The sequence below is a fragment of the Gossypium hirsutum genome, chromosome D01 (assembly GCF_007990345.1).
Source record: "Gossypium hirsutum isolate 1008001.06 chromosome D01, Gossypium_hirsutum_v2.1, whole genome shotgun sequence".
In the NCBI taxonomy this organism is placed as follows: Eukaryota; Viridiplantae; Streptophyta; class Magnoliopsida; order Malvales; family Malvaceae; genus Gossypium; species Gossypium hirsutum.
The window spans coordinates 18,420,567-18,492,655 of record NC_053437.1 but is presented as its reverse complement, the minus strand read 5'-3'; the positions used below and the strand labels follow the sequence as shown (position 1 = coordinate 18,492,655).

The 72,089-nt window shown below is 32.4% G+C and overlaps 1 protein-coding gene, 1 long non-coding RNA gene and 1 pseudogene across 2 annotated transcripts; 2 read left to right on the top strand and 1 right to left on the bottom strand.

Moving 5' to 3' along the window:
• Window positions 1-21,306: 21,306 nt before the first annotated feature.
• LOC107911350 (uncharacterized) lies at window positions 21,307-28,046 on the top strand. The gene is made up of 5 exons (XR_005909423.1): window positions 21,307-21,539; window positions 22,632-22,719; window positions 24,917-24,998; window positions 26,786-27,158; window positions 27,234-28,046. It is a non-coding gene; the product is annotated as an uncharacterized lncRNA (long non-coding RNA).
• A 16,312-nt stretch (window positions 28,047-44,358) lies between these two features.
• LOC107922099 (uncharacterized TPR repeat-containing protein At1g05150) lies at window positions 44,359-47,415 on the top strand. Its single transcript, XM_016851937.2, has one exon. It carries the CDS (start codon window positions 44,802-44,804, stop codon window positions 47,196-47,198), a length of 2,397 nt encoding a protein of 798 aa, XP_016707426.1. The 5' UTR covers window positions 44,359-44,801; the 3' UTR covers window positions 47,199-47,415.
• A 20,693-nt stretch (window positions 47,416-68,108) lies between these two features.
• LOC107921697 (B-box zinc finger protein 21-like) lies at window positions 68,109-68,981 on the bottom strand (annotated as a pseudogene).
• Window positions 68,982-72,089: the final 3,108 nt, after the last annotated feature.

Below are 72,089 nucleotides of genomic sequence, written 5' to 3'. Positions count from 1 at the left end.
GTGGCTCTTGTACCTTAATCTGATTTTCCAGTTTTCAGTCGTTTTGTTCCCAAATGCTCTCCTAAGTATAAAACCATAAATTTAAAGGATTAGGAGCATAAAATTCACCATTAACATCGAATAATCACCCAAAAACGTATTGAAAATGAGATTAAAATATATTACTTTTAGCACTTATCAATTATGCTTAAAAAATTATTAGTACCCTTACAATACTTGTCCCAAGAAAATATCGCTTTTACCTATGACATTTTATTAGGGGTTTTAGCTTCTAATTAACTTGAATTATTCTATACCTAATGACTCAATTATTTACAAATTGTGAAACAATACCTTAGGTAAATTTTCAAAGGCAAAATAAAAAAATTTTAAAAGCTCACAATTAATACAGAAATAATTAATTTAATTAAATTAACAAAAAATAAAAAATATCATAATTTAAATTATATATAAGGAATTAATAAAATAAATTTAAACGAAATTAGAAATTGAACTGAATGTATTCATATCTGCATAGGATTAACTTGAATTTTAAAAAAAAATTAATTATAAAAACACCAAACGACGAGGGATTAAAACATTAATTTATTCAATGACTCTAAAAGTCCTTCAAATTAGCAGCAAACCTCCCACTTTCACATGTGAAATTATTAAATTATTATTTAATATTTTAAAAACCATCTAATTTCCTTTTTTTTCATTAGTTTCAAGCCTAATCCTAAAACTCATATGTTTACTTTCTTTTCTCTCCCAACCTTTTCTTTACTCCCAAAGATTCCTTTTTTCATTTATTCTCCTACACAATTTCCCTCCATCTCATTCATCTCGATTAACCTACCAGCTCATGGTTTCTCTCTTTTATTTTCTTCTTCATTCAAAACTTATCCTTCATCTCTAGGAAAAAAAAACTAGAACTAATTAGAAATTTTAAACAATGTAATATTTGTGCATGTTAGAATAAAGACTACCTACACTTTTTGGCTTCCTTGTTTGTGACTCATTTGAGTTCCGGATGATTCTATTTGTTGCTTGTAAGCTTGATTCGGTATTCATGTGTATTTTTTGTCGTGTTTTTTCTTTTCAATTTTCTTCTCTGATCTTTTGTCTGATGCTTCTCTGTTTGCATCTGTATTTTATTTTATTTTTTCAATCTGTCTCTATGTATTTGTGTTGAATTTGACTCTCCTTGTGCGACCGTCTCTTACTCTCATTGTTTATTGTGTTCGTATGCTCATCTTTTTTTGTGGATCTAAAAAGAAATCAAATATTCAAAACATAGATTTTCTTTTATTTTTTCCTTGTAGATCATGGTGTTCTTGGGACCTAGGGTTTGTGCCGCCTTGAACTTTTACATTTCCTCTTCTTCTTTTTTTTTGATTTTTTTTTTCAGATTGTTTGCTATTTTTGTATTAGGGTATGTTTTTTTTATGTTGAATACCAGATCAGCAGGGTTTTCCACTGTGAAGGTTTGAGAAGGTATATGTTGCGGTTTTGACTCTCTTAAATGTGATAGCAAAAAAGCATCCATAAGATAATTGGTTTAGTTGTTGTCTTCCTTTTTATGATGTTAGTTTTCTGGAATAATCTTTTTATTTTAGTAATCATGTTCTTGTGTTCATTCAACTTTGGCCTACAAAGAAGCTAAAGTTGAAGGATGTGGACAAGTATAAACATTTTTATATCAGTCCTGGATTATTTTGATCAAGCTCGGGTCAATTTCAAAATGTTTATTATGAATATATTTTTATCCAAATAAATATAATTTCTCATCCTGAGAGTGTACCAATATACCCAAAATTAACATTATTTCACAACTTTTCTATTAATACGTGAATTTTTTTAATGTGTTCTAATTTATTTTATAAAATTATAATAATATCTTGCTTCTAAATATATTATTCCCGCTTAATTTTCTCACTTCTACACATATTATTCCTGCTTAAAAAAATCTTTCAATTGAAATTGCTTGAATTTCTTGCATCTAATAGCAAATTATTTTTGTTTAAAAAAGTATTCATTTTCAATTAATGGGTTTTGAACCCAAATTAAACCTAATAATATATTACAACCTTCTTACCCCACTTGAGCTGCACACGTGGCATCTTGAGATAACATCGAAAAGATACCTGCAAAAGGTTCCCTACCTCTCATCCTTCAAATCATCATCAACAATTTTGCTTAACTTCTTAGATGAGTCACCTCCTGTTCAATCATCCACGGGTAACGGGAATATCCCTTACATCGGGTCACCTGCTTTTCAGTGTACACTCTTAGGGTAAACACTCCCTTTAGTGATCATTAGAGTCCAATTGAGCATAATAATCTCGTACTACCTCAAAAAGAATAACAGAATGAGCCCCACTGTATACGCGTCCCCCCCACACTCCATAATACAACCGATTGTCGCCAGACATGTGACCATCTTGGACTGAAAATACTACAGCAAAATAAATAAAAGGTTAAACAACAGTGTCTGCAACTATACAGGTTAAATTGTAATATAGTTTGTTTAAAACGAAACATTTAGAAAGTATTCTGAGGATCATACCCAAGGGATTACAGATTGGAGAAATTTATTATTCAATTAATTATCGAAAATAATTACTAATCTAATCGATTTAAAAGTTAATAGTGTAAATCCAAATTGAAAGATTAATTAATCTAAATTAACCTAATGGAATTTCCCATTCCTAGTGTCAACGATGAGAGCTTGATCCTATGTCTGATTAATGGTTATAATTAATAGGAGAACACGAGTTTTAATAATGAATTAATTATTAACTAGACAGTATTACCTCTCGGCCTCTACTACCTAACTAATCAACAACTACACGCTTACCTCTCGGCCTCACTTTCCTGACCGATATTAATCCACGATTTATTCGGTAATCTCGTCTCTCGATCCGTTTACCTATATTACTTCTTAATGTCACCAATCCTAGGGTTTAAGCACACATGAAATTATACAAACTAATTAGTATGAGAAACCCTTGTGAATCCGCTAACTACGCACACACCCATTCATTAAACTACTTAATCAATTAAATAGTTCCATAACCGAAACATTCTAGATATAAATAAAGCACGTGATAGATATAAATAAAGCACATGATTTTATCTCTATATTCATATAAACATTAATTGATCAGTCTAATAGAATATAAACAATGGAATAAAATAAATAAAGAAATTGTTTATTGATAAATATAAGCGTCGTTCTGGAGCAATCTTCGCTCGCAATCGTCTTCGCATCGGAATAGAAAAATTTCGACTAAGTGAACATAAATATAAAATAAAAACTAAAGAAAACTATTTAGCTAAATCTACTCCCTAATCGGTTGATTCCTCTTAGGGTTACAATGACCTCCTTATATAGGCTAAATTTGGTGTGATATATGCCTAAAACACCCCTGATACTATTAAATAAAAGAGATAAAAAAATCTGCCAAGATACGGCTATTGACATTAGCACTGTGTTAGGATGACGTCACGATGTCGCAACATTGATGTCAGCACATGTCATCATGACGTCGGCACTATTTCAGCCCTAGATGCTTCGCAATTTTGTGTCGCGACATGGTCGTCGTGATTTGCATTCTTTGACCTGAATTGGCACCCTACACACTCAAGTAGCCTATTAGTCATTCTCGAGGTCTGAGTTGGCCTCATGAGTCATCGAAATACTAAAAAGTGCGTAAAATGCTAATAAAACTAAAAATACAATAAATAAACATAAAATGACTAGAAAACAAGCTCATTAAGTGCAGTAAATAATCTAATTTGCCACAACGAATTATGGCAGATCAACAACCCATTGGTAACAACCCACTAAGTCATTATTACTATAAAATAAGACTCCTCCTATAAATACCCTTTAGGATGAAAGAAAAAGGATCTTCTTCCCCATTAGCAACGTTGAACACTCATTACACTCAACCTTATCAACCTCCTTACTTTCTTCCTTATTAACATCCTTTCTTCAACTCTCTATTTGTTTAGGTGAATTGACCTCCTTTGCACCACCACCTTCTCCTCATATCTCCATCATTGTTGATAGACTTAATCAACACACAATTATATATAAACAAAAAAAAATGATAGCATGAAAAAACTATCTCTTTTTTTAAAAAAAATAGCATGAAACAACTATCACCAATAATAATTTAACTTAACTGAATATATATAATTAATTCAAATATATTAAAAATATTAAATTAAATTTTAATTAAAATAAAAATAAATTATAATTTTTTTTGAGATTATTCATTGTGCTTAAATAACATTCACTTTCATAATACTTTCATAAATATAAATGAAATTCAAAATAAAAATAATTAAATTAAAGTCAACGATAAAATTTAAAAAAGTTTAAAACCAATTAAAGATCATAATATAAATATGTAAGTAAAGAAGGACTTAATCATAAACTCTAAAAATAAATAATATTTTAAAAAAAAACAATTATTCCAAAATGAAACACATTTAAACATTTCATGTGAAACGTTTCACTCTTATTTATTTATTATGTTTTTGTATTTAACATATGTTAATTTTTTATTTTTAACTCTTACTTGTTACCTAATTAAAAGGTTACCACACATTTCTCAAAATTTTACTACATTTTTCCTAAAAATCCGATGTGGCATGATGAAAGATTGAATGTGTTTTGCTTTTCTAACATTTAATTCCAACCATTGATTATTTGGACTCATAGAAATCTCATTGAAAGAAAATCTTACTCTAATCGTCACCCTTTTCTAAACCCATAAAATTATCAATTTATAAATTTCTAAACCCATAAATTTTCAAGTGTTATGAAATAAAAAAAATAGAGTAAAAGTAAGAGAAATAGGTGAGAAAAAGAAAACGTATTTTATTGACCAATAGATATGTTTATAGTGCTTCTCTAAAGTTTGTATTTATAGACATAAGAAATTATCTTGATCTTGATGGACATCCACTTAATAATAAAATATTCATAACACTCCCCCTTGGATGTCCTTTGATAGATGATGTGTCTCGTTAAACCCATACTAAGATAAAAACCCTATGAGAATAAAAAAATTCCTAGTGAAGGAAAAAGTATACATATATCTATAATACACATAACATGCTACCTCATTAAAAGCCTTACAAGGAAAATCCAATGAGACAAAATCTTGGTTAAGGGAAAAAGAGTATAACATGCATTTACTGCCCCTCGTGACAACATCAAATGATATCTCAAATTCTACGTATTCAATCTTCAATACTAGCTTTTCAAATGATCGCTTAAACGAATTTATAAATGTTTATATCATAATTCTTCAAAATGTCATGAGTGAAGAAGAAACATATTTTAATCTCTTCAGGAGTTCCAACAATAATAATAAAAAACTTTTATCATGATCCTTCTGTATATACGCATGTTGGATCATTTTATAATCTTCAACTATTATTCACTGAGTTGAATTTACCACGTATGTTCAGATCAATTTAATTCATATAAATATTTACACAAACATATTGAACAAATTTTTGATAATTTTTATATGCTTCCAACATTCTAATCCTTGAAGGATTTTAATATAAACTTCACTTTTATAGTGATCCATATAAAGGTTGTAGCAACAACCATTAGGCGCATCTCAAGTTTTCATGAATTGCCATACTAATAAGATATGTAAAGGTTATTGCATCCACCATGAAAGAATAATATACCATTCATAATCAATGCCAGGACTTAGTGAAAAACTTCATTTTCTTATTTCGTTTTCAAAAAATTACTCATTTGTACCATACTGGCTTTATACCTTTGGACGTTTGGATTGCTAGTCCAAAAACTTCATGAATTTAATTATACTTGAATTGCACCTTTCCATTTGGCCAATCAATTGCATGCAAAATTGTTGTTGATACCTTTCTATTTCAAGGTTCCAGATTTTCTCGTATTGACATGAATTTTCGAGATGTCTTTATTTTTACTATCTTCATCTTTACATTCAAGTACCTATATCTCTTCTGGAGTTTAGTAATTAGTTATATTTGAGGTTTCGTTGATGTCCACGAAACCAATTAAAAATTCGACAAATGTAAGTACACCTATCAATTAATAGTATAGCTACAATAAGCAAATATATCGTTCTTACGAGGACTAAAAGTACTAGTAATTACTATCTTTCTATTATTTAACCGACAAATTGGAGAGATTGATTAAAACTAAAATTAACTAAATTAATTAACTAAAGAACATAACAAAGCACAAATCAGGAAAATAAACGATTAACAACCAAGAAGCGAAACAATACCCAGGAAAGAATCCACCTAGATTTCATCTGTCGTTATCAATCTGAATTAAACAATTTCTTCACTTAATATCATGATCCGTAAAAATTCCTAAATATGCTAATATCTCTTTCGAGAGTAAGAGAAACAGACTCTAGGTTGATTAGTTAAAATTTCTTTCTAATTAAAACCCCTATTGTCGTATTAACTCAATCTATGGATCCCCCTATTAGATTTTACTCTAATCCGGTAGATTTATGTCATCCTATTTCTAGGATTGCATGCAACTCCACTCAATTATGCTAGATCTACTCTTAAAAAGGATCTATTCCTCCTCTGATTCAAGCACATCAAACATGGATTACTAGTCTAGAAATATTAAACCAAGAATTAAGCACACATGATTGAGAACAACATCCTAGTATTTATTGCGTAAAACAGAAATCAAAAGACAAAATTCATTATAGGGGTTATCTCCCCTAGGTATTTAGAAAATTAGTTCATAATAAAAAAAATAAAGATGTCCTAAAGACAATATAACCACAAGAAATAAAGAAACTCATAATAAACTTCAAAGAAATCAAAAGGAGATCTTCAATCTTGATGGAAATCTGCTTTCGAGTATTCTCTGACGGGTTCCTCCCCTCTCCTTATATTTGATATACATAGGTCTTAGAATGCCCGAAAAACCTAAAAATTGCGTTTTCGAAGTGCAATTCGTGAAATGCACACGGTCTGGCATATGGCTATGTGGTAGCATGTGTGGCTCACACGGCCATGTGTCCAGCCCGTGTGGCTCTTGAAACTTGCTCCAATTTTTTGATTTTCGCTCCTTTTTCTCCCAAATGCTCTTCTAAGTATAGAAACATGAATTTAAAGAATTAGGAGCATAAAATTCACCATTTTAAATCGAACAATCATCCAAAAAGGCATTAAGAATGAGGCTAAAACATGTTACTTTTAGCATTTATCAAATATCCCCACACTTAAGCGTTTGCTTGTCTTCAAGCAAAATTCTCAACCCACATTCAAGTTAATTTTTCCCAATTTTTCATTTTCATCAATAATGTTTCAAGATAATTTGCAAACAATCATGCATTGGAAACTCAATCAAAAGGACACTAAAGATCCAAGCAATCCAATCCGAAATTTTTAAAGCACAAAAACATATGTGTCTTCACTTATTTAAATAATTACCTTAAATTCAAAATCAACAAGAATTGACATCCTCACTAAAGATTCACTCAAAGCACTCAAAGTGTTTAAAGTTCATGAAATATGCACTTAATAGTCGAATAAGAGATGTCATTACCATAGGCTTCGTTAAAAATTAAATCTCCATCACTATAAAATGAGATGACACACCAATCAAGAGGTCTTTTCAAGGTTGTAATGGGGCTTAGGATAGGGGTATGGAAAAGGCCAAAAAAGTTGATTATAATTGAGATCGAATTAATAAGTTACCAAACTAGAAAAACAATCAGTTACTGAATTAAAAGAAATTAAAAACTAACTATTCAACCTCAATCAAATATTTTATTTTTTTTCATTTTCATTTATTATAATTATTTAATTTTTTTATAGAACAAGAATAAAATTCAACAATTCAAGAAAAAATGAAACATAGTTAGCAACTAGCTGAATCAAATTTCGACAAAAATACATATGGGTTACAGGTTAACATTAACGGGTTAATAAAGAAAATGTGATAGGATCAATGAGGTTCACTAAGGGTTAATTCAATAGGTAAGCTTTTTGAAGGTTAAGTGGGTTAAATCTTAAGTGCCTATATCATCTCAATATATCATATCAATTGTGTAGTCTCGACATGCATAATTGAAGCAAATTCTAGAATAACAAGTCAAGTTGACAAACTCATAACCAATAATAAAATGAGCAAGAAAATATATTCTTTACAGGTTTAAAAGCTCACAAAAAATTATGGTTTTGATGTCAGACTTGCAATTTCAAATTTTCAAGATAATAATTCAATTTAGGGAGACAACCTAAAATATTTATTTCTGAAAAAAAGACTTATCATGCTTGACTCTCTCATGTCTTAAATTATAAATCAATCAATACATAAAACTTGACAAATTAATCCAAAACAACATCAATAAAAATTTCAAATAGAAATAATTCACTCTAATGAAAAGTATGAGAAGATTACTTAAACACAACAATTAATTCAGGGATTTTATCATAAATATACAAACAACCTCCCCACACTTAGGATGTACATTATCCTTAATGTACAAACAGATATAAACAAAATATAAGCACAATATCAAAAGAGAGTGAGAGAACTGAAATTGCCTTGAATTTGGATAAAATTGCAAGAATAGAGAAACCGAAAATGTGGGCAAGTCTAAATGTAGTGCATGTTTCAGAGCAACTAATAAGAGAAACACAAACAAATAAGAAGAGAAATAGATTACAAACCCGAACAAAAACAACCATTAAAATAATAAAAAAATAGCAATGTTCAAAATAGAAATAACATAAAAATGTCTCACAATAAAATAAAATAAAATAACTAGAAATAAAACTAAAATTTCAACCAAAAATAAAAATTAAATTAAATTTTTAAAAAATAGAAAAATAAATCATTTCAGGGATCAGCGTCGTGCAAAGTGTCAGGATCGTGAGGCACATGATCAGGTGTAGGGATATGGAAATGCTAGCAGATCTTTTGCAAATACGGCTCAATGGTATCTAGCCGTGCTGACAAAGTACGATAAATATTGTCGAGTGTGATCGAATGCATTGGTGCAGCAGTAGAGGGCAATGGAGGAGTGGGAATGGGCTGCGACAGTGGTGGTAAGGGATCATCGTCAAGGTGCTCATCATCCTCGTGCTGCTGAGTTGCTCATAGCAACACATACTGATCACTGAAAGGCCTAGGCTGATGAGTGATCATCCTCATGTGTTTTATAATTTCCAAACCCTGTGGTGTCATATCACCAACAAATGTAAAAGTACCTATCTACTTAGGAGTCTCGAGGAGGTAGAAGTAATGATCAACTCGTGTGACATATAGACCCATACAAAGAGGTCATCTTTGTGATCGCTCACTCTAATTACAACAACATTGGGCTATGAAGTGGGCTAAATCAATCAGATGTTGCCCGTGCATGCTCCATAACAAGAGGCATCAAAAGTGCCCACGACGGTCATGCTTTCCTTTCGACCAATCAAAGTATAAGCTAGGATAGCCTGAATGTATCACAAGGCTGGAGGAAGGCATCGAGCCTTGGATTGGTCGTGTTATATGGAACGACAACCTCAGCAATCTCCGACCAGTAGAGAGAGGCCACATAATGAATGTGTTATGGGATGGAGGAAAGCTCGGCCGCTGGTAAGAAATCATCAGAGTATAAGTCGAGGGAGACACCAAAACTCACAATACTAAAATGCCGAATGATACCCCCGAGACGAAATGATATAACTCGAGGGTCGGCCCCCGACTAAAGCATTGGCTGTAGAAAAAATGTTGAGTAAAAATCCAATGTAAGCTCAGCATATGTTGGCTCCACGATCGCGAAGAATTGCTCCCATGGAGTTGCATCTAGTAAAGTATGAACTAGTACAAATAGACCCAGAGTCTGAAGGGCGACCCAATCAAAACACCAACCCAAACCTAGTGCTCTATCTTTCAGATGTTGATACCTCTTTTCATGAGGTGGATGGTGAAAGTGAGATATCAGTGACGGTCAATCAAAGATGAGAAAGATGAAGTCCCAATGGCTTTTGTTTTCTTGGAATGAGTGGGCACCTTACTCTTGCCTCGTGTGTTCGGCATCATGTACCTGAAATAAGATATAACAACCAAATATCAGGAAACTAGTAAAACCGACACCACAAAAAAAAATTTAGCAGATAAGAAGACAAATCAATATACAAAGTAACACAAATCAGCAAGCAACAAATTAAGAGGGCAAATGCACGAAACACACAACAATCCTAATGAACACAATGGCACAATCCAATTAAATACTTAACAAACACTGAACACAAACTAATAACAAATCTAATTATAATACTAAAAACATAATACTTAGCTATATAGTATAATAATAAAATAAGAATAATACTACTACTAATAATAAAGAAAATAAAAATAGAAATAGAAACTAAACCTAATATTAAAAATAGTAATAAAAAATCAATATAATAATACAACTAATCCTAATAGATAGATATAATAATAATACTAAAAACAAAACTACGAAAATAAATACATAATACTAACAATAATAATAATAATAATAACAAAATAAATGGACCAAACAATGGTGGGGTAATGGCCACGGTGGTCAATGAAGGCACGACGGTCGTGGCCGACAGAGGTAAACATTCAGCAATAGGACAGAATGGCAACGAGAGATTGGAGTAGGGGAGGACGCGACGGTGAATAATGAAGGACTATTCGATGGCAGCAGAGATAGGGGTTGTGTAGTCAACTAAGTGAGGATAGAAAGGAAAAAGGGGGAGTCAAAGGTATGACAGGAACGGCAAGAGAGATCGGCAGTGAGTGTGGGAACAACGATGGTGACTGTAAGGTTGAAGGGAGGGGTGGTCGTGTGAGGGCTTAGAGAGGAGGGAAATAGAGATGTGAGGGGAGACAATCGATCAAGTGAGTGGAGAAATAGGGTCAGCGAAAGGTGGTGGTCGACTAGGAATCAACGACGTTAGGGCTGTAAAGAGATCGGGTGCAGTGGCGGCTAAGGGCAAAGAAGAAAAAGACAAAAGTAAAAAAATTCAAAACTCTAGCTTATAGATGACACGATCGTGTTATTGGCATGTGTTAGGCCACACAGTCGTGTCTGGAGACCGTGTAAGTACCCTTAGCCCATGTGTAACACGAAAATTTGAAAAAAAAAATAAGCCCAGTTTCAACACGGCTTAGGACACGCCTATGTGTCCAGGCTATGTGTGATCAGTCTTTACTTCTCTTATGCCCGTATGTGAGGCTGTGTGGGATAGACGGTCTTACACAAACCTGTGTGACTGTACGTGTGTCTCACATGATCATTTCTTCCACCCATGTAGCTCTCTGTGCCCGTGTGGGACAAATTAAAATTGAAAAAATTAGCTCTAGTATCCACAAGGCCTGAGACACACCCGTGTGTCCAAGCCGTGTGCCCCACACGACCGTGCCTACAGGTCGTGTGACTCCTATTTTTTTCAAAAAACAAATTTTATTTATTTTTAAAATGATAATCAATAAAAGTTTTTTTTGAGAAATTAAAATAAATAAATAACACAAAAACACTCGGGTGCCTCTCAAGAAGCGCTTATTTAGAGTCTAAGCTTGACTTCCCTGTTTAAGCTCACTATTAAGGTAGATCTTGGAGTCGAAACTCCTCTCCCTCGATATCATTTTTAACACCAAAACAAGTTTTGAGACGAGTACTGTTTACCTTAAACGTGTTGAATTCAAGATATGTTACCTCAATTGTACCGTATGGAAAAACGGTTTTTACCATAAATGGGTTGGACCCTTTTGACTTAAGTTCTGAAGGAAAAAAATCGTCGATCTGATTTGTCTAACAGTACTTTGTCCCCAACTTTGAATTGGTTCATCATCTTCAGATGCATATCATGGCGATGCTTTGTTTCTTCTTTTTCCTTTCTCAATTTCTCATCAACCTTCGTTCGCCATTCATCTAATTCATCGAGCTGCACCATTCACTCTTCACTTGTCTCTCGAGTTCTATCACTTTGAATAAAATATGGCTCCAACAAGTTTTCATGAGGGATTTCCTGCAAAGAATGTTGAGCCATATGATTACTAACATTAACAGAACAATTAGTATCATCTCGCTCATTAGGGACTCTCACAAAGTCACGTCCTTGAAGAGTAATTTTTTCATCACCTACACGAAGCATAAGTTCACCAGTACCCACATCAATAACAGTTCTAGCAATGGCTAAAAAGAATCAACCTAAAATCGTAGGCACCTCAATATCCTCATCAATGTCCAATACAAAAAAATCAATGGGGAATATAAATTTATCGACTTTCACAAGTACATCCTTAATAATACCCATAGGATATCTAATTGATCTATCCGCTAATTGAATACTCATCCTAGTGGGTTTAGGTTCCCAAATACCAAGTTGTTTGAACATCTTATAAGTCATGACATTTATACTAGCCCCCAAATTAGCCAAAGTGCTTTCAACATTTAAACTACCAATGAGACAAGGAATAGTAAAACTCATTGGATCTTTAAGTTTGTTGGGTAGTTTGTTTTGGAGAATAGCCGAGCAAACTGCATTGAGCTACACAGTCAACAAGTCGTCTAACTTCCTTTTCTTTGTTAACAGCTCCTTTAAAAATTTTATATAATTTGGCATTTGTGAAAGGGCTTCAATAAACGGTAAGTTGATTTGCAATTTTTTTAAAATTTCAATAAATTTACCATATTGTTCTTTTATGTGAGGGATTCGTGGATTGTATTCTCTGACCATCAGTATATGCTTTTTCTTGCTTTATTCAGCTTCATCACTTTTTTACAATAGCTTCTAGCTTCGACTTCTCTACTAACCCTTTCACGTTTCAAATAGTGATTGCGTGGATTTTTTCCGTTGGGTTAGTTTCAGTGTTGCTAGGTAAGCTTCCTTGTGGTCTTTCTAAAATAAGTTTGGCAAGCTGTATAATTTGATTTTCAAGTCCTTGAATAGATGCTTGCTGAATTTTTAGTGTTTTGAAATGAAGTTTCTGACATCGAAATAAATTTGGCCAACATCTCCTCAAGGTTCGGTTTCTTCTCTTATTGATAAGGCTACTAAAAACTCAGAAGGGGTTGTGACCTTTGACTTCGTTGACCACCTCAAGAAAAATTTGGATGATTCCTCCATCCTACATTATAAGTATAGCTACGATGAACAAAGGTATCGTTCCCACGAGGACTGAAAGTACTAGTAATTATTGTTTTTCTATTATTTAACCGACAAATTGGAGAGATTGATTAAAACTAGAATTAACTACATTAATTAACTAAAGAACATAGGAAAGAGCAAATCAGGAAAATAAATGATTAACAACCAATAAGCGAAACAATACCCAGGAAAGAAATCCACCTAGATTTCATCTGTCATTATCAATCTGAATCAAATAATTTCTTCACTTAGTATCTTGATACATAGAAATCCATAAATTATGCTAATATCTCTTTTGAGAGTAAGAGTAACTGATTCTAGGTTGATTAATTAAAAAAATTTTAATTAAAACCCTTATTTTCGCATTAACTCGATCTATGGATCCCTTATTAGATTTGACTCTAATTCGATAGATTTATGTTGTCCTATTTCTAGGATTGCATGCAACTCCACTCAATTGTGCTAAATCTACTCTTAAACAGGGTCTATTCCTCATTCAAGCACATCAAACATGGATTAATAGTTTAGAAATATTAAACCAATAATTAAGCTCACATAATTGAGAACAACATCCAAGTATTTATTGCGTAAAACAAAAATCAAGCAGAATTCATCATAGGGTTCATCTACCCTAGGTATTTAGAAAATTAGTTCATAATCGCAAATAAAGACATCCTAAAAATATTATAACCATAAGAAATAAATAAAATCATAATAAACTTCAAAGAAATCAAAAGGAGATCTTCAGTTTTGATGGAAATCTGCTTTCGAGTCAGCTTCAATGGTATTTTTTGAGTTGTTTTCTTGAGTATTCTTTGACGGCTTCCTTCCCTCTCATTAAATTTGGTATATATAGGCCTTGGAATGCCCGAAAAACCTAAAAATTACGTTTTTTTTCCCACATTTTCAAAGTGCAATTCGAGAAATCCACACGGTCTGACACATGGTCGTATGGCATCCCATGTGGCTCACACGGCCATGTGTCTAGCCTGTGTGACTCCTGAAACTTGCTCCGATTTTCTTATTTTCGGTAGTTTTTCGCTCCTTTTTCCGCCAAATGCTCTCTTAAGTATTGAAACATGAATTTTAAGGATTAAGAGCATAAAATTCACCATTTTAAACCAAATAATCATCCAAAAATGCATTAAGAATGAGGCTAAAACATGTTACTTTTAGCATTTATCACTCTTCTAGAGTACTGCCTCCGTTATATAACCATCTAGATTTATTCTTTTCTTTTACAAGAAATTTCATCTTTGGAACCAATCCAACTACCATGCTTTAGGCATACATTACCTTAAATTAAGCTAACAAGTTGTCCTATCAGAAGTTCAATTCAAATCAAAACATTAGCTGATATATAAGACTTAATGATAATTCATTCCAAGTAATTTATTTCATCTAGCTATGATTTCTCTCTCCCCTAATATTAGAAAAACTATCAAATTAAATAGTAACCACAAATCATGTTATAATTGAATCTCCAATTTATTCAACACATTTAATAATACAAGGAAACTCATAAATAATGTATATTCCCAACTTTCTTTGAATACCCATTTTTTGCATTGTAGCGGAGCAACTTAAACATATATCACACATTCAAATTTCTAAAATGGGTTGTATTCGATTCCTGACCAAAAGCTAATTGTAATGGAAAGTATTTATCACAACTTATTGGCATGATGTGCACAAGTGTTAAATCATATAAAATAGCATATCCTTATACATATTCAAAAATTGTGTTCTCAAAAATATATGGTTTAGCTACTAGTTGGAGACATTTAATTATTAATTCTACTAAATCATTTTATACGTATAAACATCAGGCTTTATGATACTTACTCGTGCCGACAATCTAACTTATAATAATCATCGAGAGTTTGAGCAATAAACTCACCAACATTGGCAAGAATTGTCTTAATTGCAAAATTTGGAAGTTTTGTTTTTAAATAAATTATTAAACAAGTAATCTTGCAAATGACTAGGTTGCAAGTTGATAACTCACATGTGATTATCTTGTAGATGCATCTACTAAAATCATATCAAAAAATCCATTTGCTAGATAAAATGAACCCATTTTTCTTTAAAAAATGCAAGATATTTAATCTCAACTTTTCTTAGTGAAGTTTAATAAATCTTCTTTAAGAATAAACAACACTTGGTAAGTGAAGAAAGTTCAGGTTCTTTAATAAATATGCATGTAAATTCTTATTTTGTCACGTCATTATTGATTAGGGTGGTCTAGTTGATCATGCCAACTAATTAGTATATTTAGACTAGTAAACTTTTGATTTGTTATGTTCACGATTCAACGATGTTAATGTGAACTTTTGATTTATCATCTCATATTATTTAACCATGCTAATATATACATAGCACCAACTAAAGGAAAATGATATAGTTTTCTAATACAAAATTCTTACCCAATATAGTAGATTTAATTAATTGTCTCCCCATCCACAATCTCAATATGATGTCTGTTACAATGTATATTGATCTGTTGTAATTTGATATGTCAAATTAGGCTTCCTCGTTATACTTAAGGAACTTGCTTTCGAGCAAATTAGTGTATTTTCTATAGCTTAGTGTAGTTTTTAGATTTTCTATTCAATATGTGTTTAATGTGTTTTTGTACTCATTTTGATACCCAAATTGGCCAAATATACCATTTGGACCCTAACAATTGATTGAGTGTTGTAAGAACTTAATGGTAGCCCGATTTTGAGCAAAAACATCACCAAGGAGGGGGTATTGCGTTATTGAAGCATGGAAATCACGATACCCTTGACAGTCCTAAATGAAGAGAAGAATGAATACCAGCTACAATGGTATCACGATATCCTCCTTAGGTATCGCGATACTTGGCCTTCAAGGGAAGTCCCCATTTTGAGACTATCGATGATATCATGATATCCAAACCATGGGAATCGCGATATGACTGTCATGAGGAGACAAAATTTGACATCGGGGGTAGTCCTTGCCCAATCGAAAAAAGACACGTTGAGGGGAACTTTGGTCAAGAAAAAAGAGGTTAGAATAGTTTCTAAAAAGAGCCAAAAATGGCTGTGAGAGAGGAGGCATTAGGCACAATTTTTAGTCATATTAGTTTTTTTTTTCATTTCTGGGGTTTTAGTTCTTCTTTTCCATAACTATAGATTTAAATTCCTGCTTATTCCTTCGTTTTCCTTTACATTCTTAATGTTAGTTAAGTTAGTTAACATTGTAGCTTAGGTTTATTTACATGTTTAGGACCTCTAACTTGCTTGTAATGACATTTTCATCTCTAGTTTAATGTTATTTCAATTGGTTTTCTTTTCATCTATTAAAAATCTCATTTATTGTTCTTGTTAATTTATTTTGTTGTTAGTTGCTTTTCTTTTAACTCTTTCAAAGTAAAAACCAAAGCTTTCATCTTTTTGTTCAAGTTTTATATTAATGGCATTTATGTGTGTTTCTTTGATGTTAGTTAGCTCATATATGTTAATGGGTAACTAAACCTTAAGAGGTTGGTTGATAGAGATGTGGGTAAACTAATTTTTGGTTCAGCGACTAAATTGCAATAAATTGGACTAAACTGAATGAACTTCAAAACTTAAGATTGACACCCTTAAGGGTAAATCAAGATAAGTGAGACCGAAAGGTAATCTTATCGGGAACCAATTCATTAGTTTTGGGTTAGTCGGGTGAGATCGAGAGATAAAATAGACTAATTTGTCTAGTTTGGTAAAATAGAGATCGAGAGGTAAAATGGAGTCACTTTAGGATTGTAAGCATTTTAGTTCCCCAATTCAATGATTAATTAACCACATTGAAGTCAAACAACCACCGTTTTTTATTGCTTGAATAGTTTCCTACATTTACATGCTTTACGATGTAGTCCTTTTGGTAATTAGCTAGTAAATTAGTTTAAATACTCTCAACTTCATGGCTTGCCATACTCTGCTATCTAGGGAGTAGTTGTTTAGGCTCTTTAATTGTGTGTTATTAGCTAGAATTTACTCAATCTCTGACTATTGTGGGTTCGATCCTCTGAGTACTCTTGTACCTCATATAAATTATATTACAACTGACCTGTTATACTTGCAGACATCCCACGTAATTATTCTGATTTGATTGTCGTCTTAGTTTTGATTCTCAATCCCGGTGCACGTATGTTGGGGCGTGGTCATATATCATTTTAAAAAAATAATTTATTTAAGACTAATTAGAAAATATTGCCTTAATTATCGCTTTGTTTCTTCGAATAACAATGTATTAGATATTTTGGAGCCTTGACATAATTTTGTACTATGAAAGATTAACATGTTCCATTACCATATTGAGAGCCTGATTAATTTTGTACTACCAAAGATTAGTTCGTTCATTACCAAACTAGAAAAATGTTTCTTATCCCTAAGGATAATATGCATTATTGTATTGTCTACAAGACATATGTTTCTTTTCTTTTAAAGACTATTAATTGAATAATAAAATTATCAAGTGTACGACAAGTACATAACCAATAACTTTTCATACATAAGTTCTATCTTCTTTGAAAGGTTCTATTGATTATGAATAAACCTAGAATCAAATATGAATTTCATTATTTGCTTTAATTTTCTATATTTTCTTACTGTTATACCACATTTGCAACACTTCCATACATCACCCTTGAGCATCACATCATTAGACATACCATCGCCATCAACTACCTCCATTAGAAGCAAGGCCAATCGGCACCCAACACCTAAATCAATTGTGATTGGATAATTATCGCTTATTATGCCACCCTACATCATCACATCATCGATTTATAAGGTCAGATAACCATCTCTACAAAGGGACAAGATGTGACCTTACCGCCTACAAGATATTTATACTCTCTCTCTCTCTCTCTCTCTCTCTCTCTCTCCCTCTGTGTGTGTGTGTGTGCAAACAGTCTCTCCCTCTCTTCCTTCATCCTCATCCCTCTCTACCTCTTACAACGACTTTCTGCCTTTTAAGTGTGAATCGCCTTTTGCCTTCGCCAACTTCTCCTCCTATTGGTTCTTGATAGCTACACTTACTAATATAATTTATTAAATGGTGTTTTTATTAAATTAACTATAGACTAGGGGCAAAGTTAAGAAATGTGCAATGAGGGGTCGAGAGAAAGTGGAAAAATTGGAAGGGGCAAAGTTAATTTTTTTATCGAAATGGTTTAAATTAAAATTTTAATATATGAGGGACCAAAAATATATGAAAGGGACAAAAAATGCAAATTTTCATTTAATAAAAAGTTAAAAATGACTAAACTAAATTATTAATATTTAAGAGAGACTAAATCTACAATTATACCATTCAACCAAGTGGGCCTGTCCCTAAAATTCAATAATAAACATAATTATTTAACATGATTCTAATGTAATTTAGTATTCAACAGGGAATGATTTAACACTTGATTTGTGTGATTAATTAATTTATTATTTCAAAATTGCATTTCAGTGTGGGATATTTTCAATTTGGATTCAATCTAGATTTGGGAAAATTTTGGGAATTTGTGTTTTGAACCCATCAAGATGGAAGTTGAGAACAATACATAATGGGCTAATGTTTTTAACTTTTTATTTTACTACCTTATGGTCTAATACATACTTGTATATAAAAAGAATCCTTGTTAAGTCTCTGCTCAATACGTAATGGGCTTCTTTGCTGCACGCTTATCAAGCTTAGTTTTAAGGACTGTTTTTTTTTTTAAATTAGTTAAAATAAAATTGTGTTTTAAAATTCTTTAAATTTCCAAAATTCATGAAAATTGTTCACATGCATTTTTATATTTTTGCCTCAATTAAATACAGTTTTTTTTAAATGTGGCATAAAAATATGTTATTTATTTGTGAAGAATGATTTGGAGGTGATCTTTAATATTTGTATATTATTTGTCTCGAAAAACAATTACGATGTTACTCATTATAATATAATTTATCCGAAAAATTCCCTCCCCAAATTGAAAGGATCCTCTTATGCACATTATTGGCACCGAAATTACAATACCAATTATTCAGCCAGGGCATTTTAGGTCATATATGCACATTAAATACGGTTTATAATTCTTCACAATTATTTTAGCAAACTTACAAGCAAAATGGGTGAAGTGATGACTTGTTGAATTGGCGTTAGATAGCTAACCTAGTTGCATCACTCCTTTGTGAAAATGGAAAATTAATGGCTTGTGTACTTGCGCCTGCCTTTCATCGAGCACAAATTGATTGAAAGGCACATTGGAATGAATCCATTGAGGAAACCATGACGAGGTGTGTGTGGCTCATCCATCGCCATCTACTGGACTGCTGCCAATCGCTTGCTGAATAATTCAACATCCTCTGCCATTTATATAAATTGGACTGCCCTTCTCTATCTCACTTGGAATCCCACGTATCCTAATCCAACCTTTTTAAATATCACCACTACACCGATATTGGTTAAATTCATTTATACGTTTTAAGATTTAAAATTTTAGTTATTATCAAGCGATAACGGTTAAATTCATTAAGTCAAAATATGGTGCGCCAAATATATTATTATATATATAATGTCATGTTAGTTTGTTATTTTCACATCTTACTCATTAAAAATCTAGTTAATGATCTATGACTGTTTTTTGCGTTAATACTAAAATTTCAATATTCGAAAAGTATAGGGGACTTAGAATGATCCAATTAGAAAAATATAAACTAAATCTACAACTGTACGCATGATACAACCGTATAATGCTAATAATAGAATTTATTAAATAGATTTAACTGTCACTATTCAAGTCAGGACTAAAATATTAAATTTTGAAAAGTACAAAAATTAAAATTGACCAATTTATAAAGTACATAAATAAAAATTGATAAATTTAAAATATAAAAACTAAATCAATAACTTTCGTAAAATATAGCCACTAATACCAAAATTTAATCTTAAAATTTAGTAGGCTGTCACTTTTGTAAAAACTAAAAAATGCCGGTTCTCTACTTTTATATGTCGAAAATTTTTAGAGTTGTTTTGGTGTTAGGATATAAATCTTATGTTGAAGCTGGTATTAAAATTTGACTTGCTTTTCACCATGCGAATTTATGGGTTGAATAAAAGTGTCAATCCTATTTAAAATATGAAATTGTGTTTGGATTTTAAACTCGGCTCAGTATACTTTGATCCATATTATATTTTTATAATATATATTATATTATATTATATTATATTTATATATTATATAATTTATATTACATAAATTTAAATATATAGTATAATACCATATAAACTTTAAAATATATATGTTAAGTCGTTGAGTCTTAGATATTTTATAAAAAAAATGATATTTAAATTTAAAATTTTAATTAAAATTTATCTATAATATTAAGTATTAAATTTAAAAAACTATATATATTTTTCAAAATTAACATGGACAAGTGTAAAATTAGTTTAGATTAATCATTTATTAAAAATGAGTGAATTTAGGTAAATTTTAAGTTTATATTTCGGGTCGGATTGAATTTGACAAATATAAAATGTAATAATATCATAAATAGGATCAATTTAAATCTGACTTAGCTCGACTTATAAACATCTCTACTTTTAATACACCTCACAGTAATTTAAAAAAAAACTTTTAAAATGTGCTTGTTATAAAAAAGTTATGATACGAATGTTAAATTGGTTTTGTTGTAAAAAAAAATTAAAATTTATTATTAAACTTCAAAATATTTTTATTGAACTTTTAAAATATGGATTAATTAAAATTTTTTAAGTTAAATTATTTGTTTGGATGTTAAATATTGGCTCAAATTTAATATAAGATATATTTAAAATAAATTGATCAAAATATAAATATATATATATATATCTATTACATGAATAATTTAAATTTGATGTATTTCTTATAAATTTTATCAACAATGTACAACTTATTATTATTTTTAAAGGTAACATGTCAAATATTAAATTTTAATAATATTTTGTATTCTTTTAAAATGGTAAATTCAAATTTTCTATATAATAGATTATTATGCATTTATAATTTGGTTCATTTATTTCAAATATACTATGTTAGACGCATTTTAACATCTAAATTAATGGTGAGGTTGAAGAAAAGATTTGAATAATACAATACATTATTAGTACTTTGAAAACTTACGGTATGTTTGGTTGGGGGGAATCGGTATGCATTCCCCCTATTCCCCGGGCCCACCATCAAACGGGCATTTGGTTGGGTGCAATGTTATTACACCCCGATTCCCTTCCGCCCCTATTACCCATATTGGCTGTAATAGCCATTCTGATGTTTAAGTGCCGATTAGGGATCCCCCCCCCCCCCCAATTCTGAATTTTCTTTTTCGTTTTCTGCCCTCATCCTCTCCGACGTTTCCCTTCTATATTGCAAGGTAATTTTTTTCCCTTCCATCGATTTCTGCTTCTTCTTCTCGTACGCTTCTTTTCTTCTCACATTTCTTTTCTTTTCTCCATTTTATCAACAATGAAAAATGCTCGCACTCTTTCCCTGTTTTTCTTTTCTTTCCTTTTCTGTAAAATCGATTTTGATTTTGTTTTGCTTTTGCTTTTGCTCAAATCTGGAATTTTTTTTTGTTCTCCTAATTTTAATTCGTTTCTATCGTTTTCCATTCGGCTTTTCTTTGTATTGCACGTTCGATTGGACAGATGAAAATTTTTTCAATGTGGTTCTATTATATGTTTATTATATTGCATGTTTGTCTGATTCTATTGTTTTCCGAATGGCTTGTGATTTTGACTATTGTTGTTCTGGGTCAAGAATTATACCTATCTGTGCATTGATCTGCAACGTTGGATTGTATAAAACCTTGCTGGCTTTCAAGGATCCAGTCCTGCAAACTAGGCCTGTTAATTTAAAATTTGTTTGCACAAAAGATGAAGCCTTTTACTTTTTTTGTTCTTTATTTTTTGGGTTTTAATGTATTTGGACTTTGCCTTGTTGTGCTTTGCTGTGAGAGTGAGTGAGTGTTTGCTGGTCAATCTGCAAAATGTGATTTTAATATAGGGGGAAATACAGTGAACGTGCCCATCTTTGTTTTTCGAGTCTGAAACTAAAACAACACTCTCACGCTTTGAAGATAACATGATTAGTGTGTTTTTCCTCCGTGAAATTTCCAATTTTTTTATATGGCAAGAGATAAAACAGAGAAAAGAAGCAAATTTTTTGTAGAGGGAGATAGTGAGATATCTTGGGAATTTGAGTTGTTTTACATCTTTTGAGAGCCATGCTTGTCTCTTGAGAGTTGAAAAGTTTTTCTCTTTCTTGAGTTCTGAGTCTCCCTTCTCTTTTTCTTCTCTTATTCTTGTGATGTGAAAATTTTATTTCTTTGGTCCATTTCTTCGTGCTAGCTTGTAATTATTTTTCCAACTTTTTGGTTCTTTATCACGCAAAGCAATGCTATGATAATACATAAAACTTTATGCTGAGAAATGTTAACTATGTTTTATAGTTTGATTTCCACCAGGATAAACAGGCGAGCATTCCAGTCCTGTTGACCGGTGACATTGCATGGAAGAAGGTCCTGCCTTTTCTTGTCCAAACTATAAAACACGGTAAGTTGTAATTCATATTATTATCTCATTTTATTTTTATTTTTTTAAATTGAGATACCACACAAGAAGGTTGGATCCAATAGTATAAAATGAAATAAAAAAAGTGTAACTTTGTACGCCTTGTACTGGATTCTGACTTTTTGTGTATGATTCATATATGCATGCACTAGGAATCTAAATTAACCAAAAAAGTTGCAAAGAATATATTAAAACTATTAAATAAAGAAGGTCATGTGTTATAATGTTCATGTTTTGGTTTCTGTTAAGTTCATGTTTTGGTTTCTATTAAGTTCATGTTTTGGTTTATGTGTTATAATGTTCATGTTTCTGTTAAGTTCATGTTTTGGTTCATGTTTTGGTTTCTGTTAAGTTGATATTTTTCTATATTAAGTTGATGTTTTCCGTTTCTGTTTATGGATTATCTCTATTGTTTTGGTTCATGTTTTGGTTTCTGTTAAGTTGATGTTTTTCTGTATTAAGTTGATGTTTTCCCATACCCTTGTTCGGGTGTATGGCAAACATGGACAATTCACACACAAAAAAAAGATATGAGTTAGAGCAACATAGGTATAAGAAATTGTGAGGGATTGTTAATCATACACATTCGTATTGAACAAGTTAATCTGCTTATCCCTTGTTTGTGAAGAAACTCAATAGGGTGTCCTGATTTGTGAATGAATATGAAAATTTAGTTATGAGTTGTGGTTTAGGGTGCCTACTGAATCTGCTCACCTTGTTCTTTTTTTTATATCATGAATCTGCTCACCTTATGCCTAATATATGCTACTTGCCCTGTGTTTTATTTATTCACCATGAGCTATATTGTTCTCTTTATAATGTTAAATATGTATGTGCAAAACAGTAGTAAACTGTTTGATAAGCATTATTGGGGAATCAAACTTTTAGCAGATGATTAATTGGCATTGATCAAGTTTTAAGAGTTGATTTCTACTGAGAACATGCACAACTAGTGTTTTGACTAGCTTGTTTGTTTCATTTCTTGTTCGATTATTTGTTTAGTTGACTAAGGTGGTTGTAATAGTTAGTGCAAATCAGTTTTGAGTGACTATTGTAATAGTTAGTGCAAAACAGTTTATTTTTATTATTTTTAATTTTAACTATTATTTTTCAATTATTATTCAAGTTTTAATTTTATTGTTATGGATTGGTTTTATGCAATTGTTTTTCAATTTACTAAATAATGCATTTGTTTATTTTTGTAATTCAAGTAAAGTTTGAATATTTTTTATTTTTAATATTCCAATTTATTAAATAATGCATCTGTTAAAATAAAAATAATTAAATGCATAAAAATAATTAAATTATATATTTACAAATTAATTAAATTAAATTAAATTTTATTTATTTTTAATATTTTTTATTTTTAATATTCCAATTTATTAAATAATGCAGCTGTTAAAATAAAAATAATTAAATGCATAAAACTAATTAAATTATATATTTACAAATTAATTAAATAATATTATATTTTTTTTATTTTTAATATTCCAATTTATTAAATAATGCATTTGTTAAAATAAAAATAATTAAATGCATAAAACTAATTAAATTATGTGTTAACAAATTAATTAAATTAAATTAAATTTTTTATTTTTAATATTTTTTATTTTTAATATTTCAATTTATTAAAATAAAAATAATTAAATTATATATTTAATAATTATTTTAATTAACAAAAGCTTGTACATAATTAACTGTAATGAATATTAAATGCTAGTGACAACAAAATTTCTAATAAATCTTAAAATTACATTAAATTTTAATTTGATGTAGAATGTGATTTAAAAATTTTATTTTGGTGCAATTGTATAAATATAATTATAATTTTAATTTAATATATAGATGAAATTTTAATTTTAGCTCAATTATACATATACCTACAAAGCATCAACACAATAACATGATCAAAGATTTTGAAGACGAAGAATTTATGCAAATTGCTTCCTCGCTATTTTCAAAATTTGTTCACCTCACAAGGATAGTCTACTTCTACATAAGGTTTCGGTTAATAGACTAAGGCATGCCATCTATGATTGTATTATCGAGGCCTAAAGTGCTTTTAGTTCATGACAACTAATTTGATAAAGAAATGATTTAAAGTTGCAAAGATAATTTTAATTTCTATTTTTTGCTTCGTAAAGATTCTAAATTTGTATTGTTCATTTTTCTTTGATAGTGTGTTATTGCTTCCTATTGAAGCGGCTTGTTTGATTGCTTCCTCCACCCACAGTTGAGCGTCTTGTATTCACACAATCACTGTAAGTTCTTTAGCAATTAAATTATTTAATTTTATTTTACTGTTATTGAAATTATGATTGGAGAAATGTGACCCTTTTACTACGATTTGACAATATGGAACACATTAATATCTTGCAGTAATGGCTCGTCTACCTTTAATTGCACAAAGTGTAAGGCGTAAAAGAATTGGTATTGCATTGACAATATGGTTGCAAATCTGTAAAATTGCGGTTGGTTCTTACTTACATTGGGTGCCAACCATAGCCTACATACTTATAGACCAAGGATTAGGTCCTATATTTTAGATTTTTATGCAAAACGGGGTTATGTGAAAAGGCTTATATATGCTAGTGATGGGACCTGTATTGAACAAGTTAGGATGAATAGATTTGTCTTTTTTAAACTATGTGAGATGTTACAAACGTTAGGGGGATTGAAGTCGTCAAGGAACATGCTTGTTGATGAGCAAGTGGCAATGTTTTTACATATCATTTCCCATCACCTTAAAAATCGAGTTATCAAGCATCACTTTAATAGGTCTGGGGAAACTGTTAGCAGATCATTTCATAGTGTTTTAAATGTTGTCATACGCTTACAAGATGTGTTATTTAAAAAGGCAAAGCCAATTACAGCTAATTCTTCAAACACAAAGTGGAAATGGTTTAAGTTATTGGACTGAGTTTTATATATAGCTTGTACATAATTTAGTTGATTTAGATTTAAATTTAGTATCCTAACTCAAGGTTTTATAACATGTGATATAGAATTGCTTAGGTGCTCTTGATGGAACCCACATCAAGATTAGGGTTCCAACAGTTGATAAACCTAGATATCAAACACGAAAAGGTGACATAGCAACAAATATGCTAGGTGTTTGTACACCTGATATGCAATTTGTTTATGTTCTTCCTGGTTGGGAAGGTTCTATTGCTGATGGACAAGTTCTTCGAGATGCCATTAGTACGAGACATGGACTAAAAGTTCCTCATGGTAAAGTGAATAGTTAGAGGACTTTGAATTATTCATTAAGATCAAAATTTTTTTGGGGAATTAATCATTTTAAAAAAAGTTTCTTATTTATAGGTTGTTATTATCTAATTGATGCTGGATACACAAATTGTGAGGGATTTCTTACACCTTTTAGAGGACAACGATATCATTTGAATGAGTGGCGTCAGGGTTATTAGCCAAGTACTCCGCAAGAATTTTTTAATATGAAACATGCCTCCGCACGTAATGTTATTGAAAGATGCTTTGGGTTATTAAAACTTAGATGGGGAATACTTAGGAGTCCGTTATTCTATCCTGTAAGGGTGCACAATAGAATCATTATTGCATGTTGTTTGTTCCATAATTTTATTTGAACCCATATGATTATTGATCCTATTGAAGCGGAGGTGGGAGAAGGATTACCTAGTAATGTGGTAGATGACGATGAATCGAATATCGTAAATATTCTTCCATCGAATGCATGGGCTACTTGGACGATGGAACTAGCCAACCAAATGTACGATGAATGGCAAGCATCTAGAAATTAGTTAGGTTTAGGGACAAAATGAGTTTGAGTTAATTTGTTTATGTGATTTTATGTATCTAGTTTGTGAAACTTTGGTGGTGTTTGAATTGTTTTTTGTATTGTACTAAACTTGTTGAATTATAATATAATTTTTTTCATTCCTCATGTGTTATAATTTTATACAGTGTTGAGCTTTTGATTCATGATATTGAACTTAATTTTAATTTTATAAAGTGTTCACCTTTTGATTCATGATATTAAACTTAATTTTAATTTGTTTTTTTTCTTAAGATAATTATGTCAGTTGTTTCAGAATCAAATGTTTCTTCCCAAGCTTCTCGAGGAACCAAAAGGAAATGGGTTCCAGAAGAAGATGCAGCATTAGTTTCCTGTATGGTGGACTTGCACAATGTTGGAACCTTTAATGCTAATACGGGGTTCAAAGCCGGTTATTTAAACGAGTTGGAAAAAAATGTTAGAAAAGGATTTACCCAATGCAATGTTGAAGGCTAGACCTAATATTGAATCGAGGATTAGGTTACTAAAAAGAGATTGGTCAATCGTGTATGACATGCTTAATGGCCAAAACAATAGCGATTTTGGTTGGGATGAGCATAGGCAGCTCGTTGTTGCTGAAGATGTGGTTTGGAACTCTTATTTAAATGTAAGAATTATTTCAAGTCTTTATTATCTTATTTTTACCAAACTTATAACTAATATGATTTCCTCATTTTTATAGTCATAAAGAAGCCGGTCAATTCAGACATCGTAGTTTCCCTTACTACGACCAACTTACTGCCATATACGCAAGAGATCGAGCGACTGGGAAAGATGCTCAAACAGACGTTGATGTTATTGAAGAAATAAATGTTCAGGATGTACCTACTACATATGTTAATGAAGAAAGAAACGAATTCTATGACTGCGAAGCTGATGTCTCTTTGGATGACATGGATGTTTCTGCTACGGAACTGCAACCAAATAGAAACCAAGGGGGTTCCACATCTTCAAAGAAGAAAAAAAAAGAATTCTAATGCAAGTGATCATTTTTCTTCTTCATTTCATAATGCTGCCACTTTATTGGTGGAAAACATGCGGGTCATTGGCGAACAAATCAGTAGGAGTATTGCCTCCGATGTGGTAGTTCAACAAAAGTTAGAAGAATTCCAGATCATCCAAGAAAAAGCAACAAATTTATATCCAACCTTGTGTGAAATAGAAAGTTTAACTGTGGATGAGCACTATCGAGCATTGAGCAAACTTCCAGATCATCCAACTCAAATGCTGTTTTCTTTAGTTTACCTTCTGATATGCGGTTGGAATGGGTCAGAAGATTTCTTGCTGACCATTAAAAATCATGGTTCTATTGATGATATTTTCGTAACTTTTTTTGTTTGTAATATCTGGGATGGCATGTCATTACAATGTTCTAACTTTTTGATATTGTAAAACCGTATAACATATGGATTATGATATAGAATTTCTTGAATTTCATGTAACCTTTTGTTAATATATGAATATTATGTTTATGCAAAATATAATTCTCAAGTTATTTATTACTTCTAATTTTTTTATTGTAGAATAATTAAATTATTTGTTTCACTAATGATATTTTAGCACATTAAATATGTATTGCAGTTTAAAAATAATAAAGTAGATTATAAATTATATTTTATAGTATTATATATTATGATTTTAGTAAATTCATATAAGAATATTTAATATTAAGAATTTTATTAAATTATATATTTTTATTACATTATATTTAATAATAATTATTTTAGATTATATTTTATAGTATTATATATTATGATTATAGTAAATTCATATAAGAATATTTAATATTAAGAATTTTATTAAATTATTTATTTTTAACAAATTATATTTAATAATAATTATTTTAAATTATATTTTATAGTATTATATATTATGATTTTAGTAAATTCATATAAGAATATTTAATATTAAGAATTTTATTAAATTATATATTTTTATTAAATTATATTTAAAAATAATTAATTTAAATTATATTTTATAGTATTATATATTATGATTTTAGTAAATTCTAAGAATATTTAATATTAAGAATTTTATTAAATTATATATTTTTACTAAATTATATTTTTAATAATAATTATTTTAAATTTTATTTTATAGTGTTATATATTATGATTTTAGCAAATTCATTTAAGAATATTTAATATTAAGAATTTTATTAAATTATATATTTTTATTAAATTATATTTAAAATAATTAATTTAAATTATATTTTATAGTATTATATATTATATTTTTAGTAAATTCTAAGAATATTTAATATTAAGAATTTTATTAAATTATATATTTTTACTAAATTATATTTTTAATAATTATTATTTTAAATTATATTTTATAGTATTATATATTATGATTTTAGTAAATTCATTTAAGAATATTTAATATTAAGAATTTTATTAAATTATATATTTTTATTAAATTATATTTAAAAATAATTAATTTAAATTATATTTTATAGTATTATATATTATGATTTTAGTAAATTCTAAGAATATTTAATATTAAGAATTTTATTAAATTATATATTTTACTAAATTATATTTTTAATAATTATTATTTTAAATTATATTTTATAGTATTATATATTATGATTTTAGTAAATTCATTTAAGAATATTTAATATTAAAAATTTTATTAAATTATTTATTTTTATTAAATTATATTTAATAATAATTGTTTTAAATTATATTTTATAGTATTATATATTATGATTTTATTAAATTCATATAATAATATTTAATATTAAGAATTTTATTAAATTATATATTTTTATTAAATTATATTTAATAATAATTATTTTAAATTATATTTTTAGTATTATATATTATAATTTTAGAAAATTCATATAAGAATATTTAATATTAAGAATTTTATTAAAGTATATATTTTTATTAAATTATATTTAATAATAATTATTTTAAATTATATTTTATAGTATTATATATTATGATTTTATTAAATTCATATAATAATATTTAATATTAAGAATTTTATTAAATTATATATTTTATTAAATTATATTTAATAATTATTATTTTAAATTATATTTTTAGTATTATATATTATGATTTTAGAAAATTCATATAAGAATATTTAATATTAAGAATTTTATTAAATTATATATTTTATTAAATTATATTTAATAATAATTATGTTAAAATATGATTAAATTATTTATTATTTATATTAATAATCTTATTAAAATTTAATAACAATAACAATAATCATCTACCTAAAAAAAATTCTGCTAAGGGTATTCTAGTCATTTTAGTTTTTTCCTTATACTATTACAACATCATTCCATTCAACTAAACACATGAATATTATTACGCCTCTATTCCATTACATTCAACCAAACAATTGAAATACTATTACGCATCTATTCCATTACAGCTCTATTTCATTACACTTCTATTCCATTACAGCGAATCAAATGTGCCCTTAAGGTTTAAGGGTGTAAAAAGTCATCAATTTTTTTTAAAAAAGAAAGTAGTTAAGCTCTTTTTTTTACTCAATTGGATATTTGAACTTTCAAAATGCATCAAAAAGACTCTCAAACTTTTTCAAAAACAGTAATTAAGCCACCTGCTTTTTTTTACTCAATTGGGTACTTAAATTGCCAAAATGTGTCAAAAAAACCCTAAAAAATTTTCAAAAAAAAGTAATTAAACCCTTGCCTTTTTTGCACTCAATTACGAAAATGCATCAAAAAGTCCCTTTAACCGTAAACTTTAACAGTTGACCGTTAAAGTTAACTGCCTTTAATTTTTTGAGTTAAAGCCACCCCGTGTCACAACCACTATGTCACATGTGACAAAAAAATTATAAAAAATATAAAATCGTAAAAAAATATAAAAATATAAAATTTTATAAAAAATCATAAAAAAATTATAAAATTCATCAAAAAGGTCCTTTAACCATTAACTTTCACCGTTGACCATTAAAGTTAACGATCGCCAATTTTTTCAGTTAAAGCCATCACGTGTCGCAACACAATGGGATACGTGGCAAAAAATGATAAAAAAATAAAAATTAAGAAAAGTTATAGAAAAATTATAAAATGCTTCTTTTGGTATGATCATTTTTATAATTATTTTACGAATTTTATATTTCTTACATTTTTATCATTTTCTTACGGCTTTATAAATTTTTCTATATTTCTATATATTTTATAAATTTTTACGATTTTTTATAAAATTTTATAATTTTTAAAAAAAATTATAATCTTTTTCTAATTTTTAATAAAAATTAAATATTTTTATATTTTTTATTAAAATTTAATAATTTTTATATTTTTTATTGATTTTTATTTTTATCATTTTTTGCCATATGCCACTTCATGTTGTGACACGTGATAACTTTAATTGAAAAATATTAGGGGCGGTTAGCTTTAACAGTTAACCGTTAGAGTTAACAGTCAAAGGGTCTTTTTGATGCATTTTGACAATTGAGTGCAAAAATAAAAAAAAGTAGGGGCTTAATTGTTTTTTAAAAAAAGTTTGAGGGCTTTTTTTTATACATTTTGACAGTTTAAATATCCAATTGAGTGTAAAAAAAAAGGAACTTAATTTTTTTTTTAATTTGAGAACTTTTTACATCTTTAAACCAAAACTTAATTATAGCATTTTAAAATTAGAAACAAATTCAAAACTTGAGCGATAATTTAAAATTTCTTGCAATTAATTCTTATAATATATAAAAATATTTATAATAGTATACTTTTTTTTTAATTTTGGGTAATTTCTTATAAAATTATATGAATTTTGTTGAAACAAAATCTAAAAGGTATATCCTTCTAACTGTTTTATTATTACTTTTTTGATATATTAGCAAAAGCAAAGCAAAGTAAGTCTAGTAGCAGATTAAGAAAACACTTTGGATTGATGCTGGAAGATCAAATTTGGAAAACGCAGCGGAAAATGTTTAAGGGAAAACGAGAATTTAAAAAACAAATCGAAAATATGAACTTGGTTGTGTTATCTAAAGTAATAAACACTTAATCAAAATCATAACTTTATGATTCGTCTAGGATGAATGCTTTGACCAAGTAGTCTTTTCCACTATCCTCAAGCTCACATCTGTCGAGTGTGGGTTCGCTTCGAATCAAAAAATTTTTCACAAAAATACGAAAATATTTCGAGTGGTTTCCGTTGAAGTACTTCGTAATTTCTTAAATTTTTCACAAAAATATGAAATTTTTTCAACAGAAATCATAGCTTTGCTCTCTACAACTTTTCTTAATTTCAATTGTATGAGAATAATGACTCATACTCTCTTTATACAGAGAGAGTTCGACTAGGATTAGAATTAATCACATTAATATTAAATTAACAAAATACTATCTATCTAAATATTAAATTAAATTTAATATCGCATATTAATATTAAATTAATAAAATACTATCTATCTGAATATTAAATTAAATTTAATATCGCATATTAATATTAAATTAATAAAATACTATCTATCTGAATATTAAATTAAATTTAATATCACATATTAATATTAAATTAATAAAATAATATCTATCTGAATATTAAATTAAATTTAATATCGCATATTAATATTAAATTAATAAAATAATATCTATCTGAATATTAAATTAAATTTAATATCTCATATTAATATCTAGATAAATATTAAATTAAATTATTTAAAAGAATATTATCTTTGGAAAAGTTACTTTGAAATCAAGTTATTCGATAGAGTCCTATTAGGAGTCTCGTTTTTCCACTGCTCTACCACTGAAAAACTATAGTTGCCAACCATCTATTGATCGCCGGGTCGCTATCGTCGCAGCTGCCATACCTGACGGTGCCATCGCTAGCACGACTCCCCCGACACCTTGAAACGTCGTCGTTTTGCTCGAATGGACCTGGTCGATTTGGTTCGGGGTAGTGATGGCCCGATCGGTTTGGTCCAACCACCGGTTGGAACGTCAAACCAGTGTCATACACAAGGCCTGATTCAATTAATTTTTGGGTTTCAATCTCGAGTTTTGGTTCTCGGGTTCAATTTTTTATTTTGGATCCAATTTTCAAGTTCAATTACTCACTAAACCAATTGTTTGACTTGAAAATTAATTTCCAAACATATCATATTTATTTTAGTTAATTTGATTAATTTAATTTTACTTGATAAAAATTAATTTTTCTAAAAATTACTGAGATTTTTCAAATTAAATTTTTAAAAAAAAATTTTAATGAAATTCTCTAGTTGAACAATTCTCATGACCACCTAATTTAATTCCAAGGCAAACTATAAAGAGTGAAAAGAATACCTAGTTACCGAAGACAAATGTATGGAACTCTTGATGATAGAAGCTTGTTTAGTGGAAGACTCAGTAGACCACTGGGTCATTGATTCGAGAGCCACTAATCATGTTTTTGTTTCTTTGTAGGGGTTCGGGGAAACGAAAGATCTTAGAGATAAGAGCTTATCGTTGCGGATCAGGAATAGGACAAGTGTGGCGACTAAAGTAGTAGGAGATTTACATATCTATTTTGATAATTTTAGAAAGATTATTTTAGAAGATATTTTCTATGTACCAAGTTTCAAAAGAAACTTAATTTATGTTATATTTTTATATAAAGACAATTTAACCATGATTTTTAATAATGGAGTTGCAATATTTAGAAATCGCAATCTTATCTGTAATGGATAGATGTCAAACAATCTCTATTTTTTCAAACCAAAAATGTACACATTGCTTGAGACTAAAATATCGAATAAAAGACTTTAAACCTCTCACTCTAACGAGGTGTAACTTTGGCATTTGAGACTTAGTCATATTAAACAAGAAATAATCACTAAACTTGTGAAAGACGACATCTTAAGTTCGCGTAAAGAAGTTGATCTTCCACAATATGAATATTGCTTGAAAGGTAAGATGACTAAGTGATCTTTTAATGCAAACGAAACGAGGGCCGGAAAACCTCTAAAACTTGTGCACACTAATGTATGTGGCCCCATGAGTGTTAGTGCAATAGGTGGTTACAAGTATTATGTAACCTTTATTGATGACAATTCCATATATGGGTATGCATACCTAATGCACCGTAAGAAGAAACCTTTGATAAATTCACAGAGTTTCATGTGGAAGTGAAGAAACAACTAGGTTTACCCATAAAAACACTTCGGTCTGGTCGAGGTGGGGAATATTTATCTGATGAGTTCTTAGGGTATCTCAGGGAGAATGATATTCTAGCCTAGTTAACTGCGTTGGGCACTCCACAACAGAATGGCGCGACAGAGAGAAGAAATCGAACATCGTTAGACATGGTATGTTCGATATTAAGTTTGTAACACCCCAAACCCAACCTAGACGTTATGGTCGTATCTGGTAATGTCACACGATAGTGTTTTTGAAACATCGTTGTTACGTTGAAAACATTCCATATTATTATCTTTAGTAAACCTTTGTTAGAACTTAGGAAGTCATCTTTATTCATTTAAAACATTTGTTTTGAAACATCCCTCGTCGCGAAAGCTTTAATAAAACAGTCTAAGTGATCATGCGTTTAGAAACTACTTTAACTTTTTGAAAACCAAATTTCCTATGACCAGCAAGTATAAAACCATAAAGTAAAATAAATAAATAAAAACCCAAAATTTAAAACCAAAGTCCCAGAGGGTCCTTAAATTACAACCCAAATCATCAATAATAATTAAATTATAAAACGTAAATTGAAAACCATGAAGTCCAAAAATTTCTGTGGTCGCCGCTGAGTCTTCCGTCACATCGATCTGTCTAAGTCTAGGGATTACCTGTGCACATTAAACAAAAGGGTAAGTTTACGTAAACTCGGTGTGTAATCTCGCAGAAACAAACAAATAATCAGTATTCACAGTGCACAGTTGAACAGTCTTGGGCCTAAGCCCTTTTTAGTATCAATGACAGTTTGGGCTTTAGCCTATCTCAGTATAGTGTCAAAAATGCAGTAGGGCCTTAGCCCATCACAGTATCAGTAGCAGTAACAATTATGCAGTAGCAAAATCCTACCCATCCAGCCTCTACACGCCATCTCCGTCCAACCCTACACTCCATGTGGGGATATAATCAACTCGCCCATCCCTACACTCCAAGTAGTACCGAATGCGGCACAAAACAGTAGTTTGCAGCTGAGCTGCCAGTAAATTAGGCTTAAAGCCTTTCAGTACACTTCCTCCGAATAATAACCCCCAACCCAATGCAATGCAACATACAATAGATGATATGCTATTAAGCAATTCCAGTACATATATTCGGTTCAGAGATTAACATGCTCAGTACAGATATCATTCAGTCAATTTCACACATTTAGGGGTTTAAGTAGCGCTTACCGACCTTATAGTAGGTTCATAGTCGACTTGGGCAACCCGTGCAACCTTAGAAACATTTCGGTAAAAATGGGCCCACACGCCCGTGTGTGCCCGTGTGGCCCACTCGGCCCAAATTGGCTTTGGCCGTGTGGTCCATTTTTAATGTAACTCATGCTAGGTAAATATTCATATATGTTTTCACTATTTACTTATATGTTCATTCAAACCTGTCTACTTGAGTCATTGTCCCTAAATCATTTATATCTTGAGCTACAAAATTTCAAATTAAGATCCGCTTCATGTTTTCAAACTAGACTCAAATACCTTTCTACCATAAAAATTTTAGATTTTATAGTTTATCAAATAAGTACAGTAAAATCTTCAAATCTATCTCGATTCTGCTGTTTGACAGCTTTAACCTTTCCTTACTAAAAATTATTTATCTCTTAGTACGAAATTTGAATGATGTTTCCATTTTTTCTCTTGAAAATAGACTCGTTAAGGATTTAAACATATAAATTTAAGCCCTTAATTATTTTTTTACAATTTTTGATGGTTTTTTCAAAGCCAGAACAGGGGAACCCGAACCCATTTTGACATTGTCTCACAAAATTCATTATATCTCATAACTTACAATTTTGTTGCTTACACTGTTTCTTCCATGAAAAACTAGACTCAATAAAATTTAATTTTGTATTTTATTTAACCTTTAACTCAATTTTCACTATTTTTTATAATTTTTCAAACTTAGACTATTGCTGCTGTCTAAAACTATTTTAGTGTAGAATGTTGATTTCCAAGTTTATAACACCCTTATTTCCTTTCTCTACAATTTTTCGCATCATTTTCTCTTATTTCTCGACATCAAGCAATTTTGGCTTTTCTCCAAATCCCATTTTCTGTGTTTCGGGTACACACCTGGTATCGTTTCTAATGCGTAAGCACTCCTAAGGCTCCAGAACCTAAAAATTGACCAACAAATCTCCAGATTAATCACTTAATTCGTTTTTAATCAACCAATTTTGGAAGGAACTCGACTAAAAACCTAACAAAACCCTTACCTCGCTTGAGTAACCACGACTTCGCACAATTACAGCGTCGATTTAAAACCACCAGCCCCATGATTAACTCCTAAACACCAAAAAGGAATCCCTCTTTTAGAGATTAACCAAGAACGATTAACAATAGACAAAACCGTTACTTACCAAACACACCCAACCAACGATGAACAACAAAATCAATTGGAAAATAAAGAAAAAAAACGGAAGGGGAAAAATAATGGAAATTTCGGCAGCAACTAAGGGAAATAATCAGCAGATGAGGGAAAAAAGAAGAAGAAAACGTCAAAACAAGTTTGGGTAATTGGAGAGAAAATCGAAACTCTACATTTTTTTTTGCAACAAAAAGATAACCAGATTATTTTCTGATAACCTCTCCCCCATTATCTCCTAAAATCACTCCCTATTAACCCACTAAAACACAACTACTCAGAATTTTCCCCCAACACAACTTTTAGCCAAAATTGGAGCAAAAATACTGTCTCTGTGCCATCATAGAGAATTGAATACAAGACCTCCTTCACACAAACACTCCACTTATCCACCAGACTAGTAGGCACATTCTGTTAATTATTTTCCAACTTTTACTTAAAAGCCTACTGACCAAATATTCATAAAAATACCAAAATTTTCTTAAGTCATGGCTTGAATTTGGGACCTCTTACACACCCAAAACACTTAACCACTGAAGCAGATACATAGTTGTGTCACACCTTCGCAAGAACAAAAATAAAAATTCTGAGGCGTTACAAAGTTATTCGAAACTACCAATATATTTTTGAGGATACGTTATATAAATGGCTTATTATATTTTGAATGATGTGCCAGCTAAGGGAGCATCGAAAAACCATACGAATTGTAGCATGACAGGAAGTCGAATCTTAATCATTTTAGGATTTGGGGATGCTCGACCAACGTATTGGATAAATTTGTGAGGAAGATGAACTTACGAACAGAATTGTGCATGTTTGTACAATATCTAAAGAGAACAAAGGGTGGTTTATTTTATAACCCGAAAGAGCAAACTGTTATGATCTCAGCTCATGCTACCTTTCTTGAAGAAAGTTACATGAATGACTTCAAACCTCGGAGTAAAGAGGTACTCTATGAGCTTTCAAGAATTATGCAAAACCCTACAGAAATGGTTCTAGAACCAACTCCTAATAGTAGACCTGTATGACAGGAATGATGTGACAACTAAGGGAGCATCGAAAACCCATACGAATTGTAGCATGTCAGGAAGTCAAATCTTAATCATTTTAGGATTTGGGGATGATCGACCAACGTATTGGATAAATATGTGAGGAAGTTGAACTTACGAATAGAATTGTGCATGTTTGTACAATATCTAAAGAGAACAAAGGGTGGTTTATTTTATAACCTAAAAGAGCAAACTGTTATGATCTTAGTTCATGCTACCTTCCTTGAAGAAAGTTACATGAATGACTTCAAACCTCGGAGTAAAGAGGTACTCGATGAGCTTTCGAGAATTATACAAAACCCTACAGAAATGGTTCTAGAACTAACTCCTAATAGTATACGTGCAAATGATCAGCAACATAGGGAGCCTTGTAGTAGTGGAAGGGATCTAAGAGGCCTGAGTTCTTTCAATCTAGCAAAAGTGTTTTTAACATTAAGTCTACCGAACATAAAGATGATGACCCACTCACATATGACAAAGCGATGTAGAGCGTTGATTCCTAGCTCTAGAAAATAACTATGAAAGCTAAGATGGACTTTATGTATTCCAACTCAGTATGAGAACTTGTAGACTTACCGGAAGGGATAAAACCCATAGGTGTAAGAGTTTCTACAAGAGGAAAAGAAATACGGATGGAAAAGTGGACTTAAAGGTTCAGACTTAAAGGCATCGATTACGAATAAATCTTCTCTCCAGTTTCCATGCTCAAGTCAATTCGCATATTACTATCCATTGCGACGGTTTTCAATTACGATATCTAGAAAATAGATGTCAAGACAGTGTTTTTGAATAACTATCTTGAAGTGAGCATCTACATTATGCAACCCACTGGATATATAACTAAAGGTAATGAGCATAAAGTTTGCAAACTGCTTAGATCTATATATGGACTTTAGCAAGCATCTTGCTCATGGAATCAAAGATTTGATCAAGCGATCAAGACTTTTGAATTTGAGCAAAACGTAGATGAACCTTGTGCTTATAAGCGTTTAAGGGATGGAAAAATGGTCTTTCTCATTTTAGATATCAATGATATTCTACTCATTTAGAATTATGTAGGGATATTGTTATCGGTTAAACTGTGGTTAAAGCAACAGTTCAGTATGAAAGACTTGGATAGCTAATTTTGTTCTAGGTATTCGAAGTATTATGCAATGAACGATTCGAAGAAGGGAAATCAACCATCCGTATTGGTATTTCATCTCTCTTTTGAGGATTGTTCTAAGATAATGGAAGAAAGAGAGAACATGAGTCAGGTTTCTTATGCTTTAGTAGTAGGAAGTCTCATGTATGTTATGTTATGCACACGATCAGATATCTGTTTTGTAATGGGGTTGGTAAGTTGGTATCAAGCTAATCCAAAACCAAGACACTAGCAAGAAGTTAAGCATATACTCAAGTATTTACGGAGAATGAGGGATTATATACTTGTGTATTCCGAAGGAGATCTTACTCCTATCAAATATACTGATTTTGAATTCCAAACATGTTAGGATTCGATTCGAGGAAATCGACATTGAGTTATGCGTTATACTTTTTTCCTAAACGATGGGTCCATAGTGTGAATAAGTGTCAAGCAAGGTTACATCGTTAACTTCATTATGGAGGGCTAAATATGAGGTATGGAAAAGCTATGACATTATAACAGTGCGAATATAGCTAAACCTAAAAGAAACCACATAAGGAAAAAATACATTAAGGGAAACGAGAGTGTTTGACAGAATAGTGGATGTAGTAAAAAATCGCATCTAAGGACAAACCCTGGGGATTTGTTTAGCCAAGACTCTTATAGCTAAAGAGCTCTTTGGGAAACATACGGAGGGTATAAGAATGTAAAACCTGACTCATCTGCTTTACTAGGGCATGTGGGAGACTGTTGGATTTGGTGCCCTTAGTGTAGTATTTTTGTCTAAGTACACTTGTAATATTTCAAATAGATTAGTTAATAAAACCATTCATGAATTACATTAATATTTTGTATATTGTCCTCACATGGTTTTTGTATGTAAAATAAAATAGAAACAAATATTGCTCAGTGATTGTCTAATGTTTAACTAATACTAAGCGGTACTACGTGGTCAGATCGTAATATGAAAATACAGCTTGTATTAGTAGAAAAACCTAAACATTTCCTTAGTTTAATCAGAAATGAGCAAACCAATTAAAAGATTAATATGTCATTTATCAATCCAATTGGAGAGATGTCTTGTCTTGGGCATCCGAGCAGATGACTCTCAAAAGATAGAGACATAGGTGTGACTGATTGGACTGACAGTACATCAGACATGACCCAAGCAGAATAGATCCTGAATTTGTTTATGGATTTATTCACTTGTGATGTTCATAATGTGGCATACCTAAATTATGAGTGGATGGCGGACTATGTATGCATGACTCGTACACTTTAATGTAAGTTAAAGCCTAAGTTCAAATAGATAAGGAACCGACCGTTAGTGCGCTTGGTGTACGACTTCTGTAGTATGTAGCGCCATTCACAATAGTGGAATTCATTGCCTAAAACATGGATAAATGAAATCTTGTCATTGGCATTACATGGTTGATGAAAAGTAAATGTGGCCACGGGTCATCGGTCTTTGTGATGGCTGACTCGATCACTATTTGATAATGATTGACTTTTCATGAAGGAAGATATAATGGTTACCATGAGATAAAATAGGATCATATTGAGAGAACGGATATTATCCCAAAAAGATCAATGATATCCTATGAGGGTAACACACTTATGGCAAGGTCATTGGACGAGCACTGAGTAGTTGCTTTCATAATGGTATGTCGTTGGGAGAGCTCAATCACGATACCATAGTGGAATGACTTCATGACTAAATGAGTTTATAATTAATAGGTGAAAAAACAGAACTTAATTATAAATAATTTGACCCTCAACTACATATGTCCAATTGGTCTCTTCGCTTACTCGTTAAAACCATAAATGAATTGCTTGTTAGAATAAAAATAACTGAAATGAATAAGAAGAGAGAAATGAGAATCATTCAGGAATGATTATGGTTTTCTCTGAAATGGAGAAATAGAATTATTTGGAAATGAATGTAGGTTTCAAAAAATGGAAATGATCTATTTGTAATCCTATATGAATTACTTAAAAAATTATTGGAAGAATAAATTTATGTCTTTAGACTGTTTTAAAGCCTAAAAATAAAAACAAATCATTTAGTCATAGTGAACATGTTGAGTTGTGAAATATTGAACATATTTTCTCGAAATTTACCAAGGGTAAAATTGTCAAAATTTTACTGGGGGTAAAATAGGGATAAGAAAATTGTTTTATATGTAAATATTAAAGTTTATTTTGAGAAATAAAAAAAATTGAATCGGGTTGGATCACATTACAGAGTACTGGGTCAAAAAGGCCTAGGAAGTACACGTAATTGGGCCCGATGTGAAAGAGGCCCAAATACTAGGGTGTGTCGTCCACCCTAGTCCTATTCTAAGTAGGATGTTATTTTTCTATTTGAAATAAACCATGACAACTCAACAAGGGTTCTACCTTCTTTTCCTATAAATAGATGGAACCGGTAGAGTTATTAATACAACTTTGAGAGATTGTTATTCTGGCGAAAAATAGGGATAATTTATTTTCAACAATTATATATATTTTTCCGGAATAACAATTCTACTGATTTTTATTAAGAAGAGAGAATTTCTGTTTTCACCCCAAAAGGAGAGAACTTTTTCTAGTTTTGTGTTTCGATTCAATTGGTTCGAACCCACACTCGAAGCAGTTCGCTATATGAGAATAGCGGAGAAGATCGTTTGGTTGAAAGTTGGGAACAACAAATGTCCATTAATCCGAAAAGAAATGTACGAATTTAGTTAAGGTTTATTGCTATAAATATCACAAATCAGGTCGATTTTCAAATTTTTAATTTTCCATTGTGCAAGAAAATTGTTTTCAAATTGAGATTTTTCCAACAATTGCATAATCCGATGTTTGTGTGAAAAACATAAGGTTAGTAAATGTACTAGAAACATATGAACCATACTGACTAGGAAGTGCACCCATCGGTATAGAAGTCGAGGCTGTAGCTGATGATGATGAACTTGATGTATGTACTCCCGATCGCGGCTTAATGTGAGGTCGTGTTGGTCTTGTATGACGAATTTGTCTACTCCTTTCCTCATTCGACAATAGATATGGCTTACCATGAAGTTTAAACCGTGTCATGTAATCCAAATACATTGCCAAATCGGTTTGAAATTTGGTTCATTCATAGGCATGAATTCATACCTATGTTCCCATAAATAGATATATCTAGCATGGAATTTAGGCCAATCTTCATTGGTTCTCCTTCACAAGTTAATATTGTGAAGTTCATTGAGGTTCCGAAATGAGGGCAGAATATTTTACACAAACCCAAACTGGCGTATCACTCGATCAGACGTGCCAAATGTTACGATTTGTCAAAAATTCAATCAAGATGCATTCTTGAATTCTCAAATCAAAGTATGACATTCATTCAAATTGCAATATTAAATTATAAATTTTATTACATACCTAATATTAAATTTCAAATCCTTTACGAAATTATTATGTAATTGAAAAACTCAAAAACTAACATCGGCTTCTGACCGTTGATCTAACAATAACCGAATATCTTTAAGCTCATTTGGTATACCTATATGACTCGTGTCATTGTTCCACCTGTTCAAATAATATGTTATTCCAAAAATATAATAATGAAAAAAAATATGATAATTATACTATTAAATGAATCTTATCTTATTACGAGTGGAAATTGATAATGGAAGTTTTCTCGAGGACGTAAAAATGGTAAGTGGTGCTATGCTTGTGACTGAAGAAAGAGTATACAATCACTAATTTTAATTTTCTATGCTTTAATTTCTTGACACATCTCTCGGTACAATGTAGTCAAGATAGTTGATCATCAATTGAGTTGTTTGGCTTCTTTTAAGTCGATTAGTTGTAGGAGTCACCTTAAATGTACTAGATTTTGAGAATTATTTGGCATCAGAAGACCTCCGATCAACCTCAATATGAATGCTTGAGTGAATTTTTGTCTTTCAATTGCACTAGAAGAGTTGTCGAGATGTGAGAAATCTTCTAACCATTTCATATCTATCTGGTTACCAATAAACTTATTTAGCACATTGCCTAATCGTTAGTGGCAAATTGTACTCCAATCAACAATGTGCACTACCCCCGTAGCGATTGACTCATCAACTAATAGACCGAGTTGTAATGCTACATCCTCGAGTGTAATCGTACACTCACCGCACGAAAGATGGAATGTGTGTGTCGGGTCTCCTTCTTTCCACCAAAGAACTGATAAGTGTAGGCTCCAATTTAGCCCTGTCGAGCATATGAGACACGTATAAGAAGCTTGCCTCTTCTAATTATTGTTCAATAACACGTAGTGCTCTCACACTTAAATTGTGTATATTTGTTTCGGTAACCCGATCTTCGTCCAGATTATATAAACATAAAAAAATAAAAAATTATTAATAACTTAATAATATTAGTTAAAACAAAAATATAATAATATCTTTTTACCATTCATAATTGGATGTCAAAAATATGTTTGAGATCTAAACGAATTAAAGGTGACGTTTTAAAAATATTTAAGATGGTTAAAATCAAAAGAAGAAAATAGTTGAGAGAGTTGAGAGAATATGATTGAATGAAAAAAAATTAAAAGTGTAAAATATATATATATATAGGAAAAAATTGTAGCCCTTGATTCCAATAGCCCTTGATTCTAGTGGTGCTGTTGACAATCCAATGGTTAATATATATATATTTATTTTTAGATAAATCAGGCGGATGCTACGTGGCAAAAATACACTTTACAAAAGAAAAACCTATAGGACAAATGACCAAAAAAAGCCATCTTTTTCAAAAATTACCGAAATGGGCCAATTATTTAATTATTTACCGGAATGGTTTATTTTCCGCGAAATCGCGTCCACGTTAGCGCGATGTCAGGGTACGCGCCAGGAAATCGCATTCACGTCAGTGTGATTTGCTTACGTGGACACAAATCGCGCCCTCTAGGACGCGATTTGCTGACGTGGATGAACAATTTCTCATTTTTAGCTTGGAAAACTTTGAAAGGCCATAACTTTTCGCTCGGTTGTCCGATTGAGACGATTTTTTTTTGATTTCAAATAAATTTTCGAGATCTACACGCTGACAAACTGCCGAAGGCGATTTGCCACACTTTTCATCGAAAAAGATCCCTTTTTGCCCCTAAAATTTGATTTTTTCGATTTAAAATTAAATTTTGAAACATTCAAATCATTATTTGTAGTGTGTGTATATGTTAATAGTTACGTACAGAAAAGTCAACTGAATATAATTTTATATTAAATTCATTTAAGTTCTTCTCAAACGACCAATGATTTTAACTGTCTTAATTATATGAGTTACCGATGCCTTTGTCTAAGCATCGATGAGCTAACATTTTATATAAGTTATTTCTAATTGTAATTAGCACTTTCTATCATTATGCAGGTTGCTTTTCCTAACTTGGAGAAAATCACAATCTGCCATTTGAGGAACGCAAAGAGGATATGGCATAGCAAATTTCATAAGAATTCCTTTTCTATGCTAAAAGAGTTGATTGTTGAAGAATGTGATGTGCCATTTGAATCTTTTTTGTCCTAGAGGGCGCGATTTGTGTCCACGTAAGCAAATCGCGCTGACGTGGACGTGATTTCCTGGCGCGTACCCTGACATCGCGCTGACGTGGACGCGATTTCGCAGAAAATGAACCATTCCGGTAAATAATTAAATAATTGACCAATTTCGGTAATTTTTGAAAAAAATGGCTTTTTTTGGTCATTTGCCCAAACCTATATTCCTAAATTAAAAAAGAAAAACTATTTAAAACCTTAAAAATATTTTCAAACTGGATAGGCCTGATTTTACCGTTACCCTTCCTAAAATAGAAACAAACCATTCCTTTTAGGTTGTGATATTAATTCATTTGAAATAAACAGAAATGTGTTATTATACCCAACTCAACTAGCAAATTTGTCAATAGAATATTGGGTTAAGACTGAGTTTAGTTGAGATTTATCTTTCCTTGATGATGATGTGACTTTATACTCTATATGATATTGAAGTAACAAACTACGAAATAATGATATAACGAAGTTTGCAATTCCTGTGATATAACAAAAAAGATAGGGCAGTTGATTGTAATTAGTGCACTCTTTCGCCTTAAATTAAGCCCCTTTTTGTTTTACAGACTCAACATCCAACCAACCATTACCCTCTCTCTTTACCATTTATATTTAAATTTCATCCCCATTGAACGATCCTACACAATAACCAAGCTATTTTTCAAACCAAAACTCTGCTTTTTTGTGGGGTTTCCTTTGTTGTTGCCCCCACACCCTTATCATCATCTGAACCAGGGAAAACCAATTTTGAAACCAAAAAAAAAAAAGAAAAAAGAAAAGAAGAAAGAGCTCATCATCATCATCATCAATCTCTTCTCTTCATTCCCTTTATATAAAGCAAAAAAAGAAAAAAGAAACCCATCTTTTCTTTCTTTTTCTTTTCTTGGTCCCTCATTTCTCAAATCTTAAGCTTTGGTTGATTGGCTTTGGTTGGCATTTCCTTCTTCAGTTTTTCCGAGGATTAGGAGAAAAGAGAGGGAAAAAAAACGAATAAGGGTAGGAGGAAATGGCGACAAGAGGGAGTAGATCAGAGAAGGTGAAGAGGATTTTTCAGCAATTCGATAACAACCGTGATGGGGGTCTCAACAGAGATGAAATGGCAGCGTTGGTCGTCGCCGTTAACCCCAGAGTCAAATTCAGCGACGAACAACTCAACGCTATTCTCGACGAAGTCTTCCGGACCTACGGGGAGTTCATTGACGGCGAAAAGGGGTTAACTTATGACGGCTTGTTGAGAACTTACGACGATGGAGCCGGTGACGTTGACCGTGACTTCGATGCGCTAGGTCTCGAGCTCTATCCCGATGAAAACAAAGGCGCATCCATCGTCTCCGAAGCATCTTCTTCGTCGATTGCGGATGAGAGAGTAACGGAGTCACAGAGGAAGCAACGGACGACGGCGTGGGCCGGGTCACCGCACCACGAGATAGTTTTCGACGACACGTGGAAGCTGGTGGACGAATTGGAGATCTTGTTGAAGAGATTGCAAGCAAAACAAGCAAAAACTGGGAAATTTAAAAGCGACAATTTTGATGCGTATTCGGATGCGGGGTGGTCGAGGGAACTAGGACCCTCTGCAGAGCTTTCAGAAAAAAAGGTATATTGGGAAGAAACGGGTCCTGATTATGGCATTTTTGTCAAGGAATTGGGAGCTTTAAGGAGTAGAGCCGATGGGGCAAGGTCAAGAGAAGAAGCATTTGATGGACAAATGGCGATTGGGAGGGTTTTATATGAGCATCAGTTGTTTAAAGAAGCTTTGATTAGTTTCAAAAGGTCTTGCGAATTGCAGCCAATGGATGTGAGGCCACATTTTAGAGCTGGTAATTGTTTGTATGTGTTAGGGAAGTACAAAGAAGCTAAAGAAGAGTTTTTGTTGGCCTTGGAAGCAGCTGAGGCAGGTGGGAATCAATGGGGTTATTTGCTTCCTCAAATTTATGTCAATCTTGGGATTGCTCTCGAAGGAGAAGGTATGGTTTTAAGTGCTTGTGAGTATTATAGAGAGGCTGCCATCCTTTGTCCCACGCATTTTAGAGCTTTGAAACTTTTGGGTAGTGCTCTTTTCGGGGTTGGAGAGTATAGGGCAGCTGCAAAGGCTTTAGAAGAGGCTATTTTCATGAAACCAGATTATGCTGATGCACATTGTGATTTGGGATCAGCTTTGCATGCTCTGGGTGAAGATGAGAGGGCAATTGAGGTTTTCCAGAAAGCTATTGACTTGAAACCTGGTCATGTTGATGCTTTATACAATCTAGGTGGGCTTTATATGGACTTGGGTAGGTTCCAGAGAGCTTCTGAGATGTACACTAGGGTTTTAGCGGTGTGGCCGAATCATTGGCGGGCACAGCTCAATAAGGCTGTTTCTTTGTTGGGAGCTGGAGAAACTGAAGAAGCTAAGAAAGCTTTGAAGGAGGCTTTGAAAATGACAAACAGGGTTGAATTACACGATGCCATTTACCATTTGAAACAGCTGCAGAAGAAGAAGGTAAAGAGTAATGGTGGTGGCAATGGAGAAGGGGCTTTTGTAATAGTGGAGCCATCAAAATTCAAGACTGTGGGTGAGAAGACTACATTGAGGCAGGATTTAGGAAGTGCTATTCAAATTAGGGCTTTCCAGAGAATTACAAGATTGAGCCGTTGCAACGTAGATCTTTTGAAGAAGGAAATGAATGAAATTGATGTACCAGTCACCTACTCTGGTGGTGGAGGTCCTCAGAAATCCATTCGTAAGCCTAATTTGGAAGGAATTCTACGCAGATTACTTAGTTTTCTAAAACCTGAAACCTTTCAAGGAGCTGTCAAAGCTATAAATGAGAGAATCCTCTCTGTCTTGGATGAAACAGGATCAGGCAGGGTGGACTTGGGCATGTTTTATGCTGTTCTTGCTCCCATTTGTAATGGACCTCCAAATAAACGAAAAAGGATTGCCTTTGATGCACTCTTACGGCGGCCAGTAAATGAGGGTAGTTCTCAGATTAGAAAGGTGGATGCTGTACAGTACATCAAATGGTTGAGGGCTATTTATGTTCCTTCTCATGGAATTAGTGAAATCCTGGAAGTTCATGGAGAAACAGATTCCTCAATGGTATCTTTCAGTGAATTTCTTACCATGTTCGATGATCCTGATTGGGGATTTGGTATCATGTCCACTCTGTTGAAGTTAGAAAATGGAGATAGGAACCGTCATGGGCGCCGGGTTTGTGCAGTTTGCCGTTACCCAGTTATTGGTTCTCGCTTTAGGGAAGTGAAGTCTCATTTTAGTCTATGTAATCAATGCTACAGTGAGGGAAAAGTTCCCCCTAGCTTTAAACAGGATGAATATAAATTCAAAGAGTATGGGAGTGAAGCCGAAGCGATGAAAGATAAGTGCATGTACTTTACTTTGCAATCCCACAAATCTCCGTAACTAGTTGGTTTATAGTCATTTTACTCATCATGTACCATTCCATTGTGTTATTTTAGTCATCCAGTGTGCATTGTGCAATATATAGTTTCATCCAAATGTGTTCAGTGGGCATCATGCTCATGTACAATAAACCGTTTTCAAGCGCCCGGATTCTTAACAGTTGCTGTAGAGATCATTTTTTAACTGTTCAATGTATCAGCATCTTCTGCTTTGTTTATGGTAATGCTGAATTTGTTTGGAGATATTCATTGTTAAATGAAGAAAGATGTTAGCTTATGCTTTGGGGTTGGGGGTGTTCAAGAGTTTGATTCATGTTCATAGGCTTACCATGGGATTTCAATATCTTGGTTTGTTTTACTTGGTCTGCTTAGTTAGTGACTAGGATAGTGGGGAGTCTCCAGGTTGTGAAAGTTGGGACCATCATTAGCTGGGACTTGCTGGATTACAGGTAACATGGTTGGTTGACTGACTTTATCTAAAATTTCCCCAAATTTCCTCCCTTCCATGTCAATTAATCTTTGATCAGGGATCTGAAAATGATCAATCAAATACTGTGTGGGTCTTAATTGGATGGATAATGAGGTGAAATACTGGGGTCTGTATGAGTGAATACAAGGTCAAACCAACCACGAAAATAATAATAGCCTTTTTGTTTGTTTCAGTCTGGGCATCCAAATGCATAATTCCAAAAACTAAATGCTTGGTTCCAGCTTTTTATCATGACGATCTCCGCTAAGGAAATTTGTCACAAAGCACACAGATGGAAAGCCTTTGTACATTAAAACGGTCACATTGCACACATCAATAAGACAAAGTCATTAATATTTTATTTATTTCTATCCAAAACGTGTCTCAATGATCTCTTATAAAGCATATAACATGATTATATGAATAATTCTAAATTTAATTATCAATATATCAATTTTTTATATGAACTAGAATTCATCGCACTTTGTGAATTAAAAAATATTTTTTTAAAGTAAGTTATATTTTAAAAAAAAAAATAAAGTAATAGTTTTTAAGTAAATAATTATTTTTAATACTATTATTTATTAAGATTTAAAAGGTTTAAATTTATCTATGCACATTCACGTGCATAATATATAATTTAGAAAAAAAAAAAGGGAAGTTACGAAGAGTGAATGGCGTTTCAAATCAAAATTTAAAATAAGTATAATAAATATCTTATTAAATTATTATTTAGGAGGTTAATATATATAGTTGGACTTGAATTTGACAATTAATTCTTGGTATCTAAATTTTTTGGACTTAATTGGTATTTACATTTGAAAATTATAAGTTGACTTGGTACTTTTTTTTAGGTACATGACTAACACTATTAAAATACAATCACTCACCACCAATGGCATGGTGACATGTGGTAGTCTCCCATTTAAATATATATTTTTAATTTTTGCCACGTGTCAAAATATGAGATTGTCACATGTTATATGTTATTGGTCGTTAGTGTCATATTTTAATGGTGTTCGTCAGATACCTAAAAAAAGTATCAAGTTGGTTTACGGTTTTCAAATTTAGATATCAAGTAGGTACAAGTTGCCAATTCAAATACCTCCGAATATATTAATCCTATTATTTAAGGTAAATTATTTAGTCACTCAATTATTAGTCAGTTTTTTTTGTCACCTAACTATGAAAAGTTACAAAATGATCACCCAACTTTTCGATTTTTTCCTTTTTAGTCACCAATTGTTAAATGACTAACAAAAGTTAATGCGGTAGCTTTAGAAAATTGACATAATAATAACTTTAACCCTCAACATTTATCCATTGTGCCAATTTAATCTTGATTCTAAAAAATTGAACTCTCAATGTTTACACATGCAATTTGATCATTTTGTAGCTTTGCTTTTCTTTGTGACCCTTTTCGACATTATCCATACATTTGATTCAATGAGCAACAAGAAACAAAACAACTCAAATTTTGAAAAAAAAAAGGCTAATTCAATTGCTTGAAAATAAAAAAAATCCCGCTTCATTAATTCAATCCAATTGTAAGTCTAACAACTTTAAGAAAATAATTTTTTTAAGCTTTGATTTGCTTCATTAATGGAAGTCAACTCAAGCTAACAAAAAATGAATTAATTCATTGAGAGATATCAAGTTCTTAATCATTTGAAGTATAAGGAAAACAATGTATTTAAGGATTGTCTAGTTTAATAATAGATGAAGTTTTTGTAAAAAATATTATTGCTTTTATTTCTAGTTTTGTCATTGTGTATTAAATTATATTTTCATGTAAAATATAGGATACAATTAAGAAATGTGTAAATATTGAGGGCTAAAATATTAAAAATTAACACTAAATTGGTACAATATGTAAATGTTGAGGGCTAAATTTGTTGTTATGCCCATTTTAAAAATGGCCATGTCATCTTTCCATTACCAATTTAACAAAGGATGGCTAAAAAAAGAAAAAGAAAATCAAATAATTGGGTAACCATTTTGTAAATTTTCATAGTTAGATGACTACTAATGTAGTTTACCCTAAAATTTGGAAAACAAGGCCTTTAGGCTGTTTTATTTTTTTATTTAGGCCTTTAGGCTGATTTTAATTTTAATGAGAAAAATAGACCGGTTTTAGGAGAGAGAATGTAAAAGCGCGCCCAACTAGACACGCTTTCCCACAATGGTAACTTCAACGACTTTTTGACTGTTGCCTGCACCAAACGTTAAAAAAAATTAAAAATCATAATGGTTACTTTTTTAACCCTATAAATACCCCATAAATTTCATTTTTTTCATTCACATCCTTCTCTTAAACTCTCTCAACTCTCTCAAGCTTTTTATTCAAAATTTATTTATATTTTTATTTAAAAATAATATATTTTTAATTATATCGTATTTTATTCATTCGGATCAATTTCTCTAGAATGGATACCTCTTTAATCCGCTTCGACGACAACCATATTTCTGCTACCCAAATAGCAATGGTAATTTGTTATTTTTATATTTTCGTTATTTTTAATTATGTTAATTTTTTCGATAAATCTAAATAATTTTTTTATGTTGTAAATAGGTGGACGATTGTGTGCTAGAGGCGTTCATACATAATACAAGGGAGCCTTCGATCACTGAAATTCGTGGGTACTTACAAGAGGCTAGATTCTTGCGTGCGTCTTGCATACAAGAGGGCTGCAAACTCGATCCCACATTAATTAGCATGTTGGTGGAAAGATGGAGGCTTAAAACACACACTTTCCACCTTCTATACGGCAAAAGTAGAATCACACTCGAGGACGTAGCATTATAGCTCGGTCTGCCTGTGGATGGGCCAGCCATATAGGATCAACGATGGTTCTGGGAAAAGTGGACCTCTGCACGAAAAGGTTGGGGAAGGTCCCAAACAGGTTCGAAGGTGGTCGAATATCAACCAACTAGTTGGAGAAAAATTTCAATAAACTTCCCGAGGACGCAATGGAGGAGGTCATAAAATAGTACGCCCGAGCATTTATCATGAGGTTAATTGGGGGCATTTTAATGCCCTTTAAATCTAGAAATTCGGTACACATAAGGTGGCTTCTACATCTAATAGACTTCAGTGAATGCGCAAAACTAAGTTGGGGATCTGCCGTATTGTCGACATTCTACAGAGAGCTTTGTTGGGCAACGCAACCGGATAAGATGTCGATCGGTGGTTGTTTCTTGCTGCTGTAGTCGTGGGTCTGGTAGTGAATACCATTTCTACGTCTTAGAGTCACGGACCCATACATGTTCCCGTTGGTGACGAGGTAAACATAATTTATCAATAAATATGTAGTTTGTGTAGTAAAAGTTTGTATTTATTATATGTTTTACCTAATTTATCGCTTGTACTGGTGGAACCATGGATTGAGTTATGTCAGACTGCCCGACGAGTTGGAAAACGTTAGGCTACTATTAGATCAATGCTCTAAAACCGAGGTTAATTTCTTATCCTTTTTGAACCTATATTATTTATGCATTGATTCGTTAAAAAAATTAGTACGTAACAATATTGACAATTTATGCTTTTTAGTTTGAATGGATGTCGTATGTTGACTCTAAGATCATATCTTTCATCCCATTGGAAGTGTTGGAAAATCAAGAGATGTGGAACGTGAAGGTGGTGTTGGTAGTGTATGCGACAGTGGTAATGCATGAATCGAATCAGGTTCTACGACAGTTCGGGTATAGACAACGAATTTCACTGCCACCGCAAGACATAAAGGAACTACACAAGGTGGACATGCGGGGGAAGAACGACGAAGACTGGGCGGAGAAGCATAAGGAGCACATCCAAGCTTAGGATCGAAGGATGGAATCTATACCCACCTGCGAATCGTTTTTCTTGCCAGACACGACGATGACCGATGATTACTTGACATGGTTCAGAGTCGTCGACAAGCCGTATCTACTACCACTAGAGGCAAGGAGTAGGAAAATTCAGTCGAAGAGGCAACGTCGATCGCCACAACAGCGTATGAGGGGACGCGATTGCCCGACGAGTTCGTCATTAGCTCCGCTAGAAGATGTGCTGCCTATGGCTACGTAATATCCGGGTCAATTCCCTCAACTTATTCCCTATTAATTCACTAACCCCATGTATTTTTTTACAAGCACCACCGCACTACGGATCACTGCCATACAAGGCTGGTTCTTCTGTTCCAGCAGGTTTATATTTCGAGGCACCGATGTCCCCCGCATACTACCTCATGCTGATAACAATGCTGAATCTTGTATGTATCGCCACCGATGACGGCACTAATGTAGACACCCATACATCAGTCAATGTAGATGTCGATGGCCGGTTAATAATGATGTACCAAGGATTTGGGGAACTTTATGGTTACACGCCTATAGTGACCTAAACACTGCACGCATCACCATTTTACCTGGGTGGCTCATCGTTGCAACCACCAAATGCGGGAGTGACGAATACACGATGGGCGGCGAGGACGACGCAACAATTGACCACGGAAGAAGATGATGACGTTGCCGCTCTGGAAGATAAAATTGCCTAAGGGGCCATGCGAGGTTCATATTCAGGCGATGATGACGAGGAGGAAGAAGTCTACAGGCACGCACTTCCGGATACACCTCCGGTTGCACCTCCTGTTGAAACTCTGGTTGTATGCCTAGTTCCACGGAGGAATTCTGCACGCAACTGTCATCCACCACCTTGCAGCACAAATTCTCCCCAACGATGAGTGCGATGCATTTTTGGTTATAGATATTGTGATGTAAATAAAAATGTCATAAAAAATAGTTTATTTTTACAAAACAATTATCTTAAGTGTTATACATTATTAATTATTACAATTAGTATAAAGTCTCTATTTGAGCAATACCTTTGTCTTTTCATGAGTTATGCGTAAGTTAACAATAAATAAGAAATTTAACCAAAGTGACTACGCGAAGCACGCTAATGAATATGAAATTCCATTGAAAGTAATGTTATCGACGCTGGAGCCCCAACGTATCCCAGTACAGAGAATATGTTGTCTTCGTATGCCCTAAGTATCTACAATACCCGTATAATTTCTGTTAATCATGCCTCTCTCGAATATCCATATTGTTCTTTATCCGGGTAAAATTCAGGCGACTTTTCGGGACGTAACATAGGTCATTGTTTGACACCAACTCTAATAGCGCGCTGGACACAGGTGACCACATACTCTAGTTTGGGACGGGTGGGAATTCAGGACTCCACACACTACAAATGCATTGTAACACTTTAAGATTTTCTTCAAAATGTTTAAAATATGTTCCAGTGCGCCTTCAAGGTTTTCCTTTGCAAACAAACCCTTCTTAGCTCTAACATACCAAGCTTCATCATCCATAAGTCATATAGTTTCTCTCCAATCTTCTCCATTTCTTCATTATAAACCATTCCCGGTCTTAAATATTTCGATGGCTAAAAATATTTGGCTTAAGTTCGAGGTATTCTTGAGTCGTCGGTGATGCGATATTGCTTCGAGCCGTACACATTTCATATATCATGTCGAGATGAGATCATTGCCTCCGAAGTCTATCCTAGAGAAGTTGGTTATGGGGTGATTTTGCTTTCTACAATTAAGGGTTGAAATCGATGTGGAGGTCTCAATCGACGGTCGTTATGCGGTAATGGATTGGGGTATAACGGGAGAGCTAGTTGAAGGTCGTTATGCAGCTACGAGCTCAATCTTTTCAAGTACCCGAAAATGATGCCCTATAAATACCATACAGGAGTTTGATGACATATTCATATGGAAAAACTCTGGGGCTTCCTACTATAATCGGTGTATTTTTTTCTCCACTTCCAGGAAACTAGTATCTTTAACCTTCTTTCTTATTCGAAGGTCGACACTATTGTGGACAAAATAGGACTCTCAAGTAGGGAGAAACTATTGTGGTGCAGTAAAGGTGATTCTCCTTTTTGGGCGACAACGGCTATTGTTATTACATAACCCATTAATAACAATAACCGTTGTCGTGTTGGCCCAAGTTTGACCTCTACTGTACCAGAACATCCGCTCATTTCCTGTGAGCCCTCTTATGTCCACTTTGGCGTCAGCCTTTGGACAAGAATGAAAAGTTAAAGATATTGCATATGACACTTCAAACCCGACCTGGACGGACTGACTCGAATTTGAAATGTTACATTAGCCATCGAAGTGGCTCTCTAGTTAACGACCACCCAACACACACACCAACCTTATAACACCTCATTTATGACTAATTAACTATAATTTATTAATGTGGAAGCACTTTGTGAACCATTTTTAAACTTTTTCTATGTATTTAAACCTAAGGGTATTTTGGTTATTTTACCACCTAAGGTTAACTATCTCGATTTTATTTCTAAATAGTTACCGACCTTTTTTAGTCAAATTATGCAAGCCCTAAAAATTTTAGCTTAATTCGAGTTCATTTACTATGTCTAACTCAAGTTTGATTATTAGGGACTAAATCATAACTTTTTCAAATTTTTAGTACATTTTCCAAATTGAAAATACAGAGTGTTTCTACCAAATATTAATAGTTACAGGTCCAATCCTAAAATATTACCAAGTTTCCTTATCATTAAAGGCTTCAATTAATCTAATCAAGTTTTAAGACTAAAATATCAATTAAGCAAAATAGAATACTAGATTACAAAAACCAAAAATTAAACCCCCAAAAACCCACACGTTGTGCGCAAACCATTGCACCTATTTGTAAAAAAAAAAATCGTTTTAATTTCCCAATTTTGCATATTTTACTTACCCATTAAACTTGAAATAGCTACAATTAATTACCATAAACATCCACACATCTCCAATTTAATTTATTTACAACAAATATGCAACCATTAATCAAAATTTAACACCCAATTATACGTTTAGCAAACATCAATTAATTCACACAAGCTACATATGTTAGTCGCAAGCAATCCACTCCATGGTATGCTTCAAGTAAACATTGTTAGTATAAAACACAAGCTTCATACATCGTATTATCAACCACCGTATGAACACTAATCAACATACCATAATTCAAACATCAGTTAAACATAAAATAATGTATTAAAGCAATTATAAAATCACCAAAATTAAAGTCCAAAATTTAATATCCAATGTCCATTACAAGTAAAATAACACTAGTCCCTAAAGCATCACAATGCCCTTATATAGTCTCTAAAGTAAATTTCTTAAGCCACTGCCAAGCCTTATTCTTGGATCGCCCTTGTACTCGCTTCTCGACTCCTTACGTCCGGAAATTCTCTGCACGAAATGTGAAGGTGTGAGCTTAAAAAGCTCAGTGAATGATAGTAAAAACATCAAGTAATTTGCGACCAATCATGCATAAATCAAAGCAATTAACCATTAAATTTTCAGTCACAACATGTTAATATTTAACCATAATATCACATGCTATTTCAAAAATTAAGAATCAATTTTTCCATGACATGTAAAATCATCTTTTAACACATAAACATTAAATTATATTGGCACAATCAATCAATTATATTGGCATAATACATTCATGACAATAAGTAAATGTGTAATCATACATTGGATAAACGAATCTCCGAACTCCCACAAATCAAATACAGTCTTCTGAATTGAGCGGGCCAAAGCCACATGCTCCCTTATAGCACCTCAAATAACCTGTAACACCCCAAAACCTAGCATAGAAGTTTTGACCGAATCTCGAAGGTTACATTAATCACCGAAGTGATATGAAAGTAATTTTACAAAAATAATTGTTAAAAACTCACTCCGAACACAGTTGCTAAATTTGAACTAAACCATTTAATAATTTAAGATTCAAAAGAGTAATTTAAGTTACGTTGAACACATTCAGAAATATAAATCCGCAGTTTCTAAAATTTAGTCCAAATAACACTTTACAAAAGTCCTAAATAAGATTTGTTCCACAGTTCGTATAAAACAATTACAATCCAAAATAGTTTAATAAATTCAAAATTGCAGAAAAACTTTATTAGCTTAATTCAAAACGTATCACTTCGAGACCTCCGTCATGCCGAGTCCTGCTTCAGAACACGATAGTACCTGAAAGGGGGAAAACTAAGGGGTAAGCTACACGAGCTCTATGTGAGTCTGTAACAGGAAAAAGGAAAAATACGGAGTAATTCAACATATTGTCCAATGGAGTATATGTTTACAAATCACATACAAACATCTCATTTTCACAATCCGATAAACTGAAAGTTATCATTAACAAACCGAACACATTTATATTATCATTCCAACCACTCGTGTACCCGATCGTCACAGACTATACATAGCATTTCATAAATATGCTAATGATCATACAAACATACATAAATTCAGATGCGTAAATTATGCAACAATCAGAAATCTCACCCATCCAACCGAACACCTTTTCGTCCACCCTGCACACCACATAAGGGCTACAGAAGGCCCTTCCACCCTGCACACCACATAAAACCATAGTAGGTTCATCCACCCCACACACCACGTAAAGTGGAACTAAGCCACTTGAGTAAAGGTATACAACTGAGCTGGTATACGGTCAGTATAGTATGGTAAACTGCTATACAAAGACATTGCAGTTAAAACTGCCCAAATCAGACTTCCTTCTCATCGTAACCCAAACCCTAATTTTATGCATATGTATGAATGCACATCAAACACTAATAGTCTCACTGATCCAGAGGCTCATATTCAGTCAGTCAATTTTAAACTTTTCATACAATTGCAAAATGCACACAACATGCAAGCAATCATACAGAAACTGAAATGAACAAACTCGATCGATCAGATTCAGAATCAGTTATGATTGTATTTATTTACTAGGTAACATCATAAAAAAATTAATCAAACTATTAAATTAATTCTATAATTACGAACAAACGCATAAATTCGAGCTGATCAGAGTCCCAAACGCCATTATTAAACCCTAGCCGAGGATCGAAAAACATAGAAACACAAAACAAGTCAAGATACAACATAGAATAAAAATCTGTGAGATAGGGCCACACGGCTGTGTGGAAGTGCCTAGACTGTGTGGAGGCCTACACGCCTATGTACAAGCTGCACATGCCCGTGTGGTCGAGTTACATGGTCATGTGAGTAGCCCGTGTAACTCACTGTCCAAAATTGCTAAAATAAGGTGCAGAGTAGACATGGCCATGTGGAAGTCTCACACGCCCGTGTGGCTAAGGGACACGGTTATGTGGCTAAGGTGTGAAAATTGACTAAAATGCCCAAATCGAAGCCACAAGGCCGTGTGGCACCAAAACTGCCTAAAAACCTTTATTCCCAGTGTCACACGGCCGTGTGAACCGCCCGTGTACGACACACGCCCGTGTGGCCACCTGTGTGGTCACGAAACCACACCAAAACAGTCTAAAATCGTGAATATGCATCAGCAAAGAAATCCCTAATTACTAAGGGTTCAGGAACACACCTCATTTTGATCTAAAAGCCCTAAAGAAAATGATCAAAATGTCTTGATTCCACAAATTCCCAAAACTAGCAAACCAGTCATACTAAATTAGCTTCAATCCAAATCACTACAACGAACCAACTATTAATTAATCTAAAACTCAAAAAGAAGTAATTAACCCATACTAAAACTTACCTGATTCAAAAACCCCAACGAACACAATTGCACACAAATGATTGTAACTAAAGATTCGGTACCAAATTTCTAAAGTTATGATGTTGAAAACAATGCAAAGAACAAAATTCCCAAAACGAAGAAACCTTAAATAAATTTTAGGATCAAATGAACCAAAACCCTAAAATTGAGAAACAAAAATTAAATGAGGAAGAAAAAGGGAAAAACAAAAAGAAATGTGACAAGGAATATGGAAAAGAACGTGAAAACTTCATCTTTCAAATTAATTGAAAAATGTTTTTGGGAAATAAAATAAAACTTATTTAAATAAATAAGTTTTTAAAACTTTAAAACAAAACAAAATTAATTAAAAAATAGAATAAAATTAATTCCTCTTTAACACACTTGAGGACTCGAACCCGAGACTCAAAGATAAGCTAACACACCCACCATCACCGAACCAGCAGGCTCATTTTACCATTAGAACGCAGAAATAAATAGAATAGTTCGACCTACTTACTGACCCTCACTACAAACCTCAAAACTTCTAACCCCGAATTCGGGGATGTTACAACTCACTCATTCTTAAAGAAATTTTCCCCCCAAAATTTCCCACTAACAGAATAATCATCTAAATACACATTCCACCACTACGCTCCCGTTACACACTCTAACCCTGAAGCACTATGATACCATACTCAACCTCTAACGAGAATAATTTGATAGTACTTAACACACACACACAGAACATTCTCCAATGAAAAGACAATCACATCATTCTCAACAATAACACACACAAAATTAAAATACCTACAACCATACCTGACTCAATGTCGACAATGGCACTCCCTAATCCAATGCTCTATGGACCTGCATCTGAGACACGCTCTTGACTTTTTCCAACAATCGCTCAGATTACGCTTCTTACATTACCCACAAATTGAAACATCCGCGCCACTACTAGAATCTTCCACATTACCTTTGCTAACACTCAACTGCGATCTTACATGCTTCATAGTCCGAGGCTCCAACCTCGAAGGATTACAATATCTTTTCTTCCCACAATTCACATACTTACCTTGAAACATCTCTCTAGTTCTCTCTAAACTAACCTCAAATACTTTCTCCAGAACCTCTCTCACTGCTCGAGTCAATGCCTCAATACCAACCTCCAGGTTATCGCTACCCGAAGCTAGCAGAACCACATTGACTTCTAACTCTAGAACAGACACATGACTCGGAGAAGCTGACAACTCTTCGAGAGTATCACCAGGCTGATCTTCATGATCCCACTTACCACCAGAATCCATATCAGTCTTGTATCTAAACTCAAAATATCTACAATTCCAAATCAAACACAAAAATAAATATCTAATTCTATAGTTCAATTTTTAATGATTTAAACTTACAGTCCCAAAAGTTAGCACGGACCAGCTTCAGAGTTTCAGACATCTCATTTTCACAAAATTAGTGAAATCGTTTTAAAACACTATGGTATGGTTTATCAAAACACACCTTTTTTTAAACAAATACGTCCGCACACGGATACGTAAAAATATAGGTCGAGTTTTTACAAAGCTAGCTCTGATACCACTAAATGTAACCCCCCAAAACTTGACCTAAAAGTTTTGACTGGATATCAGAGGTTACATTGTTTAGCGAAGTGATCTAAAAGCAATTTTACAAAAATAATTGTTAAAAACTCATTTCGAACATAGTTGCTAAATTTGAACTAAACCGTTTAACAATTTAGGGTTCAAAACAGTAATTTACGTTACGTTGAAAACATTCAAAAATATAAATTAGCAGTTTCTAAAATTTAGTCTAAATAACACTTTACGAAAGTCCTAAATAAGATTTATACCACAGTTCGTATAAAACAATTACAGTCCGAAACAGTTTAACAAATTCAGAGCTTCAAAAAAACTTTATTAGCTTGATTCAAAACGTATCACTTCGAGACCTCTGGCATGCCGAGTTCAACATCAGAACACGATAGTACCTGAAAGAGGGAAAACTAAAGGGTGAGCAACACGAGCTCAGTGTGAGTCTGAAACAGGTAAAAGGAAAAAGACGGAGTAATTTAATGTATAGTCCAATAGAGTATATGTTTACAAATCACATACAAACATCTCATTTTCGCAATCCGATAAACTGAAAGTTATCATTAACAAACTGGACACATTTATATTATCATTCCAACCACTCATGTACCCGATCGCAACAGACTATTAAAAGCATTTCATAAATATGCTAATGATCATACAAACAAACATAAATTCAGATGCATAAATTATGCGACAATCAAAAATCCCACCCATGCAATTGAACACTTTTTTGTCCACCCTGCACACCACAAAAGGGCTACAGAAGGCCTGTCCACCTTGCACACCATATAGAACCATAATAGGTTCATCCACCCCACACACCACGTAAAGTGGAACTAAGCCACTTGAGTAAAGGTATACAGCTGAGCTGGTATACGGTCAGTATGGTATGGTAAACTGCTATACAAAGACATTGCAGTTAAAACTGCCCAAATTAGACTTCCTTCTCTTTGCAACCAAAACCCTAATTTTATGCATATGTATGAATGCACATCAAACACTAACAGTCTCACTAATACAGAAGCTCATATTCAATTAGTCAATTGCAAAATTTTCATTTGATTGCAAAATGCATACAACATGCAAACAATCATACAGAATCTGAAACGCACAAACTCGATCGATCAGATTCAGAATCAGTTATGATTGTATTTATTTACTAGGTAACATCACATAACATTTAATCAAACTGTTAAATTAATTCTATAATTACGAACAAACACACAAATATGAGCTGATCAGAGTCTGAAACACCATTATTAAAGCCTAGTCGAGGGTTGAAACACACAGAAACACAAAACTAGTCAAGATACAACATAGAACAAAAATCTGTGAGATAGGGCCACACAACCGTGTGGAAGTGCCTATGTAACATCCCAAATATCGGGGGTTAGTAGAACCGGGTTTGTGAATCGAGAGAGAGTTGTCATGCCTTAATTTTTTAATTTATCTATGCATTTTTAGGAAGTAAATGAGGTCTTGGTTTGTTGGTTAAGTGTTAGTGTAGCATCTCTTGAAAGCCAAGTTTAAATCCCTTCTCTTGCATCATTTTTATTATATTGCAAATTTGCCTTAAACCTTAGTATGTGACATGCCTTATTTTTTTAAAATAAATATTTCAAATTATATCAAGAATAAGTTATTGGTTTGATAGTTAAATATTAGTGAATTTATCCTTGAGGTCCTAACTTCAATTCCCTTCCCATGGAAATAATTTAATTTTTTTGACAAAAACCCCTTGTTTTAATGTGTGGGCCATTCAAGCCTAGTTAACCTAGGTATAAATATTAATTTTTCACTACTAATCAGCCTTTAATCCTCCTCCTCATTGCCCTAGCCGTTCCTCTCCTCCCCTCATTCTCTTTTATTTTAATTTTTTTCTTTTCCTCTATTGTTGTCATCTCCTACAACTAGTTTTACCATCTCTTTCTTTTCTTTTTATTTTTGCCACAAGATTTGTTAACATATTTTCCACCATATTGCTGTCATTTTTCCTCATTAAGATAAGCCCCAAATATGAAATCTTGAACTCCAAGATCGATCCCGAACATTGCTAAGAAAGTGCCATTGCCATTTCTCTCGACTAGCTTGGGTAAGGTCTCTTCTCTCTTCAATTTCTTAATTAATCTTGTCCATTAAAAACCTAAATTTCCAGATCTTGAATTTGTGAGATTTTAAATGATTTAAAAGGTATTTTTCTAGAATTTAATGAGATCTCAAACCGTCTTAAAACTTAGCCCCAATTTTGGCCACCATGGGTGGTGGTGCGTGCGCCTATGTGCAAGAAAGGGTGTTGTTTTGTTTCTTGGGTCTTGCCTATATTTTTCCAGCATTAATTTTAGTTCTTGAACCCTCCTAATCATATTTTAAACCCAATTCAATTAGGGAAAAGTGTTCTTGATCGATTGACCATTCAGATTCCACAAATCGTGAAGCGTAAGTGCAATTAAGGGTAACTAGTTTGTTATTTCAACATAGTTGTTGGGCAAAGGTTATGAATTGATTAAATGAAGGAATTTAATCATTAATTAGCTAATAATTTTATAGTATATTATTTAATTAAGTGCTGACCCAAACGCCCTAAATCATCCGTAAAGGCGAAGAACGATTGTACGTACGGTTTGCATCGATACAATGTAAGGAATCTAACTAGTTTGGATTCATAAAATAGTTATAATTTCAACGATTGGTTTGAACTAATAAGTGGGTGTTTGGGGGGTTGGTTTAATGTTAAATTTATTTAATTTATACTTAATTTTGGTTTAGGTTTGTTTAAGAAATTATTAAGGAAAATTGGAAGATTCGCCAGTATACTGCAAGGAAGTAAAAAATAAGGTGTGGGTCCTAAACTCATAAAATTGTTTGAAAATGTTAAATATCATGTTATATTTGATAAATTAGCTTGCTGAATGGATTGAATTAATATCCAAATTATTGATTTTGTGAATGGTCAAGCCAGGTATGTTTCGAGCTTTAAAAGATTGATATGTTGGCAAAATTGCTAGTTTGATAGTATGGATGGTTGATTGAGTTTGTAATTGCATATTTGAGTTATGAGATATGAGAATGTATGACTGAATGATATAATGTGTTGAGATATTAAGCTTATGTGTGATTTAAACGCATGAGATATTTGTTATATTATGTACTGAAAAAGGGTGCTATTTATGTACAATGAAAATTCGTAAAGTATGTGAAATTGAATGATATTGATTGATAATAACAAAATGGTAATTTGAAAGATTGGAACACTATTTCGATTTACTGAAAGTATATGATTATTGAGGACATGCTGAGCATGTCAAATGAATGTGAAAAGTATTGAGATATGATTATGTATCAGATTGTGTGACATATTGCGTATGCATTAGGTTGGGATTTTGTGGTTGACGGAAGTGTTCTGTGGAGTACTGGTGGCATATTAAGTCCGTATTGTTTGTAGTCAGTGCATTGCATCTGGAGTACCAAGGGGATTGGCAATTTTATTGCATATTATATGTTATTGGCGATTGTATCGCACTATTTGATATCAGATAGATTTTCTGAATTATTGATTATTTAGTGGTTTTACCACATCGAGTTATGCTCATAATGTTTTGGAGTTTGGCAGACGAGTTCTGGGGAACATGTGGTGTGTAGCGGATGGTATGGGTAGGAACCTTTTTGCATTGCATCATGTGCACGACATATTCGAATGTTATTGATTTATGCTACGCATTGTATTTTTTTTGTATTGAATAGTATCGAAATTAATGATTGTTACTCGAATGAATGATGACCTATGCTCATACACCGTTTGACATCAATTTGATAATGGCTATATAATGACATGAAATTCCTATGATGGTTCTGTTTTCTTCTGTTAATGCTAATATGTTTCACTGTATTTGATGTTTTTCCCTATTTAAATAATTATTCGACTAACACTAAGCTTTTCATAAGCTCACCCCCAATAGTGTTTAATTTTTCAGGTAAACCTCAAAATTAGGATCGGACTCGGCATTCAAATAATCAACTTGGACCTCAAATTATTATTTAATTAAGTATTATTAAGTCTTTATTGGTTTTAGCTTGTAATTTTTTATTATTTCTGGTCTGTGGCTTGGTAACTTTTCTTTTGGGGATTTTTGCATGCATGAATTACTCAAGCATAATAACCAGATAATGCATGATATTGGGCTTAAGTAAAATTTGATACTGTTCCCTAGTTTCCACTACATTGCAAAGGAACTGTTTTTGAAAAACAAATCAATAAGACAACTAATTTTCCAAAATGACTTGAAAAATGGTTTTTTCGCTGCATTAGTTTAACTTCAAGTTTTTTTAAAGAAGAGTGACAAGCAAACGGTTTTTCTAAAACAACACTGTCAACAATAAAATGAATCCTAAGCATACACGACCTAATGAATGAATGCTTTTAAGCTAACTCAAAGTACAACTATGATTTTCTCTAAAATGAATTTATTTAAAGTCTTAAAAATTAACGTAAGTTAGCTTAGCCATTTCGGTGGCTAATGTAGCCTTATCAATCTAGCCATAACGTTTACGCTGGGTTTGGGACCCTACAGCCTGGGCCGTGTGGAGGTTTACATGCCCGTATGCAAGTTGCACTTGCCTATGTGGTCGAGTTACTTGGCCGTGTGAGTAGCTCGTGTAACTTACTATCCAAAATTGCTAAAATAAGATGCAGAGCATACATGGTCGTGTGGAAGTCTCACAGGCCCGTGTGGCTAAGGGACACGGCTGTGTGACCAAGGCACACGCCTGTATGAAAATCGACTAAAATTCCTAAATCAAAGCCACACAGCCGTGTGGCCAGGCCGTGAGGCACCAAAAACGTCGCAAAACCCTTATTCTTAGTGTCACACAGCCGTGTGAACAGCCCGCGTGCCCACTCACGTGGTCATGAAACCACACCAAAACAGTCCAAAATCGTGAACATGCATCAACAAAGAAATCCATAATTACTAAGGGTTCAGAAACACACCTGATTTTGATCAAAAAGCCCCAAAGAAAATGACCGAAACGTCTTGATTCCACTAATTTCGAAAAATAGCAAACCAATCATACTAAATTAAATCAATCCAAATCACTATAACGAACCAACTACGAATTAATCTAAAACTCAAAAACAAGTAATTAACTCATACTAAAACTTACCCTATTCAAAAACCCTAACGAACGCAACTGCATACAAACTATTGTAACTAAAGATTCGGTAACAAATTTATGAAGTTATGATGTTGAAAACAATGTAAAGAGAAAAATTCCCAAAACAAAAAAAACCTCAAATAAATTTTAAGATTAAATGAACCAAAACCCTAAAATTGGGAAACAAAAATTGAAGGAGAAAGAAGAAGGGAAAAACAAAAAAAAATGTGTCAAGGAATACGAAAAAAAACGTGAAAACTTCCTCTTTCAAATTAATTGAAAAATGTTTTTAGGAAATAAAATAAAAATTATTTAAATAAATAAGTTTTTAAAACTTAAAAAAAACTTAATTAAAAAATAGAATAAAATCAATTCCTCTTTAGCACACTTGAGGACTCAAACCCAGGACCCAAAGATAAGTTAACACACCCACCACCACCGAACTAGTAGGCTTATTCTACCATTAGAACACGGAAATAAACACAATAGTTCGACCTACTCATTGACCCTCATTACAAACCTCAAAACTTCTAACCCCAAATTCGGGGATGTTACATAACCCGATGAGTGGAGACTCAAGCTCAACAATCCCTTATCTACTCCAAACAAATCAGTCCACCAAGAGCCATATGCTTACAATATCGCAAATAATGGTGAGTACTCACAAATCCTATGGCATGTCAACTATACCCAATGGATCCACCATGCAATGTTTCCAATATAATCATACATACAAGGCATAAAATCTGTTGTTTAATCACTTAATTTAGAATGTTAAAATGCAAGTAAAAGCATGTTGCTAAGCAATTTTAACATCAAAAAAATTAAGCATAGCAAGTATCATTTTCCCAATATTCATATATCAATTAGAACACCTTTATCAAATTTTCAATAAATAAACAATTCATGCTCCAAATATCAATTTATTCTATACAAGTTAATTATGCTAAAAGCATACTACACAACTTACCAATTCAATTGCGATTTTGCTCTTTTATAAAATAAAACCTATTTTTGCAAATCCAACCATTCAATATGAAATTAAGTCATTAATAACACCAATTAAACCTTTAATTTAACACATAATCAGGCCAATATACCAACTTGCCCTTAATATCACTCACCTCCACACTTAGCTTTTTAAGCAAAAATGTGTTCAAACAAGCAAGTTTGAGCTTCAATTCTGATTTGCACATTCCTTCTCTTGATGTGGAGCTTTAATATATACAAAGTATGCATTACAAACTAACAATAGCAACAAGAAACACGAAATTTGATAAAGTATACGAATCTAAATCATTACTCTAAACTACCTTACCGATGTTGCACAACTAAGCCGAAATATGGAATTCCTCCTCTAAACTCTCTTTTCAACACCTCAAACCACTTCTAATCTTCATTCCTGGTCCAAGAACATGTATTCTAAGTGTTAATTTTATCATTTAATCCATTTCATAATTTTCCGGAAAAATCATCCATGTTCTTGATCAAATTCGAATTTCTCAAAATTGATCCATAAAACGTGTTTGATCTTTTGATTTAAGATTAAAAATCTCTTATTAGACCTATTTTGATCTTAGACATCCATTAATATTTGGATTTTAACTCAAAATGAAAGATCCACCATTGTTGATCATCAAGTTCAAGAAAGAAGAAATTAAAGTTGAAAATCCATTATAATCACTTTCATTAACAAATAATGATTGAAATAAACTTAAAAACAAGTTTAGAGATGAGGATTACCTTCAATTAAACTCAAATAAATAATTTGGAAGTTTGAATCAAAATGCTTGAAGAATTTTGGATGACTTTTTGCCCAACTTTGAAAATTATTTCGAGAGATTTTAGAGAGAATTTTGGGAGAGAAAAGATTTAGATCTATTCTCTGATGTTTGGTTTATGAAAACAAATAAAAAAAAGAGAAAAAGTTCTTAATTCGAGTGAAAAATGAGTCAAAAGTGAGGTAGTTGCAGAGCTTTTAAAACTAAAAACTCCTACTTGATTTTCAAAATTTGGGGAATTTGCCATCAGCCCACTCCCACTTTTCCCTTGTTTTACAATTTGCTTCTTTCCCTACAAAATTTTGAAAATATGGTTTATTTGCTCTAAAACCTCTTACACATTTCCCTTATTTTTCAAATTAGTCTCATTTAATTAATATTTTAAATCACCCAATTAAACCCCCATTTTAAATTATTTTTAAATTCCAATTTAACTCAAAATATTTATTTTTACCCAAAAATTATTTAAAATCATAAAATTAAATTTTCTAGAAATATTTTTATTTTTCGAAATATTATTTACCAATTTTTTTAGATGAAATTAAGCTAACTAATTAAGAATATAAATCGCTAATTAACCCGATTAATTCCCAATTTTCACTCGGAACCTGATAAACTTACCCGAAACTACTAGACCTGTTTTTGAGGCCTTACACTAGCTGCTTGGAAATAGAGAAAAAAATTACATTAATTACACCATAAGTCCCTAGAGTTTTTCCATATAATTATGGCATCAATCTTATGTATGGTATATATAAGGCATTATTTGCAGGTATTCAAAAAGCTTGAACTCCTAACTGCGTAATGACCATCACTTGGCCCCTCGGTTATACTCGAACCCGTGACCGCATCACGACTACTGTTGGCTTCGACCCCTAATCGTATCAAGCCATGTCACCCCAAAACTTGATTTCCCAAGGATGGGTTTCTCAAGTGATGGTCATATCTTGTCATGAAATATGAAATGTATGTGTACCGAGGCACATTATCACATCCCTAACCCCTCAAAACTACCTAAGAACTTTCGTCGTTTCAGTCAGAAACCTTGAACACTTTCAAAAACCCTAAAACCCTAACCCTCAAAAAAATCTAACCCTAGAGAGAGAATGTGAAAGCGCGTCTAGCTGGGCATACTTTACTGCCATCTGTGCAGAAAGCACGCCCAGCTGGATGCGCTTTCACATTCTTTCTCCTAAAACCGGCCTTTTTTCCTAATTAAAACTAAAATCGACCTAGAGGCCTAAATAAAAAATAAAAACGACCTATAGGCCTTATTTAGGCCTAAATTTAAAATTAAATTAAAATTTTGTTTTATTATATTTCTCTTAATTGACTCAATGCCAACTAACTCCTAAAATACATTTGCAAATCTATGGATGAAAGTAACATATTTATGTAAAAATATATTTATAAAAAAAATTATCTGTTGAATGAATTCCAAGTGATTTGGTAATGATTTTGTGTACAAAATTTCCCTAAACCTCAAGTTTGATCCTTGGGCTGTTGGTTATTATAAGTGTTTTATTTAAGAATTTTATATAAAAATATGAAAAATATTTAAAACACCATTATAGTAATATTTATTATTAAAAAAATCAATAATCAAATTGTAATTCTCGTACTTATTTACCACTATTTTATGAACTCAAAACACGGTACACGTGGCCTTAAAAACACCATGTTTTACATATATATATATAACCCACTATAAAAGGTTGCATTCAAGTACAAGATAGACCACCAGTCATACAGACTTTTGTCGTGACAATGATGGTTATAATGACACTAACCTTGCCATCATAACAATAGAATATGGCTAATCTCATCATTTATAAACCTGGTTTTCAAGACAAAATCAGAGCATTCCTTTTCGTCTACCCGTCCATCTCATCTTTCCTTATCCAACTCATCTTCTTACCTTCCTACAATGTCTGTCAGTTTCAATCCCAAAAAGGTGGATTAGATGTTCACTTGACTGTTGGTTAAAGCTTCACGTTGTTTTTACTTCAATGTTCTCTCCAGATTTTCTGATAATGATACCCAGTTTACAAGTATAGATAAAAGGAAACATCAAATGAAATCAACTTAGTAAGCAAGGATGGGTACTATGAAAATTTGATCCTACCAGAGTGGCCTACATGTCTCGGAAAGGAGGGCTGATCTGTGGAACTGTAAGGCATCATCTTATTCTGACCATCTCTTGTCAGTTGTCATGCCCATGATATCCTTTGTGTCCAGCAACCCAATTTGCCCTCCCACTACTGAAGAATATTGGGGAGGAATAGGATATAAAGAAGATAGTGATTGAGGAACCCAAAGCCTTATACTTGTTGGTGAAAAACTATTTGTATTGCTACATCAGAATCAAGACACGGCAACATAGCATCATCAGTCTGCAAAAAATATATTCAGATCCTAAACAAAATAACATCATTGAAGAATCAAATTGTAAAAGGGGAAAAATAAGTTGGAAACCTTAGTGAAAGCAGAGGGAGGTGATGAGGAATAATGAAAATCTTCAACATGCCAGATAGGATGTGTTTCTATCAAGTGCTCAGATATGCTACTCATTGAACTACTAACACCTTCACTTCCTAACACCGTATCTCCATTGCTCTTGTTTATCTCCATTGCAAGCGAAGGTGAATTGAAATGTGCCAGATTTTTAACCCATGGTTGAGACTTGAATTCAGCAGCAACTGAATCACCACCGTTGGACAACGAAGCGCTGTAGGATGTATAGAAAGAAGAGGTTTCACAGAGTTTAACCCCTGTAAGAAGAAACCTATTATGTTTTTGGGCATGTTGGTTTGCTGAGTGAATTGGAACATCAGAGTCTCTCAAAGGATTGCCCTGTCTTGTTGACAAAAAAAGGATCGTTTCTCCTAAAAAGTACCCCCAAACTCAATCAATCGAAACACAAACTTGCACACGATTCTACAGAGTAATAAAAAATGCATGAAAAAAAATCCACCAAATTGAAAAAGCAAGAACGTGGAAAATACCTGACAGATATCACAAAGTGGGGCTTGTTTAGAAGATGAAGGATGAAGAAGAGAAAAACGTGGGTGTTTAGAAGCAAGGTTGTTGGCATGGTGAACAAGGTGGTTATAGGAGTGGCACAAGGCGGCCTCGTCGGCAGTTCATAACAAGGAGGCCTCTTCTTTGTTACAAACGTCACATTGAATCTTCATCTGTTCCAATTCGTAGCTCACTTTTCCAATAGATTTCTCTGAGTTTGGAAGACAAAATTATAAACTATGGAATAGTTTAGTGTAATATGATAGGGATTTTTATGTTGGAAAATTATATTTTCAAAACAAAGATGTTAGGACCGACAAGTACAAATAATACGCAAGATAAATAAATAAATATTGCATCGTGAGAACCACTACCTTAAAAGCGATGTTGCCCTGATTGATGTAATTGGAAATGGATGTCGCTCCCCAAGGTTAACATAGTGCTTCCAAATTCATGCACTTGAATGAGGAAGATGGAACTCAAATGGTATTACTCTTTTTAAATTTAAGAGAAATAAGATCAAAAAAAGTTTAAAGGTGGTTGAGAAATTTGGCCAAAAAAACCACAATAGGATCAATTTTCAAGAAAGTTTAGAGGGGTCACAAACAGAGAAAGAAAAATGAGGGAGATTAGAAGAATGATAGAAGCTATATTTTTTTGTTGTGTGTAATATGAGGAAGATATTCTCCTATTTATATTATTAGTTGAAGGGAAAAATAATAAAAGATGCAGGGAAAAAAGGTAAAATTTACAGATATAGTTTTATAAAAATAGTTCAAAAAAAATATTTTTATTCACCAAATTTTTCTTTATTTTTTGAAAAATAATACATAAGATTTATCCAAAAATAAACATGCGCGGTACGTGTTGTAGACACACACAGATACAGATCGGGCCAGACGGCAGCGACATGTGTGTGTTAGGCCTTTAGCCTAATCAATCAATGAAGATAAGGAGTATAACTATATTTAAACCCTTTCATTAGTCTATACAAAACCAATGTGGGATTTCTTTGCATTACCCACATTACTCCACTAATGCAAAGAAATGATTTCGAAAAAATGGGAAAAAGAGCAATAGTGAAATTAGTCGCTTAAGTACTAGTATTCGTTAGATTGACACTAATACATAGTGAAATGAGCAATTCTTCTCTTAACAAGTGAATGAATCTGGAACTTTTTAAAATAAGAGTCAACTCATAACACACGACTAATCTCTGGTCCAATTGAGTTCCGCGATAAAACAACAATTTAGCCAATATACCTCGGGATGCTGGTAAGTGCTCTAAAAAAAATGACCCAATGTCTTTCATATAAGGTGGCTAATCCTTCACACTTCCATAGGTGATTCGATCAAGTCTATCTCAATATAGACCACTCGGACTGGCCATGAAATCATTAAGAGCATTTAATAAGCTCAACCTCTCAGTTTAATAAATTGGAGTATATCAAGTCTGTCTCACTAGGACGACCCAAAGCCTAGGATATGAATTCATTAAGAACATTTAGTGGTTCATCCTATAAATTCGGTAAGTTCATCAAGTCTATCTCAATAAGAAACCCTAGGCTATGAACTCATTAAGAGCATCTAGTAGTTCATCCTATAAGTTCGGTGAATTCATCAAGTCCGCCTTAGTAAGAGCACCCAAACTCTAGGCTATGAACTCATTAAGAGCACGGAGCTCATCCTTATGCATGTACATTGTGCGCCATAGAGATAGGTAGAGATGTACACTATGAGTCTATCTATGGTTCGTTTAATCACATTAAACTTAGAAGACTAAGTTGGGTATCCACCATGATCTCCTCAACCAATGGGCTTAAGACTCATCCCCCTCAGCGAATCAAGAACCATTATCCTACATAGCACTTTGGTTAGTGGATCAGCTAGGTTCCTCTCAAATCTTACATACTATATAATGAGTACTGCTATTTTTATTAAGTGTCTTGAACATTCTTGTATTATTCTATATGCCTTTTTCTTGTCATTGTAAGTCTGATTTTGAGCAACATAAATGGTGGCCTATGAACCACATAATAAAGATACAAGAGGTGTAGGTTTCCTACATACATGCATCTCTACAAGCAAATTCCCGAGGCACTCGACCCCTTTCCCAACTAAATCAAGCGTTATAAACTTCGATTCCATGGTGGAGTGAGAAACACACGTCTGTTAAGCAGACTTCCAAGAACTGACTCTTCAACCCAAAGTAAACACATAACCACTGATAGAGCTGACCTCATCATCATCAAATATCCAGTTTGCATCACAATATCCCTCTAGGACTGCAGGGTATTCAAAAAATTGTAATCCCCCAGTCATCGTACCTTTGAGATACTTAAGCAGACGCTAAAGAGCATTCCAATGTTCACTACTTGGATTATGTGTATATTTACTCAGTCTACTAACATCATAGGCAATATCTGGTCCAGTATGGTTCATTAAGAACATAAGAATCCCAATAATTTTAACATACTTATATTGTGATGCACTATTCCCTTTATTCTTTTTTAGTTGTATGGTAGGGTCATAAGGAGTTTTCACAGGGATTACATCAAAACTGTTAAATTTCTTCAACATTTTTTCAATATAATGAGACTGGTTTAAGGAAAATCCCTTATTTGATTGAGTAACCTTAATTCCTAAGATTACATCTACCTCCCCCAAGTCAGTCAAGCATCATAACATATTCTTTAAAGGAAAAATGTTTTTGAAGAAAACAACATCTCTAGACTCGTGGTACATGCATAGATGAAGTGAAATTTATTAAATTCCATTCACCGAAGTTGCCAATTTTAAAGTTTGGGAAATCAGCAGGCTTGTAATGAATTTTTGGATAGGATCTAGGAATTTATAGGTTGATATGTCTCATGGAGTTCGAAGATCTATATCTTAAGTTTGAAACGCACTTTGAATCACTTGATTTTGAGTTCGGGAGCTCAAGTTACGACCATTTTAATGAAAATCGCGAGAGCAAAATTTCTGTACGGGATTATTACGAAAATTACAAGTTTTGAGCTTTTAATTCGAGTTTAAATCATATTGGATTCGATTTTTAGGCTTAAATTTTATTATATATGAGCCCAATATTGTATTTATTAGATTAGATTAGATTATATTATTATTTATTTATTCTGAATTTTGATTATTTTTTAAGTATTTTAAGTTATTCAAGAGTTTTTGTTTCTTAGTCAAACAAGAAAATTTAGTTTTAAACTACTTCTTATTTAGATTAATTAGAGTTTTAGTATACTTTAGAGTTTTATTTGTCTGTACTTAGC

Bases quoted from the DNA above. Each gene is read 5' to 3' on its own strand.
- LOC107922099 (XM_016851937.2), top strand. From the start codon at position 44,802: ATGGCGACAAGAGGGAGTAGATCAGAGAAGGTGAAGAGGATTTTTCAG.